At 46.9% G+C, this 72089-nt stretch overlaps 1 protein-coding gene across 1 annotated transcript; it reads left to right on the forward strand.

Moving 5' to 3' along the window:
• Window positions 1-12930: 12930 nt before the first annotated feature.
• On the forward strand, window positions 12931-58200 carry cdh7a (cadherin 7a). The gene is given in 13 exon segments (XM_076981714.1): window positions 12931-13149; window positions 17918-18395; window positions 29820-30114; window positions 32618-32737; window positions 34866-35033; window positions 35506-35693; window positions 36649-36902; window positions 37418-37554; window positions 41304-41425; window positions 46768-46885; window positions 47135-47386; window positions 54199-54305; window positions 54308-58200. Coding segments are annotated over 12 exon segments (2394 nt in total). The 5' UTR covers window positions 12931-13149; window positions 17918-18164; the 3' UTR covers window positions 54710-58200.
• Window positions 58201-72089: the final 13889 nt, after the last annotated feature.

The following is a 72089-nucleotide window of genomic DNA, read 5'->3' on the forward strand; positions in this document are numbered from 1 at the left end:
GTCATTTAAATGCTTTTTAATGGATTTTTCTTTGAATAATTTTACTTCACCGGGAAGGTGAAGGAAGATTTCTCTTGTGTTTTTAGTGTAATTGAAAATACAATCAAAATGGATAGATTGATAAACAGATTATTAATGCAAGTGGCCGTCTGTTGTTTATGATCTATAAAAAAAAAACGCTCAAATAAATAGCTAAATGAATATAATAATTAAAATGATAATGTAAGCGCCCTATCATTCTTTCTTAGGGGATATGTGTCAGTGACTAACAGGCATAGGCTGCAGTCTGTATCTATAGTCCTCTCCAGTGCAATTTGTACTGACGGAGTCCACTAATTTGGTTTTAAAATAGATTTGGGGAATGGAAAGGCTGTCATTTAGGTACAGAAGCACTGTAACCTGCCTATGACCATGGGGACCTAATGCGATTTAATAAAGACTTTCACTGAGCCAGGAGTCGTGATATTTCGAGCTGAACTCTGATGTCAAAAGCAGCATGGCTTTTATGAACTTTTATAACCTTGTGCAAGGAGAAAAGGCATCTAGGGTATTGTGTTATATGTCCTTCATCTCTCTGCTGTATCTCCAAATCATCTCACCCCCCCCACCCCCCATTAAACATAATTCTCAACTCACAATGCATGAGATCACATTTTGTTATCCGTTCCCTCTAAGATTAAACCATTAGTCTTCCAAGTGATCAAAGTTCTCTCCAAAGCCCTTTGTGAGCGGATGGTTCTTCTCCGTTCAGCAGGTGCTACGGGGTGTCGGCTCTGCTCCCGCGTGTTCTGTTCAGGACAGCGTATTGTTAACTGCACGCCGTAAAGTCGAGTTGCCCCGTGCCACACAAAGGTCAGAGGGACCTCGCGCGTCAAGCTGTTAAGAGCCGGAGTCGGCGAAGCGGGCCGTGCGTGTGCGTCTTGGGCGGGCGGCGCCGATGATGAAGTCTGGGTGGTGGCGGAGGTTCATTGAGTCAGACAGCGAGCCGTAATTCCCTGGCTGCGGGTGAAATAGCTTTGCTCCTGCCCTGCGGCTGATGGCCACCAGCTTGGGTCCCTTGATCTGCCTGCTCACTGTAAAAGTCCTCATTAAAGTGTGTTTTATTTGCCCCCGTTGGCCAACCCCCCCCCCCCCCCCCCCGCCCCCCCATCCACCTTTGCCACCGAATTCAATTTGCATGATGGCAGCACACTGAGATCTGGTTCTTTCTCTCGTCCATCTCCAGGTATCGATACCAGCTTCTCGCTGAGGGGCTTATTACACTGGTGCAAGCGGGCGGGTCCAAAAGACTGATGGGCTAGTGTCAACCCTCTGGACTCTGAACACCATTTAGGGGAGGAAAATAAACACCCGCCACCCAGAGGCATAACGTGTGGATTAAACTTTGTGTGAAGGCTGGTGAAGATTGTTTGTAGCTATAGCGTTTGATCTGAACTCGTAATGGCACTACACTGCATAAAGCTGAATAGAAGAGATGCGATTGGTTTGGACCCTGCATTCTTTATTGGGAGACACGAAGCAAGAGACTCTAGTTTAATAATACTGAACCTTTGGGGACGGGTTCCCAGGCACAGCTTACGTCTAGCCTTGAAGTAAAGTGCAGCTCCAGTGGTAAATCACCATTGGAAATTGTTTTCCGTTTAGATTCAGGATTTATCTCAATCTGGGTAGCCGGCCCCATAAGGTAAGACAACTGTGGCAGTGTCAAGGTGTTCCTTGAAGAACCAACACACTAATGTTGGCTGGAGAAATACAGCACTAGGGCTTAAAGAACATTACAATTATAATCTAGCTATTTCGTTCCTTTAAGAGCAGACCCTTGCTGTATTTTCATCATTTTAATAAAGGTCAAATTAAATCAACTGCAGAAAAATGTTTCCTCGGGTTATCACTTAAAACAGCTCTATCAAGGCAATCACTTTATGTATACTTAGAAATTACTTACACAACTCCACTGAGCTAATTGAAAAGTTTTATAAGTATTAAACTAGACACTTTAACTTGTTAAAGTCTATCCCGTGATCCGTGATCCATGATTACAATATAGCTCTACAGTTGCCTAGTAATGGATAAAGACAGGTAGTTGTATCCATTTACACAATAAGGTATTACAGCCATACCTATGACTCATGAAACATATTATATTATTATTATTATTTCTCTTTCTGGTATATGCATGTATAGCCTGCATGGTGTCAAAATGTTCAAACAATTCTACTCATGATTTGAGGTGCACTGAAACTTGACAACACTCCCGTGGACGGTCCGAGCGCCACATCCTTTGGCCCAGTAAGGACTGGTGGATGGTGAGCGTATTGGTCAAACACAGATAGTGTTCACAAGACAGCATCCCGCCCCAAAAGCGTTCCCCTTTCCCAACTCATCACCTCAAGCACGTCCATCAGAGAATGCCCAGAAAAAGCCCACAGGACGCAGGACATGACGGAGTCACCAAATCTCTGTCACCAAATCTAAGAAATGAAACTCTGAAGGGATTAGGCCATGAATGAGAAAACACGCTGTGCTAGATTATATTAGTTTAAACTATTAGTTGAACTATTAGCAGGTTGCAGAGTGTATCCTTGCTGCACATGTGCCCTGCGTTTGGCCCTGGCTATTTTGCTTCCTGTGGTCTCACTCCAGGAAGGTGTTTAGAGGATGCACTGAACTGGATCCGGCACCGCTCCGACCCTGCTCCTCAGCACTTGACTTCACTAATTAGGTCAGATAGGGTTTCTTGTTAGGGAGGAAGGCTCATTACGGCAGTTGGGGTGAGCACGGTTGGACCGAGCACCAGGGCCTTAGGTCTCTGAATACCACATGAGAGGCCTACAGTGTTCTCGTACTGGGCGTCTCCACAACAAGAGTCGTAGGTCTTCTAGTGTAACAGAATTTTTTTTTAGCTGAGATTAGTATTCCCACCTCAGAACGGCTCTATCGAAGTGGCAGCTTTTCTGGCTGAGGCTCTTGTCTGGTTTATGTAACCCAATTCTCTTATTGGCATGTTCCCTCATTGGCAGGCATTTTCGTTATAGCTGATGCTCGTCAGAAAAAATCTGACAGGCCGTCCTTATTGCTCTTAATCACGCACTGCGGAAACAAAAACCAGGGAAATGGCTCGGACGCTCGCGCCTTTGTCCGCGCACCTCAAACGGCGAGTGGTTGTCGATCCCTCGTTTCTAGAGCCTTTGTTGAAATGCTAAAGGTGCGGAGGGATTGTTTTCGGCCACTACACTGTCAGACGCACCTGCGCACGACTGCTTGGCCTGCCTTCATCCACAGGCCTAAATCTAAATATTGGCTTTTCAGATATTAGGTAAGGATTCGAGTGCGTCTCTGCAACGCTAATGAATGGCTGATGGTAAAAACGGCTCTTGCTGAGTGAAATATCTGCGGAGCTCGTCGTTTTTGTTTTGCTCTGAAGGCTGAGTCTAATTATCTGTTCCTCGATGATAATTGTTATTGTGCGTGAAAAAAAAACTGTGGGGATTAAACTCAACACGGGGATTATAAAGGATGAGGCAATTATGGCCATTTCATTCAGAGCTCAATATCCATCAAAATGAGGTCAGGGACGCAATTACTGTACCTGCGCTAACAGGCTTCCGGGAAAACAGCAAACTCTGGCTAGTCTGTGTTCTTTTCGCCTGGCCTTTGGTCATTACAAGGAATCCACACGTGTGAGATCACAGTCCCGAATCTCAGCTGTGCTTTCCTACGTTGTTTCATCGAGCATTAACACAGAAATCCTGCACATGTGTAGTATGACTGGATAATGGGGAAAACACAATCTTATATTTGTTTTTTAATGACTAACCGTGTTGGTCTACTTGATTAATGTTACATTAAGCTGAGCATAATGGGGACAGAGAAATCATCGGTGCTAATTTAACACATATTGCATTAAACAGTTTGTGGACACCTACTACATATTCATTCTGGACTGAAATAGTAGGTGTTAATTTGATACTGGTGCATTAGCTGGGAATGTATCCTTACTCATCCTGTTAGGATCAAGGCATTTCACGCTACATTGTGAGTGAACTGGGTTCCCACATACCAGTGGATAGGCTGTCATTGACACCTTTAGTGCTATATGCAGGGCCTCTATCAGTCAACGCCGTGTGCACTGCGGAATCTCGCCTCATAATGAAACGTATCCGAGTTCGCGGGACAGCGTTTCCGCAGCGAGGCGACTCGTCACCGCCGAATCCTCCTGAAGCCGTTTCCCGCGGTAACGAGGCGAGCCGGGAGCGATCCTGATCTAATGGGGCGTGATTGAATGAGAAATAATTGAATTATGCGGGGGCAAAATCTTCACAGCAGGAGAAAGCGAACAGAGGCAACGTGTATCATCTGCGGCTGATGAGGAGAACCGTTTGGGGCTGTTTGCGTGTGTATCAGCTGCTTCTGACAGATGCACCGTGTCTCACTCTTATATTTTCCAAAAGCACGTGCATATCGCGACGTCTAGTCTAGACAGAGCAGCAATAACACTGAGTAAACGCCTATAGCGTCCAAGACACACGCACATGTAGCAATGAAACCGCGCAAAGGCCGACAGTGGCCTGTTGTAACATGGCCATGTGCCACGTGCCTTTGTAGTTGTCTGTAGTTGTCGTGTGCTAAAAACAATAGGAACCGGCAGATCATTTTATCGATCCTTTTAACAAACATACCGTTTATTTACAAATTTAGACTTGATCACACTAAGACTTATATTAGATAAACTTTCTGGAAGCGCCTATTATAGCGCCTGAAATTGATGCGTCTTCGTCGTTACTGTTGTTGTTGGAGGGGGATGTCAAAATCCAGACTAGCGCTACTCTATTAAATACACTGGTGAACCCCCAAGGTTCCGCTCAATAAGACTACAACACCCACAATCATCCGTCTGTCGCCGCCTGGCACACTTCTGTCACACGGCCGGCGGCAGTGGCGAGCGCAATTTCGATCTAATAAACGTCAACATCAATAAACCCGTCTGCCTAAAAGAAATCGGAAACCTAATCATGAGCTCAAATAAACACTCAGAGCCGCGGCTGGTCCCACGGTACCGCTGTCTCGTCAGGAAGGAACGCACGTGAACGAACCCTAGACGTTATGAGGAAACTGATACACCCGGGCCTGTTTTTGCATTTATTGGCCGGGTCTGCACAATGACTTTCCTTCGTCTTAATAAAGATCATTGTGAAATTGGAACAATTTATGCAAATTATTATGGAGAAATAATTATTTCGCATTTTATATATCGTATTATATTACGCTACATTGTGTACCTAGTTCATATCAATATTTTACATATATTTTTTGCATGGCTATTACAATATAAGATTGACTCGTTTTTGCACGTGACGGTTACCCTCACTGAATTATGGCCAATTTTCAGTTGGAGAGAACACGCTTGGAGGTCTCATATGTGAAATCCGCAGTGTTTGAGGAAATGCGCTCGAAACGTGCCTCGCCCGGGACTCGAGATCTTCCGCCAGCACCCTTCGGCTCGCGCTCGCAGCGATGACATCTGTGTGCGCTCGCGCTCTCGCTCTCGCTCGCGCTCTGTTGGACCGCAGGCTTTTGTCAGCACGTCAGAGCTGTAAAGTGAAGTGTATGCGTTTACTCTTTTTCCCCCTTCGCTATGGGGAAAGAGAGAAGCCCTGAAGTAACCTGAAGGCTTTTCTGAACCTTCTTCGCAAGCTTTTTTTTTTTTTGCCAAAGAATAAACCAGCGTGTAGGTAATATTAACAATTACAGAAAACGGGCGTTTCTCTTTAGAGTAACCACTGGGGGGTCTGTACCCGGAGGATGAGAAAGATCCTTAGCTAAGTAACCTGAAGGCTTTTGAGAAGTCCTGTCAGTGTGTCAGCCATGTTTGTTTGGTACTACATTAATCCACTCTGGCTTTCTTTCATCGTGACCGTCCACCTCTTCCTCCTCCTCAAAGGGATTTCCATGGTCTAATTAGGTGTATCATGGTAATCTCTGCATCCTCAACCACGGCCTGCCCCAGTCGTTGAGGGACACCCATGTCACTGTAGCACTGCCTTCCATTCACCAACCCCGCGAGCTTGGGCGTGGAGCGTGTCTCCCTATTGGCTGTATCGAATCTAATCCCACGGTGCTTTGTTGTGCTGACCCAGAGTGCGTGCTCGCTTTGAAACGAGAGCTAAAAATGTTCTCACCCTCGCTGGTGGTCATGCGGAGCTCTGATTGGCTACGGTGCATCTTTTGAGAAGGGAGGTAAGGTGGGGGGTGGGGGGGGGGGGGGGTTGAGGAGGAGGGTTTGGAGGGTTTGTTCGTGTCTGAGCAGGCATGATGATGGGCCCAACTGGGTGAATAAAAGCTAGACAGGGCCTCCCGTCTTTCAGTGTGATTGCTGAAGCATGTGCCCACACACACACACACAAGCTCTGCGGGAGACGAAGCCACACACACACACACACACACACACGCAACAGCACCCATCTGAAAATCCACCCTCTCTCTGTGTAAAGCTTGATCAATAGAGGAGAGGTTGTGTGTGCCCGTGTGTGTGAGTGTGTGTGTGTGTGTGTGTGTGTGCGTGCGTGTGTAAAGGAGGTCACCATGTGTGACAGACCCAGAACCCCAGTGTTGTTGACATCTGTGTTCCCCTTCACTGCGAGCCTGATTGATTGGATACATAAGTCCATCTTCAGAAAAGAGAAAGCCTCTCCGAGAAAGGAAGGAGGGTAAAAACTCGCCCGTGTGAAACACAGGAGCAGTGGTACTTTGTTCTGCTGGTCCTCAACCCTGGGAACGGACCGATGCCATTTCCTGAAGTCCGAGAGCTGTAGAAGCTCGGCCGTGGCAGACCGCGGTGGGCCCATCGCCCCGGGTGTTCGTCCGAGGCTGACAAGAGAAGTGTCACCCTGTCCTGCTCCCAGCAGCCCTGGGCCACAGCGAGTGCGGCAGGAAGGAAACCTCGTCTAATTACGAAGCCTAATAAACTAGGACTACGGGGGCAGCATTCTCTTCCTGTCCTTTGCACATACAGTGTTTCTGCTTGACAGCCACTGTGGCACAAATAAACACGTCTTTTAAATATCTTCACACTTATTACGTTGTGTCACTTTAGGTGTTCGTCTCTAATGCAGAGTAATGACAGATGTAGCTATTTTAGTAATATCTCCTCAATGTGTTTATGTTCGGTTCATATTTTTTCAGCAAAGCTGTAATTATTACTTTGTGACCACTAAGTGTTGCAACAGCCAAACAGACGTGGGCCGTCCTTACCCCGCCCACAATTAGGCGGAGTTTAAAGCTGATTTGAAGAAAGCTTCTCCAGACCTGGATGACAATGGAACCTGAGAAGAGAGAGAGAGAGAGAGAGAGAGAGAGAGAGAGAGAGAGAGAGAGAGAGAGCGCACATATGGACTCAGCTTGGACCCAACTAGAAAGGGTCATTTCCATCTGTGTGTGTGTGTGTGTGTGTGTGTGTGTGTGTGTGTGTGTGTGTGTGTGTGTGTGTGTGTGTGTGTGTGTGTGTGTGCGCGCGCGCGCGCCGACTGTGTTCTTCAGCTCCTGAACTGAACAATGAGAATAAAAGGTGTCATTTCCAGATGCGTTGAAGGTACGCCACATACCAGTTCCAGGGGAAAAAAAGCCGTTGTGCGATGCATTTCCAATTATCTACTGTAAATGGATTTTCCTTTGCTCATGAAGCAAGACACATAGTTCCCAAGTGTTGTTTCCACATGCTTTCGTTAAGCTAATATACCCCATGAAAAGACCAGACAGCCGAGGAATGTACAGAGACATGACAGTGGTCTCCTGAATCCTTGTGAAGCCAAGCAAGGCAACGACATCACACCTGCACGACCTGACACTGAAGATACTGAAGAAGAGAGAAATCCAACATTTCACAGAGATACAAAATATTCGTAGAAAAATCCTTATTTTGAAATAAAACATATTCTCCAAAAAAGGTGTCAGTAATTTCTGGAAATTCTGGAATTTCTATAATTTCGATATACAAAATAGAATTGTTCATTTGATCTTTGAATTTAATCTTTTTTGGACACGAGGGGCGAACTTACTTGAAAAAGGCAGCAGACGTGTTTTGTCACATTGCACAGTGCGGAGGCTAATTCAAGAGACTGAGCTTTCTCCAAGATGCACAGCTGGACCATAGCAGGGCTGCGTGCACCCCAACTCTCCAGAACTTCACCAACAAGCCACAAAAGGCTCAGCAGAAGAAAGACTCCACTGGTTCCAAATCACAAATGGAAGCAGGTGGAACTTTGACCGAAACCTGGCTGTGGTTAGATGACACAAAGACAGAGAGAGAAGACAGTCTGGTGGACAAAGAGTCAACGTTAAGGTCATTTGGAAAATAACTTCATCTCTAATGCGCACTGTGATGGTTCAGGGGTTGTTTTTCTTCCAGAGGCCAGGGGAATATTATTAGGTTACTGGGCATTATGCGCTCAATCAAATAGCAGATTTTCGATCACAATGTGGCCGTCGCTGTCAGGAGAGGACTGGGTCATGGCTGTGTCTCCTAGGGGCACATTTTTCCCCAGGCCGCACAGAAACCCTTCAGTAACCACAGACCAGAGCTTCTGCAATAGTCATGCCGGTGTCCTGACCTCAGCGCCTTTGACGATCACAAGGACGAACTGACGAAGAATGCTTACATGAAAACACTGTACACTGTACACTCCCAAATCGTACACTGATCAAGACTATATATCAATAAATTAATTTTATGTGATCTCCAACCCCATCTAGCATTAAAGGAGAAGACCCAATGCTGTTATCTAGGTAGTAGCAGAGTATCAATAATTGTGAAGTTTTTTAAAAAGATTTTTAATACTCCAGTTTTTTTTTTCGTAGTTTTTTTGTTTATTTTTTGGGTTGTCACGCAAGAATTCATAACAAATATGTAACATGTATTACATTAATAACAGGACAGTGCAAGGAAAGACAGCTGAACACAGAGCATGTGAATAATAATAATAATAATAATAATAATAATAATAATGGCAAAAACAAACAAAAACAAACCTACGCCACCTACACCACCTACACCACCTACACCACCTACGTCAGAACTATCAGTCCAGGGTGAGTGGAAGGTTCATCCTCTCTAGAAACTTGGGGTGTGAGGGATGGCTACAAGGTGATAGCAACAAACGATGCACTATAGGCGATTGGCTCGATCTCGTCTCCAACTATCTCTGACAAGGCTTTAGAAATCTCTGTCCAATCATTTTGGAGGGAACATTTGTGTAAGGTTTACAGTCACATGGTGACAGCTATCACAGATCGGTGATACACATTCACATAACCCAGAAGGCCGTGCTTTATGGTAGTGAAGACGGTGAACCAATTTGAACTGGATGAGACCATATTCTACACAATTGGAAGCACATGTTTTAAAACCTCTATCCAGACGGTCTGTGGTATTGCATCCCCCAGATCCTCCTTCCACAAAGACTTAATAAGTCTTAATGACTCTGAATAGAAATCATTAATTTGGTTATAAATATCTGACATTTAAACCTTTTAGAGTCAGTACTGGTGACTTGCAGCCGTCCACAGCTGAGTTATCGGGTATGATGGGAAATGTATTACTGGCAAAACTGCAAACCTGTAAATATCAGAAAAAAATGTTGCTTGGGGAGTGAAAACCTGTCTGAAAGTTCCTGAAAGGATGCAAAAACATTATCAAAAAGTAATCCTTAAAAGTATTAATGCCACGATTCGACCATTGAAGAAAAGCACCATCTACTAGGGTGATTTCTTTCTTTTTTTCTGTGAGATAAATATTTTCAGTGCAATATCAAGCCGATAAACAGCAAAGACGTTTTCCATTACCTTCACGGCTCGTTTTCGCTTAGGGTGCTAATAATTCTGTAGTTCGGAGTGAGTCACATTAAAGTCAGCGTAAGGTAACACAAAGAGCAGCATTCTGTCAGACACCCGCAGAACAGACCAGGAAACAGTTCATCAACCGACCTCCCAGGCAAGCAGACGCCGGACTCCTACAGCACACACTTCCCGGCTATTACCTGCTTTGTGGTGCCGGTCTGGTCATCAAGGGGACCGGCGGAGTGTCATTGTGCCCCTGCGTGCTGCCCCTCAGCACTAATATACAACTCACATGGGGAAGAACGGATCACAGCATGGTCACTGTAGAAATTATGCCGGTACAAAAGGAGTGTTATCCTGGCTCGGTTTGTGCTCTAGGGGACATCGGGTTTCCATGCTTTCGGGTCAGCAGCGGTGGTGGTGGGGGGGCACGGGAACACACACATTTCACCGAGTGTTGGTGACTTTTTGAACCTCAGCTCTTACCCACCGTACACAGGTGGGATTTGAAACATGGTGTGTTTGAAACCACGGATCATTAGATTTAGTGATGAAATGAACACTTATACGTAACAGTATGTCTTATGTCAGTATGTGTGATTATTAAGAGCATGTCTGGTGTGATAAAGTACAAACCGTATCTTCAATCTGTCCTCTTGAGAAACTCTCTGATGAATACCGGACCAAGAGAGAATATCTGTATGAGAGAATATGGATTTAAATATCCAGATTTAAACAAAGCACCATCCATCCATCCATCCATCCATCCAATCAAAAATCAGAGAAGTTTTCTGGCCTGTCCAAGCGAAATGCGATGGGATAATATGTTTATATGAACTTTAGGTTCATGCCACTGACTGTGCCAGCTCATAGGTGAGATGTCTGTGGATCCTCTTGTCAGGGGAAGAACTCGCTGTTCCTCCTAATCAGATTACTACATGTTGCGTCATTGTTTATTGTCAGGAAATACATTTCACGCCAAAGATCTTTGGCTCAGCAACGTCACAACATGTCAACATGCGAACATACAGTTATTCTGTCATGAGTCAATCTGTAACATGTTTTTATTATTAGACGTAAATATGTGGGATTGCCACACTGCAAAAAAAACTAAATAGTTTTATTGTATTTTCACGTAAAAAAGGTTTAATACCAACAATGGATAAAGGTCTCCTAATTATTTCCCACCGATATCCTTTGACTTTCTGGGATATTGTGGGTGAAACACTCCCTTAAGACGTGCATGCGCATATGTTTGGGCTATGAAATAAGACTCCCAAGAGGCCGAGCTCACCTCTTGGCCATCTTAACATATGGCTTACCGTGTTCCTACCTGGCCTAATGCTGATATACCTTTACTGCAGTCAGCATGCAGGCACCAGGTGGGTGTACATCACCAGCACTTCTTACTGTACAACAGTGCACTTTGCAGACAGCCTGAATGATATTAGCGAAGGCGCTAACAGTAGGGTCCACCGCAGCACAGCCCGCTGAGCTCTGCAGCTAAAGCGTTCCTGAGGGGACACAAGCGATGACAGCCGCATTCCCTAAAAATGGCAGTCCACTTCAGTCCGCCGCACCTCCCACACTTTTAACGGCACCTGCTTGACGGAGGGTTTCATCTTAGAGGCTGCTGCTTCACAGCACGTCAGAGAAATCGGCAGCTTTTTTTTTTGCTGAGGGTCTCCAAACAGAACAGCAGACCTGGTATAACGCTTCCAGTTCCCATTGTTGTATCATGCAAAACCAGTCCTCCCACACGAGCTGTTCTTCTGGTATATTGTACCCATCTTGCTCTCTGAAGCGGGCCTGCTTCATCCGGTTCCTACAACTCTGCGTGAAGTCGCACTAGAGCTGCCGAACAAAGCTCTCTCAGCCCCGGTAACCCACGGTGGCGTTAAGACCGAACCCCCGTGGTGTTCTGTCATACACACAACGCTGTGGCATCCGTGTTGATGCAGCCGTGCCACTACTGCACCGCATGTACGGCGCGGAAAGCTAGTGATGCTAGCAGCCAGAACCACTTAATTAAGTTCCTCGTGGAGTCATCGAGACGTCTAGGACTGGATTGGAGAGAATCTCTATAAGTGCCTATACACATATTTGTTTGGAAGGCACAGAGGACTCATGACTCGCTCGCCCTGAGAGATTTCTGGAGCTGCTTGACTCACGGTGAAATGGGTGACACTCATGTTCTGCTTCATGCTCTTGCAGTGTGTGTGTGTGTGTGTGTGTGTGTGTGTGTGTGTGTGTGTGTGTGTGTGTGTGTGTGTGTGTGTGTGTGTGTGTTGGGGGGGTGGTATGGACATCATAATTCCCTATTACTGACTCATTCACTCAAACACAACAATAGGCATAAGATAGAAATAAGATAGAAAGATAAGAAAAATTTTAAGTACAATCCTTTTTCTGTCCGTTTTAGCCATATACGTCGGCCACTGAACTTGAGTGGAGCATGTCAGTGAAAATGCAATTACTCACCTACCCCTCTCCCCCAACACACACACACACACACACACACACACACACACACACTGACACCTTTACCTCATATAATTACACACATCCACTTGAAAATGGAAAAAGCACTAACATTACGCCTGCGTATAAAGGACACAATAACAGGCCCACACGGGAGCTTTATTTTGTTTATCCTAAGACCTGTCTGAGGGTCACAAAACAACTCAAATTAATTGACATTACGTCGAGTGGGTACTACCTAAATAACTCCGTCGCTTACTCCCCCCATTGGAACTCAGGTGTGTTGAAGCCCATCCTGGCTGGGGTGATTGACACCGGCGCCTCCCCTTCCTGATACGTTTCCCCCTACGAGCGATGGGCTCATTGAACGACTTGTCGGACGTGCCAGGCCCGACACCTGTACTGCGGCGCGAACATCCAGGCTGCTCCGACACTTTTGCTGTCGTTCCCTGCGAGTTTAGGTGATTGCGCGACTCCTGGGTACGCGTTACCGATGGCGAGCTGTCACTCCTAATCTATCGTCTCTCTCTCTCTCTCTCTCTCTCTCTCTCTCTCTCTCTCTCTCTGGCCGAGTTTCGCTGCAGCTGTGACTTCTCAATGGGGTCCATTGTAACGGAACCTCGGTGAGCAGCGCCGTGATTGAGCGGAGCGGAGCGCATCGTCGTGCCGTGAACGCGCGGAGAACAACAGGAGCGCGCAGCGGCCAGGGACGCACTCACACGCCTGCCGCACTTATCCGGGGACGGACTGACCAGTGTTTTAACAACGCCACGGAATTCTCTCTCTTTCTATCAACGCTTGCTTATTTGAATGCGCAGACGGATCGGGAACACGAAGGTAATTTGGTTTTATACGTTGCTGGCCGGACTGTGCGCATTGTTTAAAAAAAATCTGCTTTTTATTATTATCGCCTTAAGAGTGACGAGTGTGCGCCATAATGATTTAGAAAGATAGATATACGCGGCTGGAAACCGTTAGTTCATTTATAATATTTATGTAGGCAGATTTTTTTTGTTTATACCGTAAAAATAAGATTGATAGTTTCTCTTCCACTAAATTTATCCCTTAGCCCACTCGAGCAAAACTATAGAAACCTCAATTTTTAAAAACACAGGCGATGGTGATTTCTTAATTAGCATTCAATGGATCTGGAGGGGTTTTGCATCTGTCTCTGCGGTATGTTTTATACGTAGGGCATGTCTGCACATTAGTTAGGTGTGAATGGGCTGTTGTGATTCAAGTGTAAGTAAGTAATTATAACGCAAGCTTGGTCAGACGGATCTTGTTCGCTCATTATTACGCTTGAAAATAATTCGGATAAAGCAACTGTAAAGCCGAAGGCAGCTATCTATATATGAAAAGTTCTAAATATATTGTTGCCTCCGGATTGTTATGGGATCATTTACGGACGAGGTGTAGAGGTCAGCTGCGTAGGAGGAACCTCGGTGCCCAAAGGACACTTTTGCGATATAAATAAGGTCCGACGTATTCAAGCTGGCCGAGACTTTATTGGGCATTTTAGTAACATCTATCGTAACTAAACATGCCTTATACACTTTTCAAAGGAATGTAATTCTTTACAAGCGTTGCGAGAAACGAATTATAGATTTATTTTCTGACGTGCATTAATACATATGGATAAACTTGACGTAGGGCAAATGATACCTTTAATTCGAAATGTACATGGACTTTGTCTTTGCGCCTCTGCGATAGCAAAGGCGGTGCGGTTTGTAGTGGAACTTTCTCAGCCTTGCGCTAGTATTGGCCGCTAGGTGGCGCTTTGAATGAACTGAGGAGACAGGTTTAGGTGTAATCTACGGCAGTGAGTTAATATCGATTTCGCTTATACTCAACTGACACAAGAGTTGTCAGGTGACGTGTTTATAGAACCAATGGATTGTTAGGGAAAATATAAAGGGAAACGTTACTTTTACACGTGAACTGTGCGCCACAAACATTTAGGCGGTTGCGAAGGGGTGACCGAGCGTTTATGTGAAGACATCTATCTACTGTTTATGGTACCACATACAGATGGTGTCAAGTTTGTTTCTTGTTTGTTGGCTGAAGAGTAGAAAAGTACTAAAAGTGAGGAAGGTGTTGCTCTGTTTGGCCTTTAGGAACGCACACACTGCTAGTGATGGAGGCTGCCTGTTAGCTCCAGTCTGGAGGTGAATCAGTCCAGCTCTATGAGGACCCGTGGATGAGCACGATACACCCTGCCAGCTCTTTCAGTGTCTGGGGCCTTCCTCTGTTGCAAAGGCCTGGGAGGCCACCGTAATAACAGGGCCATATGCTGCCAGTGCTTGCCATGCTGTGTTTGACATCCAGATGCCAGGAGCTATGTACTGCTGTGTGTTTAAGCAAGTGTGTTTGTGTGTGTGTGTATGTGTGTGTGTGTGTGTGGGAGGGGTTATGTGAGGCTCGGTGAGAACTCAGCTCATTCGGCAAGTGTTTCCTACAGGTCAGCGGGGGGCACTGGGGGGGTGTTGGGAAGAGACGTGAAGGTTCAGACCCCTCACGTCAGATGGTAGGGGAGCCTGACGAGACTCCATCATCCTGTCCCACATCACGTGGGTGGCCTGCACCCAACGCGGCGTCCCGGGCCCCCGCCAAGCCTGGCGGTGGACGATCCAGTGCACCCTCCAGAACCAGAGGATGAGGAGGGAGGGGAAAGACAGAATGAGGAACGAGAGAGATAAATATAGCACATAAAGAATTGCACAGGATTAGACGCCGCCATTATCATGTTGTGGGCCCCTTTGTGGGTTCAGTAGATTCCAGATGTCTAGATGCAGACAGACCAAGAGCATGAAAGAGTCTTTGATGAGTCCCAACTAACCAGTGAACTCTTCACACAAATAAATGTAAATGTGCCATGTTTTGTCAATTGTGATTTTTACACCCCAATCGAAATTTGTCCTCCACTTTTAACCCATCTGTGCAGTCAGAACACACACACACACACACACTAGTCATTACTAGGGGGCTGTGGATCACACGTGCCCAGAGCGGTGGGCAGCCCTAGCCCGGCGCCCGGGGAGCAGTTGGGGTTAGGTGCCTTGCTCAAGGGCACCTCAGTCATGGCCTCAGGTCTGGGACTCGAACCCACGACCCTCCGGTCACAAGACCAGTTCCCTACCACCAGGCCATGACAAGACATACCAATGCAAATCTGGCTTCCGTTGCCTTGATTTAAGCACTAGATATCATCACATTTGATGTATTAATGTGTGTCAGTTGACCTAATTATTAAATATATTTGTGGTCCTTTTGAACATGCCCATTACTGCGAAAACAGGGCTGCATTCTTTTGGTCACTTCTAATACACCCTAATGTCAACTGATCTGTTTCTGCGGGTGACCCGCTCAACCCTTTGTTGATGCCGTGTCCTGTGTTTCTGCTGGAGGGAAACCGTGTCAAATTTTTTCCCCTAACACCCATTCTTTGCATTCTATCTAATCCAGCTTGCACAGCGCCCAGATGTCCCCCATAGCGAAAGTGTGGCAAGATAACTAAGGTGACGAAAAAGATTATTATTAGAGTATTGTTTGGACACAACTTGTTTCCCTCTCAGAAGTGTCTGCTGCTTTTCGACATTTGTTGAATTTACCTAGTGAAACGTGTAGTGATCTAATCACTAAGCTAAGCACTTGTAATTCCCTGGTAAAGGGAAGCTTATTGTGGAGATTAGAGGCTTTAGATGAGACATTTTCCCCTCCGAGGCCAGGCCTGCTCTCCGGGTCGCCAGAAAGCAGAAGCTCAAGACTGTCTGTTCCATTCCAGCAGGGCTTCGATTCACAGTCTGGGAGGGAGAGAGAGAGGGAGAGGGACAGAGAGAGAGAGAGAGAGAGAGAGAGATTGGAGCCTGTGGGAGAGAGGGAGAGAGAAAGAGACTGGGAGTGGAAAAATCCCTGAAGGATACTGACTTACTCTGCTACAGTTGCTGTACTGTTCACTAGAGAGGGAGGAAGAGAGAAAGGGAGTGTGTGTATTTATGTGTGAGAGAGGGAGGAGGAGTGAGGAATAAAGAGAAAAGGGGAGAGAGAAAAAGGAAAAACGTATGAAGGGAAGAGAGAGAGAGAGAAAGAGAGAGTACAGGGTAAGTGAGACTGACTTCCTGAAGGATGCTTTTTTTTTTTTTTTTTGCTTGGTGAAGGTCGTCCGGCTCTCCCCTTCAGAAGACCTCCTTATCTCCACGTTCCGTCCACCTTCTGCAACGTATCTTAAATCTGCCATCTTACAACACCAGAGAGCACTGGAGCCGTGTATTGATGGATGGATTTGTGTACTGATAAGCCCTCCAGAGAACATGCAAGCACTGTATAAACACTCTGCACTCGGTTTACGCTTGATCCACCGCCAAAGTGCGGCGTTCGTGGAGCTCAAGGCATTCGTAGCTTTTGTGGGTTTCGTGGGGTCCTGGGGTTCGGAGGTTCACCAACACTCCTTGGATAGCTTTGATTTTGCATTCAAGACCTGGCACCTCACCGCCACATCAGAGGCCTTGAGACATTAAGTCACTTTATATGAGCTGCTGTGAGGATCGAGTCTACCGTTAAATGTCTGCGGGATCTGCCTGAAATCTGTTTAAACTTCTCCTCACCTCCTGGCCTCCCCAAAGAATGTTAGCGCTCGATTTTAAAGGTGCTGTTCGAAACATGTACGAGGTTCGCTTGAGCCGAGCGCCGCCAGAGTTTAGGGGGCGGAGCTCTGGGAGATCAAGAGTTTAGGAGGCGGAGCTCTGGGAGATCAAGAGAGAAAGAGGCGGAGTCACGCGAGTTTAGGAGGCAGTTCCCAGAAAGCTTAGGAGGACCTTTGGAGACTGGGGATCTGTCATGTCAATCAGAGGTGATGCCCTTCTGAACCGCGATGTAGTCGGTGTGACAGTCCTCGTCTCGGCCCAGGTGGAGGCGGTCCAGGGACGTCCTCTTGTTTCTCCTCACCTGCCTTCTGCTCTCATGAGATGATGCTGAAACAGACGTTCACAGAACGCCTCACACAACATCACGCAGCTGTTATACCGTTATTCTACTATTAAGCGTTTTTATTAAGCCTTACTTTTCCATCAGGGACTTGGAGTGGCATACATTTGTTGCAGTGCTCTCAGCAATTGATCTCTTTCTTTCTTTTTTCTCTCTCACCCCTTCTCTCTAGAGTTTGGTTTTTTCCCCCTCTCCTCCTCTCTCATCCATCTCGTTGCTCCCTGCCCTTAAGACGAATGTGCTCCACTTTTCGTGGTTCTGTCATCTGCTGTCTGGAGCAGAGAGCTATGGGTCTGCTTGGTCACCTGCTGGAGGCCCCTGTACTTCCTCCAAAATATCAAAAGGCGTCACTTAACCTCAGGGTCAGTCGCGTATTAGTATTAGCAGCGCATCTGAATGAGCAGTCGAATGAAGTGGAAGTGAAGTTGGTTGTGTGTTTTGTCCTTGTCCAAGTGTGCATGCGACCGAGTGAAAAACCGGGGCTCGCATGTTCTGAATGATTACTAGCAATCTCAGATCTCTTTCTTCTCTCTTCTCTTCCCTATTTCTTTTTTCTTTTTTAATCTCTCATTCTCTCCTTTCTGTCCATCCCTCTTTCTTTTGCTCTCTCTCTCTCTTTCAGGACCGGTGCCCCTGATTTGGCCGTGATCATCGTCTGCTCATCTTGCTCTGTAGCTCATCGATCACTTGTACCAGCTGTCCCGCTCCCGTCTGCGCTGCGGGACACCTTGTCCCGTCCCCCCCCCCCCCCCCCCCCCCCACAGGAGCCCACACCCTTCCCAGAACTCCCAGCTCTACAGCTCCTCCTCCTTCCCACCCCAAAGCTCCGCCCCCTCCCTCCCATCCTACCTTCACCTCCGGCCCACACCATGAGCAGGAGGCGTGGCCTGTGGACAGGACTTGCCCTCTTTATGATGGTCCAATGGGAGGTCGGTTGCTGGGGCATGACCCTCAACTCCGTCCCGTTGCATTCGGCGCCACGTGGACCCCAGGGTGTTGGACCAGGGGCACCGCCGCCCAGACACAAGAGGAACTGGGTGTGGAACCAATTCTTCGTGTTGGAGGAATACACTGGAGACGACCCGCTGTACGTTGGCAAGGTAAGGTGGCCACGTCCAAAACTCCACAGAACCTCCAAGAATCCTCTAGGAGGATTGTGGGGGTGGGACATGACCCCTAGACTCCCCATTCAAGGGGAGGTCCAGCATGTATGGCCACTGAGGTCAACCTGTCCAATGCTTAATTCATAAAACAAGACGTGAACACCACACGTGAGCACCACACGTAATCCCGCAAGAAGACAATAAGGGAAATGTTCTGAGAATGTATATATGCGATGGTGTCCACTTTCATGAAGACCTAGTGTTAGTGTAACCACTGCAGCACAACGAGGGGTTGCGCAACATCTCAACGGTTTCGTGGGTGTTCAGTTTTTTCAGGGTGTTCAGCTATGCGTTCAACCTCAAAAATTTTTTTTAAAACAAACAAAAATAAAACATGAAACATGACTGACCTGACTACGAATGCGGTTACACCAGAAAATTTGTTGGGTTTTGGGCAAAGAGGTTACACTCAAACAATCATTTATCAATACTTATACTTACAATACTTATTTATCAATACTTATAATATTACCAATTTTATTCTACTTAATGAAAAACAAACAAAAACACAGAGGTGCTGGATCCACATAAACAAGTTCCGGAATGCAGACGCTCGAAATATTAGACGTAACGTGTCTTGTTCAGGCAGGATCCCACACAAATGAAACACTGATGCCCCCCCCCCCCCCCTCCCCCCGCCCAGGAGGTAGCTGCCTGTCTCACAAACAAGAATTGGGGTGCGACGCTGTGGGAGAAGAGGGATCACTGCATTTGCGAACACATCGCCGTTTCATTTAAGGTTCCACTCGCAGCCTTAGCTAACTAGCAAGCTAAATGCATAAAGTTAACGCTCCACTTTACGAAACAAACCTGACCTTACACAGGTGAATGCGGCCTCCGCTCCCTTTGGGTAACATCACCCTTCTTTTTGGAAAGGCCTTGTGCCACGGAGATGCAACTGTAATCCAGGACTAAAATATTTCTAGGCAAGACATAAATTAATTAATGGGGCTTGAGCCCTGAATAACACAAGTGCCCTATCAACTGCCCTAATTGCCCTATCAACACCCCTGTGCGCCACTCTTCCCATTTACGTCCACAATAGGGACAATTCAGCCCGAGAACAATTTTTATTCATTACCAGGTCATTAACTATTGTCTGCAGAAAGGTCGAGACACAGTTAGAGGGGGCCACTCCTTCTGTAAGAACACTTCTACATGACGAAAGTGGAAGTTTGTTATTTTTCATGTCTGTCACATTTTCTCGTCCATCGTTGTGTCTCTGAGGATGGCTGTCGCATTCCTAATAGTGCAACAAAAAAACTAAAGTTTCAGGGCCCAGCTATGAACCCAAGTCCAGGTTTGCTACGTTTGCAGCTCTGTTGCCTTCAAACTCCACCCTAGGCCCTCCCCCGTGTCCTAGCCTTGCCAGGAAACGTCTCGTGGGGACACCATGCTGGACACGTGTCTAGTTTGTCAGTCCAGGCGTCTAGAAGCTGCTGGCACCGCCCACCTTCACGTGGGTCCTTCAGGGTTTAGTCCTCTCTCCTCACCCTATCATTATCTATTATTTGTCCTATTATGTTCACCTCTGAACTCATGGCTTTTTAAAACTGTATAACTGATTTTCTCTCAACTATGCCTGTTTCCACCCACCAGCCAGTAAGCTCTCCCATGTTATACAAAGTTACCAACTGGTGTGTGTGGGAATGAACACATGCTTTCTCTAAGACATGTGTAGCCGATCACCATTTTATCAAACTGGGCGTCCTGCGATGTAGGGCTCAGGAGGAAAGTGCTCACCGCCCCTGTCCACAAGCACATACATGTCCCCTATTGGCTGGTGTCGCTCTGATTGGCAGAGGACAGAGAAACGCCGTACCTCCCATCAAATGAGCAGCTCCGATTTTGCTCTCTCTGAATCCCAGCCATGGGTGTCCGCTTTTCTATTGACCTGTCCAAAGCAGGATCTCCAAAACCAACCAGTTAATGAATCCATGGGCAATCATTTTAGCAAGCGGATGTGATAGGTTTCTGCTCTGAAGTCGACCTTACCTCACGACAGGCTGAGATTGATCATTTCAGCCCTGTCACAAGATCTCGCGAATTCTCACGAGTCCTCCTTATGGCAGTCTTTGTGATGCAGGTGTGTGCCGTGTGTCGTGAGACCCTAAGCTCTCCTGACACCAACGCCTACATCTCCTCACACATCCCATCTGCCCGCAGAATTAGTAGTAACACCCATTAAAGCGGGCGGCTGCAATTCCTTTAGCCTCTTCTAATGTTTGCTCTTAGATGCGCTCTGTTTGTTAGCGGAGCTTGGCTAAATGTAAGTTGCCGTGCGTCTTCCCCTCAAAGTGTGGCATCGGCTTTTTACCACGCATCACTGGTACTCCCCTAATGGCTGGATGTGAGGATGAACATGCCTGTTTAATGAATATCTGTTGCATTTGTGTGATCTGGGCTCTTTGATAGCAGGATTTCTCAGTCCTGCCCCCAGATTAAAGAAGATGTATGGGTTAGTAACATGGAGAGACTCAGAAGAAGTCCCGCCTGGCGCTGAAATCGGGCTACATTGTGTTGTGTTTGTATTACATTACAAACGACTTTTGGTGCTCGCGTGGGTTTGTGTGTTCTGAGCTACAGTGGAGATATTAGTGCTGAATTCAGACCCATTCGGACCTCCGGGGAGAAGCAGACCACTTCAGGCGACCACCTGTCATTCCCACCCCAGCGGCACCAAGCAGAGCCTCAAACAACCGTGGCGGGCTTCATTAGGACCGGGGCGGTCCGCCACTCTGTAGAACGGAAAGATCCAGGCGAAACAGACGTGACTGAACATGAGTTGAGCCTTGGTGCCTAGTGATAATCAGCAGTCATGTGCACACGCCATACTGTCTTATCCACACACACACACACACACACACACACACACACACACACACACACACACACACACACACACACACACACACACACACACACACACACATTTTATTTGCCCCCCTCTCAGGCACACTCACTTGCTCTCTCTGTTTCTCTCTCTTTCTCTATCTTACACATACACAGCTGGACATACACTCTTCCCCCCAAACACAGATAAACATGCTTGTGTTCTCTCTCTCTCTCTCTCTCTCTCTCTCTCTCTCTCTCTCTCTCTCACACACACACACACACACACACACACACACACACACTCTTGCTCTCTCATTCACATGCTCTCGCCCCTGCTCTCTCCCAGTCTGACTCTCCTGCGTCCTGTCTCTGCCGGTCCAAAGAATGAGATTTCATTCAAGACCGTGGTCGTCCGTGTGCTTTAACCTTTCCTGGAGCTTCTTTTCATGTGTTGCTTTCATGTACCCCTCCTCCAGGCTCTAGACGAACTAAAAAGATAGCTTTGGCCCGTTTGGACCAGATACAAGAAGAGGCAGAGGTTCACTTCCCTGTCTCTGTCACCGTTTAATTATAGAACAAGGCAGAATGAAATATGGAGAACATTCATATTTCATGGAGATCATTCAGGAAATCTATCTTATATGAGCCAAATACATTACAGCCCGACATGACAGGTCCCTTATGGAAAACCGTACTATTGAGGGATTGTACATACACCCTCTTTGCCATGGGGTCTGTTCGACTATTAATTCAATCGGCATGATTCGGTCCACGAGGAAAAATTAGAGAACGCCACGTGAGGACCGTGCCATGTTTAAATTAAGATTGTTGGAGACTGTGGAGAATGCTAACCGGCTTGGACAGTAGTGCTATCTGGTTACGTTTCCTGTAGGCGTCGTCGTGCTCTGAGGCAAGAGACACTGGATGTGGCCGCCAACAAGGTGACACGCAGAATTCAAATTAGCGGACAGGCTGCTGATTGAACGGAAGTTTCCGGAAGGGAACCGCGCCTCTCTCTGGCAACACAGGATCATACCAGTCAGAGCTGCGAGGGTCTCGTTTGGATCTCAGGAGCTTGAGAGGATGAGACAAGACGTCACGTCGGGCATTGGAGTGGGAAAAGACACTTAAACACACTTTGGGAACAGCTTGTAAAGTTAATCAATTGTAAGACATACATATGGTATGTGTGGTGAGATGTTTTCCTCTCATAGGTGCATGCACAAACCTTCCTCAGGTTCTGTCCACAGTGCTATTTTTCTTTCTCACGAAACAAAACAAAATGCACTTCTGCAATTAATCACTTCATGGGAACTTTTAAATGAGTCTAAATAACACGTCTGTGATGCATTAATGCGTTGTCTATATGGACTATGGTCATTTTTAACATGCAGATCACTGATAATAAAGGAATAAACGATTAACCAGAACGAGAAAAAAAAAGGCCCAGTTCCATAAATAAATGACGCCAGAATTAAACCAATGCGGTAAATGAGTAAATAGATTTTGATGGCTGAGTTTCGAAGAGCCTCCGGGCAGGGCATACGGAACATGCTTAATATGTAATTATACCAGAGAGGTTTTAATGAATATTCTTTTGTCATCTTGATATTGTAAAAGCAGTAACTGAGATTATTGCTCATGACCCCTCCATGGCCTGATGAATATTGATACGATCAGCCCAGCTTGAATAAAGCAGTCAAATAAAGGGGCATCACAAGGGGGCAGCATGAATAATACATATCATAGTCTCTACGGTGGGTTCAGTAATTCCAACAATTATTAGTGATGACCCCAGTGTCTCGGCCTAAAGTACACATTCATTACTGTACTCGTAGGCTCCAGTGAGAGTGTCTGAGTGGGAGGGTAGTTTCGTGATATCTCCACAGTGCTGCGTGATCATGACTGGCAGTCCTACTTAAAGATGGCAAATGCAACTTCGCCTTTTAGAATAACGGGCGTTAATTTGGCACGGAAGTGCCAACGTCGCTGCCACGCTCGGCACGTTTCCCGCGGCAGCCCGCTCGCGTCCTGCGAGAGTCGGTTCGTTAGTCAGAGCGTCGTCGCGAGATCAGGGTAGACAGCCCGGCCCAGGGCCTGTCTCAGGCAGCCGTAGCGGGGGGCCCCGCCCAGACGCGTTCCCCGAGCCAGGCGTGGAGGGGCGACGTAGCCCCCCCCCCCCCCCCCCCCCCCCGAGGAGGGAGAATACCCTCCGAGCTCTGCTTGCATCACATCGATGTGTGCAATAGCTGCCTTCGTTGTTGCAGGCCGTTTGCATTTCGTTTCGTTTTTTTCTCCGTCGCTCATGCCACGCCTACCAAAGGTGGGGCCTACACACCAGCAAGCCACAGCCTTACCTGCTAACGCCAGTTGCCAGATACTGCCCAAAACCCTCCGCCACTCAACCTGGGTGAGCAAAACACACACACTCTCCATTCCCTCCTTCCTCCCCCACCATAATGATCACCTCCCCCACCCCCCTCCCAAAAAACAAATTTGAGTGAAGTGGGGGGAGGGAAGGAGGCATTCTCCTGGTGCGGCTCAGCACTCCTGGGGGAGATCTCTAACATGTGTTTGGTAATTAGGTGCGATGCGGGAGGAGCCTGTCGGTCTGCTTGGGTGGAGCTGCAGGTTCTCGTCGTCAGCGCAGATGAAAGCCATCAGGTCGGCAATCGTGACCCGCACCCTGCCGCACGTGGCATGGACGTGTGCACATGCATGGACGGTGCATGGTTCCGCACACCCGTGCCCAAACACACGCGTGCATGGTCACATGTTGTACATACGCGGGTGCACATTGTACTTGCAAACATTCTCTGTTTCTCTCGCGCGCACACACACACACACACACACACACACACACACACACACACACACACACACACACACACACACACACACACACACACAGCTATAAAAGGCAAACACAAAGGTCTATTCAGATAATTAAGGCTGGGTTTATTGGGTGTAGGTGACACCAGCCTTTGAGAGAAGCTGGCAGGCTCTTCCTCTCATGGAGGACAATATGAAATGATGCCTCGGGATCTAATGACAAGGAATAAGCAAAGGATTCCCTTACAATACACAAGGACTGAGACTGAGTCCCATGGCCCAGAGCCGCACCGCAATACAATACGATACCATTTGCATTTATATAGCGCCTTAAAGGTGTTGATTCAGGTGAAATATTGCGACGGGGAGAAGCTCCATCACCTTGAGACCACATTCGAATGGAGCAGGCAGTGCTGTGGCCCACGTGAAAAGCCATCAGGTGCGAATGATTGACTTATCTCCGATAGTCAGGCATTTGCATTGTGGCGCGCCCCGTCGGAAGGCGATGCTCGGGACGGCTTTGGAAAGCGGCCGGAAAGCTCCGGCTGTAAAGCGGCCCGGGGGGCTCGGGGAACCGGGCGGCGTCCCGCCCAGACCTGTCGCTCGAAGTTAAATGTCACAAACAAAAGAGAGAGTGACACGGACCCGGCTTGCGAATGCCAGTCTCGATTTTTATCGTCCCCTCTACAGCGGCCGAAGAATAGCTTACACGCATCGGCCGGACCGCCGGAAGCGCGCGAGCATCGGGAGAACAGCCGAACAACTTGTAATATCTGAGGATATTCCTTCCGCCCAAACTGAAGTGTAGTTGAAGTGATTTGAGAACAGGTCGCTGCAGTGGGTCAAGCATTCCGGGACTTAATTATGCTTTTTAGGCTTAATGACACAGTGGGAATCCTGCAATTTCAGTGGGAGGTTTTCAGTGACAGTGCTTTTCAATCTTGCATGTACCTGTGAAACGTGCACCTGACAGTGCTTGTGTGGATGAAGAAAGACAAAGCTCAGCCCGAGTGTGTGTGTTTGGGTGCTTGGTTCTGTGTACGCTGGATGGGGCATACGCCACAAAAGACACTATGCATTACTGAATTTCGTCTTTAACATGTCCCGGCTAAAAGATGGGCCCAGTCATTCGCCACAGGCTAATTGTAATTGGAAAGCGCATTAAAAGTACATTTGCAAAAGCTCTGAAAAGCAGATACTCAGGCACACTCGACAGTGTGAAGTGTGCACATCGGAGACCTCTCTCTCTCTCTCTCTCTCTCTCTCTCTCACTCTCTCACTCACTCACTCTGAGTGAGCAAAAGAGAGATAGAGTTGTAGAAACAGAGAGAATGAGAAATTGTAGTCATGTACACACAATTGACTGAGAAACAACATGTTTTGGACAGCAGTCCATCAAAGGCAGTGCAAGAAAAGTGCATCTAAATTAGGAGTTGGAGCAACAAGTTTATCTATGAAAAAGTAGCTGTTAAAATCAGTTTATGGGGTACTAATGTCCCAAGAGTGCAGATCAATTATTTTGCTTTGAGCTCCCTGATTTCACTGATGTCATAACAACAACTGGTGGCACAAATATGTTGGTATTAAAATTCTACTGGAAATGACAAATCCTTAGTCCACATGGTCTGAAGGTGTTTAGCACGTCGATCAACAAGTCTTCTCTTGGTTTCTCTTGCAAATAATACATTAAACATCCCGATGATGACCCTATCTACACTCAGTGTACTTAATAGTACAGAAATATTTACACATGTTAACAAGGATTAGTGCAATTACAGAGGTGCAGTATAGTCAGAAATATAGCAAAGTCATAGAAAAAAGTAAGATTTCAAAGAAATTGAATCATCATAACATATTCCTGTCCTTGCTGCTGAAATGAGAGAAACCCTGATGTATTTTCAAAGCTTGTCCACAGGTTGTTGCTGGACAACAGTCAGGACAGTGTCCTTCAAGATGGTCTTGAGTTCTTCAGTTATTCATTTCTGCAGTGGAACAGACTCCAAAGATTTAGCTAGCTACCTAACGATTTAATTTGCCCAACAAACAGGATAGGCTCTATACTCAGATGTCATGTTAATGTTAACCAACAAATTTCCTCACTTTCTACAGTCACTGATATAGGATATATCAGATCTGAAACATACCAAGCTATTACTTAACAGCTTTGTGTGTGTGTGTGTGTGTGTGTGTGTGTGTGTGTGTGTGTGTGTGTGTGTGTGTGTGTGTGTGTGTGTGTGTGTGTATGTGTGTGTATGTGTATGTGTGTTTGTGTAGTGTGTGTGTGTGTGTGTGTGTGTGTGTGTGTGGTGTGTGTATGCCTAATTGTGTTGTACATGTACACTAATTTCTGTACATGCGTTGTCACTGTCATTTTTGCCATGCTTTGGTTTGTTACATTGATTACAATACTATTACATCCATTTACAGAAGTAAATGAAAGAGTGGAAATGACTATGGTGTGAAGTTTGGGACTTTGCAGATTGCAGGTTGTTCAGTTTTACACTTCTTACTGCGAAATCTAACAGGTTTCTGTAGACATGCCATCTATGATGTGTGGGTCTCAACAGCTGTAGCTGAGGAATATAGCCAACATAGCTCGGATGAGATGCTCAGGGATGTTATCTTCTAGTTTACTCTTCACGTGCACCAGTCATGTCATTCATTTCGCAGCACTCACTTCTTTAACAAGAACCATGTTCAAAAGCTTGATGGCGTAGATATAGCTAATTAAGAGAGGCGCCTCCATCTGTAATGCAGCTAGGCGGCGCGAATTCAGTCACACTTTGTGAATCGCAACCGACGAATTACGCCGAATCAAGGAGAATGCGTATCCAAACACCACAATGAGCCGATCACTCCAAGAAACACGGCCCATCACACGCTCCTGCCCTGCAAAGTTTGTTTTAGCTCCAAATTCACTCATTAAATGCGACTGCGGGGAGAGTAATTGATATGCGCTGGCAGGCAAGAGACCGCCACGTTTCTCATCAGCAGACGGAGTTGGAGGGAGAGGATGAGGATGCCGGGTTGAAGATGCTCCTGTAGGATCCAGGAAGGATCCAGACAGATGAACGCTAAATTAGCCGTGTGTAAAACACGCGTTTGTAATCTCATCGCATAATTGGCCTTGGCGGGGTTTTTTTTTCCTTTCTTTGCCGGAGACAGATGACAGGGTTGTAATGACTGTCTTCATCTGTCTTGCTTTATTGCTGCGTAATGCGCCGGCGGCACGGACCTGGCCGCGCTCCTGCCGAACCGGAGCTTACGTGCCACAGTTCGGCATCCGCCAGCAAATCCCGTCTCCTCCAGCGATCCTTCAGTGGAAGACTCCTCGCCTCCGACGGTGGGGAAAGCGCCGGGGTCAATAACTCCTTTAATGGACCCTTGCCGAGCATCAAGCGCTGGTTGATGGCTTCGTTTACACGTGTGAACGGCATCACCGATGCTGCCTAAGCGCCCCCGCCATCCCGCTGAATATTATTTAGAAATCCTTGGCTTTTGGTAATGATTACTGACATTCTAACTACCCCAATAAATACTGGCATCCGTCTGGTTTTATTACGAGCTGCGATGAAGATTCATCTCGCAGCAGCTGGAGTCTGGGCCCTCAGAATGGCTCGATACAGATTAGGAGTGAACTAGCTAGACATTCAGACCTCAGAAGAGCAGAAACAGGAGGTCTGGACACAGCTCACTCATAGCAAAGACCCCTAGTAAAAGAGAGGGGGGGGGGCAGGGAGAGGAAAGATGGGTCTCATCGCGTGCAAGGTTTCAGGCGAGAGCCCCCTGGTTCCCACTCTCATCTTTTTCTTCACCCCTCGTTCTCTTTTCCTCTCTCCCCTTTTCATTACTTTATTCCGCTGCTCAGGCATCCCTGCCCTCCATTAAGCTGTGTTGTGTGTGTGTGTGTGTGTGTGTGTGTGTGTGTGTTTGTGTGTGTGTGTGTGTGAGTGTGTGAGTGTGTGACTCCTGGGAAGGACCAGCAGAAAAGGACAGCAGAGAGAGAGAAGGTAGTCAAGTCTGAGCACAAACACATTTGCACACCTACACTTAGCCCGCTGGGATCCAGAGTTATTCTTCATGGCTGTATTTTTCTGTGTGTTATTCTGTATATTTTAAATAAATACTACCAAAATTCATACATACTCTATATATATAGTATGTACACACACACACACACACACACACACACACACACACACACACACACACACACACACACACACACACACACACACGTGCATATGGAGCTAATTATTCTGAGGGATTGTACTGCCTCTTCTGATCTATATGTGAGTATGTGAGTCCTGTCTTTGGAGCAACAAAGCACTGCACACAAGCTGTGATAAGCTGTGGTAGTCATTTCACCACATTATATCTACAATAAAGATCTTACATAAAATAGCGTGTGAAATACAGCACTGAGTTCAGCCAAGCGACACTTCACACTGAGATTAGTCCTCAGAGAGTCAGCAGCTCATGGCCAACAAATATAAACGCTGACTAATTAGGCCGCACTGTCATGAAGACACCTGACTATTGTGAATGGAATTTCCTCCCATATGCCGTATTTTGACATATTATTATTATTTTTTGTTAAATTTTGTTTTCGTTATTAAACCGCATAGATGATTTGCATTAAGAGTTGTGGTCCGACTCAGTGGATATTGTAACCTCGGATTGGACCGCAGCGGTGGACAGAAATACAGTCGCATGTGGGCCCAACTGTGCCGTTGGCTGGCGGCCATTTATGTGAGCAAAGACAGTGGCAACAGAGCCTCTTTGGACAGGGCCAGCGTGGAGACACTATTCCTGAGGTGCTGTGGGGTCTACTTATTTGGCTGGTTAAGAAGACACATGTAACTCAGCTGGACGCCGACTAGCAAATCTCTTCAGGTTGGCAAACGTGTCTAAGATGACCAAAGCAGTTATACGGTGAAGGACTAAAAACATTCCAGCTCAGTATTTGTGGTTTGGTATTCTCTGCCCAGAGAGATCGTAAATATGATTTTTCAGCTGCAGGAATAAACAAGTCGGAGAAACTGTTATGCTTTCAGCAGTGAGAAGCAAAGCACTTGAGTTGCAGAGGTTTCTTGTTAGTGCATCTGTGGACTGAGAGTAAAAATGGCCATGATAGGTATTTAAAACTCAAACTCAAATAACTCAGATAGGTTTTGTTACTAGAGTGATTTTCCTTTTTTTGTTTCCATGCATTTAAATACAGAGATAAAGAGGCTCTTGAGACTAAGAAAAGGGTTTTACTTCTCCTAAATGGGTTTGTAGGTCTTCATCAAGAATCAATGGGGCTGTTAAAATGTGAAATTTAAGTAATATTTACAACAGACTGTAGCTTAGAAAGAATGTTTAGTAAGGACACCAAGATGGTGTGGAGGGTTTATTATGTCTCGGAGACTGACAGTAATGAATAAGCAACCTTCAGATTGCGAGTATTAACCTGAGTCTAAAAATGTCATTGTCACTCAAAGATGATTTTAATTTCCTTAATTACTTCACATGTGATTTACTGCATCAAAGACATTTAGTGCGTAGTTTATGGTGAAGTTTATGGTATTCAGAATGAATAAAATCAGTATTAATAAATGACATCATCTTTCCCTTCACCTCGCTCTCTCTCTCCCTCTCTCTGTCTCTCTCTCTGTCTGTCTCACGCTCTCTAACTGTCTCTCTACACAGCTGCACTCTGATGTAGACAGAGGGGAGGGCAGAGTTAAGTATGTGCTGTCGGGGGAGGGAGCCACCACCATTTTCACCATCGACGAGAACACGGGCGACATCCACGCCACGAAGAGGCTGGACCGCGAGGAACAGGCGTACTACACGCTGCGAGCGCAGGCCCGAGACCGGGCCACCGACCTGCCCGTCGAGCCCGAGTCCGAGTTCGTCATCAAGGTGCAGGACATCAACGACAACGAGCCCCGATTCCCAGACGGGCCGTACCAGGCCCAAGTCCCCGAGATGTCTCCCGTCGGTGAGCCACCACATTCGTAATGAGTCTGGGTAACTGCAGAACCCCCATGTTTCGGTTCGTTACTGGTTACTGTTTACACAGGTCATACACAGCTTGGTAATACTGTAAAAATGCCTGTTTAGCTAAAGAAAATATACTTTAGAGTACTCATCTGACTGATTGCGCAGGCTTTTTGAATTCACCCCCCAGCCCCCCACCCCCTTAAATCAGTCGCAAGGTAGGTAATATTTACACTCTACGTGTGCAGCGAAGACCGTTTGTTTGCTACTGTTTGACCATGCAGAGCACAGAGTGGCTGACAGTGGGAGAGAGATGACATGCTGTTTTATAATAGCAATTAACATGTGGGCTGCCAGTGTCTGTCCAGACCTGGGAGCAAAACCATTAGCCTCTGAAAATGCAGGCGACTGCGTTCTCCACGACTGCGTTACAGATCAATTTAAAATCATTAGTGGCTGAGTGGAGATGAATGGACTTGTTTAATGAGAAAATTATTAATTTAATTTAGTAATTAAGAAACAGGAGATTGTTTGCTACTGCAGACCTTTGCAGCCCTTTTACCCATCTCTCTCTCTCTCTCTCTCTCTCTCTCTCTCTCTCTCTTTCTCCATCTTTCTCTCTATCTCTGTATCTCTCTCCCCATCTCTATCTCACTCTCTCCATCTCTCTCTCACTCTCTCTCTCCAACTTACTCTCTCTCTCTCCACTTCTCTCTCTCTCTCTCTCCTGACACCCAGCATGCAATTTCATAGCAGGCACTTATGATAACACCTTCGGCCTGGTCATTTCTCACACATCGCGTTTATTATTAACACGTGAGCGTGACCACATTAAAACATCACTGTCTAGTCGCCTCGCCCGACCGTGTGAGAAAAAGGTGTACGAATTGAGCTTTCCCCTCGTCAGACATAGGTCTGATCACCCTCATCAGCACCAGACTACAGACAACCTCTTCTTGCCTTCCAGGAGGGGTTAACATCCTGATAAGCTGTCCCACGCGTTACTGCCACCATTCTTGACTGGGAACCCTCTCAAAGCCCATACGTTCTTTAATCAAATGACTCACCCACCGGTCTTCGTTTTGTCAGAAGAGCCAACTTCCCCTTCTGAGTAATTTATTTATTTTTTTGCTGATAGCTCAAATAACCTGGCCTGTCTGATATACCCATATGCACAGGCAGAGTGAGGGAACATATTAATCACTGTGTCATGTCTTATTACGGCACTGAGCATCAGCTAATGAGGAAAGACGGTGTAACTGATCGTCGGAAAGGCTTAAAGTGAACAAAAACGTAACGTATTTCTGACTGAAAGAGCAAACAAGGTCCTGATATGTTCGGCAGCGGGAAATGTTAGCTGTAGAAAATACAGAATAAATTGCCTTATTCTCTGTCTCTAATATAAGTAAAGTGTTTTCTTACACTGTGAGAACACCGAAATTTTAGTCAGGTTCTGTGTGACTATATATAAACATGGCTTAATTTTATCCTTCAGTTGCCATCCATTAGTTAAAAGTCTAAAGCAATTTTCTTCCCAAGCAATAAGCTGGTGGTGAATGTGTGGTGAGAGAGAAATGAAATCACACGCCATCATCTGATAGCAAGCGAAGCCCGTTCACTGGAGGTCCACGTGCCGCGGTATTTTCGTGGCCGCCCTGTTTTCGCTCCTGCACTCCCACCGGCATCCTCCAGATGTTCGGGTTTCAGATAGGACATGAACTGGGCCCGGGCCCAAATGTCTTATTTACTCCTTTCACGAGCAAATGCGTTTAAGGAAGAAATTTCTGCGCTTTTCCGGGGAGAGCCACAGCCCACACCAGCCCATAAATTGTGCTTGAATGAAGGCCCAGCACTTTCCATTAGCCGTTTTACCGTTTAAATAAAATCTATCTGGGATATATCAGCTAGCCAGCCAGGCAATATTAAAGTTCCCTTGCAGTTTTGTACCAGGGCAAAGACATCTATGTTCCAGCTCTAGAAGAACAAGTTCTGAAATACAGATTGTGCATGTGTGCATTTGAAGGGGTGGGGGGGTGCAGGGACTATAATACATGGACAGTAAAAGGAATTAAATCATGAAACTTTTCTGGCAAAAAACCTATCTGCGCTCTTGAGAGCAGATCTTTGAGCAGAGACATAAGGGTCATGAAACTCCACAAGGAGAAGACTTCGAGTCGGGTCACGGGCAGGCTCACGGTGGTGGCGTGCGGCATCGCCCCGGAATTTTTTTTGTGGACGCAGCACTCGGGAAACATGTGGACGCAATCAGGATTACCACGCAAACTAAAGGCACATGCCGTAGAGGCGAGCCGCCCACAGCCCTCCAGATCTCCATCAACTTTCAGGGAAGAGTGGAAATTCAAACAGCTCGTTTCCACTTGAATGAACTGGGGGGCTTTGAATTTATTTTGGTTTCAGATCGTATCCTGCAGTGCTTCAGATCATCGCGATTCCTACGACGTTTAAAGTCACGCGACCTGCGCTGCGTGTTTGTTGTTTCATAGGCACGTCCGTGGTGGAGGTGAAGGCAAGCGACGCGGATGACCCCACGTACGGAAACAGCGCCAGGGTCGTGTACAGCATCCTGGAGGGACAGCCCTATTTCTCTGTGGAACCCAAAACAGGTAAACAACACGGTAGAGAAGGAAACAATAGATGGCAAATGTGCACCAAATGACCAACGTCATCTTTTTGCAAGAGTCCCATGTGCCCTGGTTATCTGCAAGCAATGGAGCACTCTGAGCATTCTTACGTTTGCAATAGCAACAGCTAACCTTTATATTGTCATTGGAGATCTCGTTACTTGTCAGTATTTACGCTGGCAACTATTACACTCTAAGCGTGATACGGTATCCTGTGCTGGGGAGGGTGGGAACTATTTTTAGGTCGCCCGGTACCGCATTCGGACGGCACTGCCGGTTCAAGCCTGACCCGAGGCAAAAGTTTAGCTTGCTGCCACATCTCAATACACAGAGACTTTGGAGAGAAGCCAGGGCACAATCAGGGTGGTTTTGCCCTAGTCAGTCTCGCACTCCCAGGCATCTAGACACGCTTTCATTGCCTCTCGCCGTGCGAGAGTTAAAAATGCCCCGTTGGGTGGCTGTTCGAGGCACGCTGATTATTCTCTGAAATATTTTTGGAAGATTTATTGTCTGGGATCTTCAAGTGGGAATGGCGCCGTGACACGAAATGACGTATCTCACAAGACTATGGTGGAGTCTTGTAATATATCTTGGCCTGTCACATAGGAATAGAATCCTAGAATTAAATAATGCAGTTTAACCAGTCATGACAGCCAAGACACTCCATAGTGAAATCTCCCTCCTCTCAGCTTTCAGATGAAACGAAATTTAGCATTCAGATTTAGAACTTCTACAGTTTCAAAAAGTTATATATATATATATATATATATAACCCATATACTATATATGTATATAAATGTATATGTATGTGAATAATCCTCTTCCCAGTGTTAGTCTTCCTAACGTTTCCCACCCTGTTTCCAGAAGAGCCCCTATCATATGTCACGCGCTAATCTGGGGGAGCTGTCCTTGTGGCAGAGTGTGTCCCTTGAGCGTCTACAGCTTCCTCGTCTTCCCAAATGAGCCGCGTCTCACGTCTCCGTCCTGCTGCAGACAAACGAGTCTGGACGGGAGCGCTGGTTGCCCAGGGTGATGTGTGTGGGATAGCAGACGGCTGGCACGGCCCCCACCACGGTCCCCACCACGGTCCCCACCATGGCCCCCACCACAGACTCTTCCACTCACTCCTGGGTTTGAGCCCGGGTCCCAGCAGTAGGGCGCGAGTCACTTCACTGTGTACGCAACCACTGCTGTGGTTTGGCGCAAGCGCTGTGGTTTGGCATGTTCACGTGTGAGTTTGGGCGTTTTCCCCATGTTACGGCCACATGGGTCGTCAACCGCCTGCGGCATTTGAGTGTGCGCCGTCACACGTCTTAGTGGTTGGCGGTGCGTGCAGCGAGATCGTTGTGGGGCCCACTGGCTCCATTCGCTCCAGAGACCTGGATGGTCCTTGCTTTGCACGTCACCTGATTACAGGAAAACACATATTGAATGCAATCAGTGCACCAGCGGTAAACTGAGGTCATATCTCCTTCCGCATAGGAGGTCTGTCATCATGGACAAATTACAGGCCCTTGATTAAACTTCTTTTTTGCTGTGTGGACTAATTTTAGAATTTTTTTCACTTCTCCCAATGAGGCACTGGAAGCATCGAGTGGCAGCCACGGCAAATAGCAGCGTGTATTGATCACGGTTTACCCCAAACGTCTGGGGCGCAGGACGGAAAACAAGATGTTTAATCGCACGGGAATGAGTCGACGAATGATAATGCCAAAACTAACAAAGATCCAGGGAGGAAATGAATTCCAAGCCCAATGCAGACATCGGTAAAGATGGCCTGTCGCCAAGAGGCATTTTCAAGATATGTTTTTTGCGACGGCCTGAAAGGTCAAGGCTGGAGAAGTTCTGTGCTTCAGCATTAAAGAGTTTAAAACACGGCCGGTCTTGTTTGAATTAAGACGCAGCTTGGCAGACACTGATCCATTCCAGAGTCCTACATCGTTCGTCATGTTTTGAGCCTGTTTCCAACGGGCTGGTTCTAAGACTAGGTCTAATCCTTAACCAAGCTACATTGATGTAGTTCAAGTCTATGCCTAATTATTTCTAGGGAATGCAGTGATTTACAGCTAAAGTAATGATACAGATTGGTAACACCCACTGGTTTCAACAGGTATTGTGAGGACAGCCCTACCCAACATGGACCGTGAGGCAAGGGACCAGTATCTCCTGGTCATCCAGGCGAAAGACATGGGCGGCCAGATGGGCGGTCTCTCGGGGACCACGTCCGTGACCGTCACCCTGACCGACGTCAACGACAACCCTCCGCGCTTTATGCGAAGTACGGCCGTCCACCTCACGCTGAGACTCGCACGTCCACCCTACAGGGACTGCTGTGCCAAACACCAGTCAATGTGCTATTAGCCATAGTGATGAAACAGGGACCGGGGTGTAATTACCTGATGGATCACCTGCTGAATGGAAATCCCCCCTGTGTTTTTCTTCATCTCCTCTAACAAACGAGGAAGAGTGGGCCGGTGTTAATTCAGGTTATATCTCTTTACCCATGTTGTATCGGCAGCAACACAGGAAATTTGGAGTGTGTCGAGCAAATGTCGAGGGAGTTAGCTTGGTACACTGGTACACCATGTGTTGTGGTGAGGGCGGCTGTGTAGCAAGAACAGACCAGACACGGTGGCCAGGTGATAAGAGAAAAAGAAAAATTACATCATCAGAAATTTCTGTGTGTGTGTGTGTGTGTGTGTGTGTGTGTGTGTGTGTGTGTGTGTGGGTGGTATGGGCTCCTCTTGCAGAATCCTATCAGTTTCCCGTGTCCGAGTCTCTGCCTGTGGCGTCAGTGGTGGCGAAGATAAAGGCCCTGGACTCAGACACGGGACCCAACGCCGAGATGGAGTACAGGATTATAGAAGGGGACGGCCTTGGGGTGTTCAGAATCGAGCCAGACAAAGACACCCAGGAAGGGGTCATAGTGTTACAGAAGGTAGGCCACAGAGCCGCCACCCTGGGGCTCCCTTCCCTCTCGTCCAGCCCGATTATGCAGTCCCGCGGACGAGCTTTTTGCAAAGTCCTTCCATATTTAACAAGTGGATTCATGGCTAACACTTGAGCTGCCATCTCTAAGGGCATCATTTTTCCATTGTGCATTAAACTCTTTAATGACTTTAACGGCGCTCCCGCGAACGGCCCACCGAGGTCGCGAAAGCAAAGGACACCGGAGATAAAGGCAGAATTAGGGTGGCGGGCCCGATGCACGCGTGCAGATAATCTACGGCTGGCGATCTGAGGCTAGATACTGCCGATACGTCCGCCGCTGAAATCTTCCCCCGGATCATGTCACAAATAAGCCCCTCGGGCCTTCGAGCTCGGCGTTGACCTGCTCGATGCTGGACTAAAACCACAGCGGAATACACACTGCCACAGCTGTCCTGACTTATCTAGAGGGGACATTTTGCATCGAGAGCACGTGCCAGTGACTCTTTTTCAAACCAGACAGGTGTGATTAATGGCTTTTAGAGAAGCTGTTCCAAAAAGACATTCTAGCCATTGCACATATCCTTCTTAAATTGAAAGCTGCAATGCTACACTGTACTGTCCTCAGATCAGTACTTAGGTGAAATATGGTGCTGTGATGCTACACTGTACTGTCCTCAGATCAGTACTTGAAATGAAATATGAGCTGCAGGGGGCGTAGCAGGTCTGGTGGATGTCATGTTCATTTTTTTATTGCCCAAGCTTGTTTTCAAAAAAAAGGATTCTGATGTCATTTTCTGTCTGTTTTCTTCCTGTCAGTTTTGTTGATGGCTTGAATCTCATGTTGGCTCACGTGAATCTCACGTTAGGCTCTTGTGCATCGGTTACCCCCGACTGATATGTTGACTCCCTCAAATGGCTGATCCTCATTCTCACTGTTCTTTCCCTCCTTCTTCCTCCGCCAGAGTCTCGACTTTGAAACGAAGACGAGCTACACTCTAAAAATCGAGGCGTCCAACAGAAACATCGATCCACGCTTCCGCGCCCACGGACCGTTCAGCGACATGGCGACGGTGCGGCTGGCCGTGGACAACGTGGACGAGCCGCCCGTGTTCGCCGCTCCCCTCAGCAGGATGGCGGTCTCGGAGGCGGCCCGAGTGGGCACCGTGGTTGGCACGGTCTCCGCCCTGGATCCGGACTCCACCAACAGTCCCATCAGGTAGGGGTGCATGGCGAGACTCACCCGCCCATGTAACACGCAGAGAGCTACAGCTCAACGCCAGGAGGACTTTTGCATAGCGTTGTGTTATTGTTAATTACAGCATAATTTTTTTCTTATTTTCTCTTTCAGCATTTTTGAATTACATTGATTAGCTTTGATATTGCAGATTGAGAGAGCATAAAGAGAATTGATTGCCGCGGTTATTAATCCTGTCATGTGGAGCTAATACAGAAGTGTATCGGCGTGTTAATTATAGAACTCCTTCTTCCTAAATGAGCTACTCGCTTGACGTTTGTACTTCAAGATTAATGTTCCCAGCTAACTGTGTTTGGGTGACATGGGCGAGCGGAAAATTATTCTGATTTGTTCAGCAAAATGGGAATAATGTTGATGTTGATGCAACACTGGCATAAAAAAAATCCATCAGAATCCACGACGAGCGATGGCGTTCTTCCCAAGCGCTGGAGACGCCGCCCCGTGCTGAGTTTGCACCTCTGAACATCTGTCTGCAGATACTCGATAGACCGCAACACGGACCTGGAGCGATTCTTCAACATCGAGGCGGCAACCGGGATCATCAGCACGGCCAAGCCTTTGGACCGAGAGCTCAACGCCGTGCACAACATCACCGTCCTCGCCGTCGAAAGCTGTGAGTGCTCGGGTTCGTAGCCGTAGTACAGAACGAGCTCTTATCTTCGTAAAAAAAGGATCCGCTCCACACAAATGTATGCTCTGTTCTTCTTCTACGAGTTCTGTGTCTGGAATCACCACACCGTTTAACTTTTTTTTCTTACAACCTTCATAATTGAGACCTTCAAACCTTCAGAGAAGCATCATTTTCTGACACACAAGTCATTTTTCTTGTCCCGTCACTGCTCCAAACCTCCAGCATCTGGTCTCACTCACTACAATCACAAATTCTATTAGAGTGCAATCCTGCATACTGTAATAACAGATAAGAATTTAAGCCTCCCAAGCAATTTCCCAATGAATATCATTATCCTGAGGCTAGCAGACGTAGACTGGCCCAACAGCTGGTACAGAGCTGAAGTAATCAATATTTCAGACCAGATGTGTATGCCTAGCTGTCTCTGTACTGGCCCTGCGTGTGCTGGCCCTGCGTGTGCTGGCCCTGCGTGTGCTAGCCCTGCGTGTACTGGCCTTGCGTGTACTGGCCCTGCGTGTACTGGCCCTGCGTGTGCTAAACCTGCGTGTACTGGCCCTGCGTGTGCTAGCCCTGCGTGTGCAGGCCCTGCGTGTGCTAACTCTGCGTGTACTGGCCCTGCGTGTGCTGGCCTTGCGTGTGCTGGCCCTGCGTGTGCTAGCCCTGCGTGCGCTAGCCCTGCGTGTGCTTGCCCTGCGTGTGCTTGCCCTGCGTGTGCTGGCCCTGCGTGTGCTGGCCCTGCGTGTGCTAAACCTGCGTGTGCTTGCCCTGCGTCTGCTAGCCTTGCGTGTACTGGCCCTGCGTGTGCTAAACCTGCGTGTACTGGCCCTGCGTGTACTGGCCCTGCGTGTGCTAAACCTGCGTGTGCTAGCTCTGCGTGTGCTGGCCCTGCGTGTGCTGGCCCTGCTGTTCTCTCCCCGTGATGTTGCACATGTTTAACTGAGGTGTACCAGTTCATCGTCTATCGATCTTTGTCATATTCCTCTAAGGTTCCTGAAATGGACCTTGACGTGGAAGATTGAAATTTCTGTCCACTTTTATCTTTTACCTGTCTGGGGGGGTAAGGCACAACAACTCTGAAATTTAAGTTTCGGGTCCATTTGCTTTCATTTTGCCTGCAGCACCATGTTAATAGCATCTAAAAGCACATGGGATGAAAACATTTCTGATATTGGATTTTTACATGCGAAAACTTTTTTTTTCATTTCCCAGCTACAGTGTGTGATGTCCTCTCTCCGTTATATCAGTTCAGCTTATTGCATTAGTTACAGCTCCGACATGCTGGTGACTAGCGGTGGAGTCCCGGATGGCGTCGCTCATCTACAGTGGCCGTGGCACTGGCACAGAGGGCTGATATCAGAGAATGGCAGTACTGCGGTTGGGCATCACGCTCCGGGCAAGTGCCCAGAGCTCCTGCGGTAACAGCAGGCCAACGCCCGGAGAACCGGACCGGCGCCAACGTCTGGCCCGGCCGGGACACGGGTGCGGAGCCTTCAGCCCGTGCCATTTTTTAAACTCAAAAGCTACTGAACTGGCATTGTTGGAGGGGCACGGTGCCCCACCCGGCACTGCCTGGCCGTGCACTGCGGGGTGCGGTGTATGCAAACCTCCATCTGTACAAATGCACCATCACACCCCCCAACCACACAGGTGTAGGAAGCCCCAATGCCATGATGCAGCCGCACCTGTCAGAAGATGAGACCCTACATAGCAGGTTAACAGGCCACGTCTCGGGCTACGTCTGCACATTTCTCTGTCTCTCCTTGACTCCACACTTCGAGATTCGACTCATCAGCTGATTAGCAAGCCCTTCCTGTCAAAAACATTGCATGCGTATAAGAGCAATGAAAACACTAAACTGTACGGGGCAAGAGCGCTCGAGGACCAGGACTCAGAAGCATTCGGTTTACAGGGTCAAGTAAAGAGATGTAAGAGTTGTAGGCTAGGTTTCTCCCTCCAGGTGCAGAGGTCTCAGAGGCTGATGTTGTTAATCTCTCTCTGAGCGAGGACGCAGTACACACCGCTTTTCTCGGGATGGGCGGTGGGAGTGGGGACGGAGTTTGCGGTCGTTTTTGCCCCCCAAACACACACACACACACACACTGTCCCGGCGTGAGACACCGTGCACTATGTGTCTGGATGTCAGACTGGCCTAAGTTCTGCTGTGCGTGCAAGTTCCTCAAGACCTGGCCAGGCGCGAATAATAAATCACACGTTCCAGCGGTACACCGGCCGCAATGACTCAGCACTCACGCCTTAGAGGTTCGGGCCTACAGGGCACTTAGAGGCTCAATCCTACAGGGCTCAGCTGTGCACCACTGTGGTCATGGATAAAGGCCTGCTAATATGTGAAACAAAGGCTCGCTTAAAGAAATGCTTCTTTTTGTGTGGTGTTCCCTTCATTTCCCAGCTGAATCATACAAGCTTTTATCATTTTAAGATGAACTTGTATTTTTAGGTGAAGTCACTGGTGGATTCATTTATAAGTAATGCTTCGCTGATACTGATTTTCAGAGGGATATATATCGGCGCGCAAATAAATGTCAAGCTAATAAATATCTGTGTGGTTTGAGGAGCATATTGTGATAGGAATTTTCTAGACTGATGCAGAGCTAGAGCGCACACACAGTTACACATTCACACACGCCCCCACACTCGCACACACTCACACAGACTGGTTCTTATTAATCAAGGATGTTGTCTGCGCTTGAAGTTGCTGAAGACTGCTTCGGAGTATTCAGCGAATTTCTACCAGCTGTGTCTCTTCTGGTTGACTAAGCGCTGTTTGGCCTCCACAGGTGTTTGGGCTTGGCTCGTGCTGTGAGGAGCACCACAGTAATAGCTGTTATATGCTTACCAAAAAAAAACCCAGGATATGTGGCAAGCCCCCATACGGCATATTAATTCGCTGTTTGCCAACTGTTGCATAAATAATTGCGTCCAACTAGTTTCTCATATACATTGCCAGCCTGGCAAAGACGACCTTGATATAAAATGCAGAAAGAATCAGTCCCATGGGTCCTTCAAACCGCTGAAAATCGAAACACCTTCTTTCGTATTCCTTAATCTTCAGTGGTTTTTTATCCTTTCCCTCTTACTTACCGCGTCCGTGTGAGCTCGGGACCTTGGAACTGGGCCTCTGGTGAACAGGATGATGTCTGCATCGCTGTTTTCATTTGGGCAGGTCGATCCTGATGCAAAGTCGCATGAGACTCTTGTGCTGTTTGTTTGCGGCGGTGTGTGTGTGTGTGTGTGTGTGTGTGTGTGTGTGTGTGTGGTCCGGCCAGCCTCATTTCTGTTCCCACTGCCCTAAAATCACTGAGCCTGAAAAAAAACGCTCGCCTGACTCTAAACCCATAAATAATGCAGCTTCGTCTCGGTCCCATCGAAACCCACACCTCCATATTTACATCTTTCCAAGCACCTCATCCAAAAAGATGAGACTTACAGAACCCGCCTCATGTCCAGAACAGATTGTGTGGACTTTTTATTATGTCCCTTCAGATATGTAATTGTAAACCGTGGGACTTGTATATTTGTTTTGTCTTTGAGCTACAGCAAGTCTTATTAAACCAGAGATCCGTACTACCAAGCACCAGGAGATTCAAAGATGCATAAAATCTAAGACGATTGCTGTGCATGTTGTGCTAAGCTAACTGGGAGGTCTGAGTGTGATGAGAAGATTTCACTGGCTGCATCCTAACTCTCTCTCTCTCTCTCTCTCTCTCCTCCAGTGGACCCAACACAGGTTGGAAAAGGGGTCACTCTCATCACGGTGATGGACGTGAACGACAACGCCCCAGTCTTCGCTTTAGAATACGAGACGTTCCTGTGTGAGAACGGCGGTCCAGGCCAGGTAGTCCGACGACTCTCGTTCACGACTCCTCACCGAATGGCTCCCGAGTTCGCCAAAGCAAAACAACTGCTGGTGTCATTAGCAAGTGCCTCCAGGCCAAAACGCGCTCTCCCTCTCTCGTATCTGTGACATTTTCAAATGCGGACAGACCGCTGCTTTACTTCGTCCCACACGCACGGCCACTGAACTAGAGGCTGAATGTGACGGTCTCCGTCCTTTCCAAAGTGCAGCAGTTCACCAAGAGTTCATGCTTGATGAATAAAACAAATTAGTTTGGTAAGGGTGACAGGCGAATGTACAGAGCATAAAACCTCATACTCCAAAATGTACTTAATTAGCCATTAAGTTTTGTTTGATTGGCAGCTCAAGGCCCCGGGAGGGTTCTCCTTTGGAAGACTCACCGGTCAGACAAGGCAGGTTTTTTCTTAACTGCACATTTTAAAGGTGCGGTATGTAAAATGTGTTTGTTACTATTGAAAGGAGTTGCATAACTGAGTCAAGAAGAAAAAAAACATCTTCTAAAAACTAGCGACCCGCTGCTACGAGTCCCCCTTGTAAATCATGAAATATTCATCCAGAAGCAAGAGCTGTCGGGTCGGATTTGGCAGGAGTTGTTCAGACCACGTCAGACATATTAATGTCTCATACACGGTCTGAAAAAATAAGGTCTTGCTTGATGGGCCGGTTACCCGAGTAACCTTAGCGGGGGAGTGGCTTATAATGCTGATCCGTACAACGCTGAAAGTTAATGAATGGGAGGACGGAGATATCGCTGAATAAGGAGACAGTGGAGAATCCGAGCCGGCCGTCCTGTGTAGCTTCACCTTTGGTCCAAGCGGAGTGATGCAGAGCTGAAGATATGAGATGGAGCTTCAAGGCTCCAGCTAAGAGCAGAACATCCTGGTGTTTCAGAGGTGCCGACAAACGTGAAGGAATTATTATTGGTGTGGAATTGAATGTTTCCTTTGTGATTTAATGCGATGTACTTTGCTGATGGATCTTTTGTTGTTTGAACAACCAGGCTGGCCATTATTCTGATTACTTCCAGTGCTGTTGTCTATCTGACTTTGTGAACAATGCTATGTGTAACGTACTTTCTTGTTACAAAAAGTAGCTACATTTCCTTTTCATTATCAAGTCATTCATTATTGAGTCTGAACTGTAGTATCCGGAGTTATCATGGCTAACGTTGGCTTGTGAAACTCACCTAATCCATGATTCTTGGGGGTGCATTGGCTCACGTTAGCAAGCAATTTCAAAACAATGGATATTCGGCCAAAACTGTTAGCTTCAAAGCACAGCAAAGCATAGGTTTCTGGGAGAACACTACCTTCTCCTAGCTAGACTGCTCATAATGTTGATGATATAAACCCAGCCAGACAAAGATAAACTGTCATATTGACCAGCCACTCTTACAGCTAAAGTTAACCACTGATGCAAAGTATCACGTGAGCGGGGAGGTGGGGGGGGTGGAGGGATTGGAGGAGTTGGGGGGGGGGGGGGTGGTTGATCTTGACCTCCAGCCAGCTGAGAACGCAGAGGACCCAGCTGTTCTGAAGCAAAAACAAAAAGAGGCTTCGATGCAGATTTTCATGGCAGGTCGCTCTAATCAGGGGATCAAAGCACTGCGCACCGGTGTGGAAACAGCTTTACAGTCACGCAAACGCGCCACGGTGGCATGAAATTGGTTTGCTGGAGGGGAGTGTGGAGGGGTGTGGAGTATACGAGGATCGTCCTCGCCGTGGCGTCCAAACCGACGCGCACCACACGTTACCTCCTTCCTATTGACTGTTCAGTGTACAGGAGAGGCTTCAGTACACGTGCATTCAGCACTCTGATCTTATTAGGGCATTTGTCTGCCCCAGAGTCATTATTGAACGTGTTACTGGAGATACCGTAGAAGGCTCCATAAATCCTCAGAATGGTTCGCTCCAGCCGAGAGTAATACGAACCTCTGCTGGTGGGTCCGCGGGTGCGGTCGGACTCTGATTGGGAAACATTTTTGCTCGTGTAAATGTCGGAGGCATCGCATGTCCGGATAGGCCGCTGGCACGGTATCTGAAGTGGCCCCCAACCCTGCCACAGAGCCCGTGCATCGCAGTGCAATTAAGGCCGGACACTGGCAGGTTCCCGTGACCGCCGGCGTGTGTCAGGAAGCAGCTTGGCAGGATCGGAGTGGTTTGGAGAGCCGGGACATGGCTGTATAGGTTTAAAAAACACTCATCTCTCCCGATGGGGCCTTTAAGCAGGAGAAGGAGCGCTGTGAGAGGTATAGGAACCGGTGATTCAGCAGATCCCCGTGGGAAGATCATTGTTTGTGGCCCCCAGTAATTAGGCCCCCGTGTGCCTGCCTTTCTCCAGGAACCGGATCGCTGTCTTCGCCGCAGAGAAACATTAACAAAGAGCTCTCCCGGTCCTCTTCTGGCCCACACAGACCCACCCCCAAGCCCTTTCACATCCCCAGATTGCTGTCATATTAAGAGGCAATTGACTTTGCCTGGTGTCTCGGGTACTGGCGCGGGGCCAAGATACACCTCTCCCTCAGCCCAGCGGCGAGTGGCAGTCATACGTGACCCGGTACACTCCCACCCACCCCGGGCCCCCTCAGCCCTGACGCCAGCTCTCTGACGACGCCACAGCCATTCGTGTGAGAGTCAAAGACACTTTTGATAAGTCGTGTTTCCCGTTCGAGATTAGACCCTTATTACAGTTTACATTTTCACTGCTCACAGCAGTGGAAACCCTTTTCTGGATTTGGAAAAAAAAATCCAGATATTAAAAAGCTCAGGGCTTCTGTATTACCATGAGACTGATAACCACATCTGCTTTTCTGCACTCATATGACCTTTATACTTGTTGCTGGAGGAACGGGACTTTTTAATATGTTCTTGTAAAGCATCTTAGCAACTGCGGGAAGAGAAAGTACGATATACAAACACAGACGGTCACGCCCGCTCGTATTATCGTACCGCGCGTTCAGAATGCGGCCGGCGTGGATGGCGTTCCAGGCAGCCACCGGGTGCATTTTCTTCATCGCTCTTGTGATACGTGTCAGCCGCGCGTTTCTGCGCCAGACGTGATAGGCCTGTCTGGGGGCCCCCCGCTCTGAAGGGGCTTACGCGCGGGGCCCTTGAATTCGAATGAACTCCGCCGAGTCGCTGGCGTCGCCGAGGAGACGCCGTGCATTGTTGCCGAGGCACTACCTGCTCCCTCTTATCAAAGCCGACAGATTTATTTTTCTCCCCGTCGCCTTCGCCGAGCGTCTGTGACACGGAGAAGGCGGCGATCGCTCCGGACTAAAACAGATGGCTGGTTGTAAAGAAAAAATCCCCCAGGCCCGACATCGTGAGCTCCTCTAATGGGGTCGCGCCAGGCGTCCGTCTTCCCCCCCCCTTTTCACGCTCGCGCCCGTCTCCTTGAACCTCAGGAGCGCCCCGTGTCGATTTTCTCATTTAACGGGGCTCTTACGTGTGAATAGACGCAACGATTGGCCCGGCGATTCGCCGCGGATTAGTGCGCTTGCGTGCGAGTGGTCGGAGCAGACCCCAGGGGTCCCCTAGCGGCCCCCCCCCAGGGCAGGTGCTCCAGACGGGCTGTGACCGCCACCGCCACCGCCTGATTGGCAGGATATGGATGGAAACGTTTCCCCTCTGCGTTCACGGTGGGATTAGCTGGTACTGCAGCCTGTGCTCCATGCTGAGTGGTGAAGACTAGGTCACCTATATTTCCACTTGTGCATGTGGCGCTTCAAGCAAGATGCCATAATAGATTTATGATGGTGGCTGCTGGGAGTGTGTGCTTGCTGCCAACTTTATTAGGAACATTTATTTCATAGGAATGTTTTGTACAGTAGCTGGACACAATAACCCTATAGCCCTGTCTGTTGCCACTAAATGTATTAGCCCGATCTCGAGCTCTTCATCAATGGTCAGGTTTTGACCGCAAAACTGTTGCTGGCTTTGCGTGTGTGTGTGTGTGTGTGTGTGTGTGTGTAAGACTGCATTCAACAGAGTGACAATGGCACATGTAACAGGTGTAGTGTCACTAACACTACACCCACTGCGGTCTGAGATGTATGTCTCAAAGCCGTGGTGTGGTCTGACACCCAAATAATATCCACAATGGCCGCAAACCAGCCGGTTCTGGTGGGTAGTTGTGAAGCTTTAAGCGGCACCTATTACACAGGTGTACCTCATAACGTCGCCTTTGAGGGGAGCTCTGACCTTCCTCTGACCTCAGCAACTGACCTCAGTTCTCGGCGGATCGATGTTGACTCTCCGAGCAGCAGGGACGTCCTTGCCAAGGGAAACCTATAAGACTCGCTCGTCAGATGGAGACTTCCGGCAGTCTGCCCTGCAAATGGCAGGGTCCTCACTGCAAATCCTTTTTCGGTCTGCACTCAGTTCGATTAATTCTCTAAAAATAGCCCTCAGCTTCTATCAAAAAGCAGCTAACTTCCCCACGTTACACACCCAGCCCCCCACCCAGCCTGTTCGTTCACTCATATGCTAGCGTGATCCGGAGCTTAACGTTAGAACATCATGAACAGCATGAAGTATTTATTGGGGAAAGTAATGGTTCTAATGGTTTTACGGTTCAAAAATATTTACAGATTAAGAGCTAAACCCATCATAGGTGCCCTTGCTCATCAATCAGTAAATGCAGAGGATAAGGGATGAAAGCATGGCCTCTGAGTGGATGAAAGTGTGAAACACTTCCTGATTATAATTCCATACGGCGAGTAACGGCGGACGGAAATGTTTGCGGCTGCTGTTCTCCGTTGGCCCAGGGTGTAGGAGCAGATTGGGTTCTGCTGACTGCAGCCTGACCCAGAGGGAGCGCTGGATACTCAGTGTTTAACCCGGGCCAGGCCTGCAGAGATGGCCCTGGCAGTGTGACGGCGGGCAGGGGGCTTTCTAATCTCAGCGGCCGACAAACAGACCTGATGGTCATCTTTAAAACGCAGCACGTCTTCTCTGCTTCTGGGATGTCGGGGCACGTCCTGTCCAGAATGGCTTCTTGAGACCAGAATGGCTTCTGGGCTGGGCGAAAAACCCCTTAGATGCTGTATAAGTATGACGGACCACACACAGCGCATTGCTTTACTCGAACATTGTGTGGATTCGGTGTTGGAGTTAATTTCAGATTTAGTCCTGTTGTCAAGGTGCCACCAGACTCTCTCTCAGACGGACGGCCCAAAATCGAACTTCGCACTCAGTTACGAGGCATGCACTTTAAAAAGACCAGATCAAAATATACCACAAGGCACTGGTGCATTTTTTTTGCTGTTTGCTCTGTTTGTTTGTGGTGCTAATGGAAAATAATGGGTGTGGTCTTCTCAGGTCATCGAGACCATAAGTGCGGTGGACAAAGATGCGCCCCCTAGTGGCCATCGCTTCTTCTTCTCTCTGAGCCCAGAGGCTGCTGGAAATCATAATTTCACCCTCCGCGACAACAAAGGTAGCAACACTTCACAACTCGGTGCATTATCTACTTGATCATGTTTAGACGTGCACACACAATCTCCTTGGATATCCTCATGTAGGCTATGGTTGACCAATTATGACCTACTTTAGTAGTATTTTTAACTCTGATCTCTCCTCCCCTCTCCTTTCTTCCCCTCCTCTCCTCTCCTCCCCTCTCCTCCGTTCTTCTCTCCTCCCCTCTCCTCCCCTCACCTCCCCTCCCCTGCTCCTCCCCGTTCACCAGACAACACCGCGTCTGTCCTGACCAAACGGGGAGCTTTTCAGAGACGTGAGCAGGCTGTGTACCGTCTCCCGGTGCTCATAGTGGACAGTGGCAGTCCGGCTCTCAGCAGCACCAACACTCTGTCCATACGCGTGTGCGACTGCGACCAGGACGGCACGCCGCACGCCTGCGGTTCTGAGGCCTTCCTGTTGTCGGCTGGACTCAGCACCGGAGCCCTCATGGCCATTCTGGCCTGCATCCTCACCCTGCTGGGTAAATGACCTTCATCATCATCATCATCATTACTATTATCATCATCACCATTATCACCATTACCATCATCATCATCATCATCATCATTACTATTACCATCATCATCATTATCACCACCACCATCATCATCGTCATCATTAACATCATTATCATCATCGTCATCGTTAACATCATTACTATTACCATCATCATCATTATCACCACCATCATCATCATCATCGTCGTCATCGTTAACATCATTATCGTCATCGTCATCTGCATTAGCAACTTGGTCGGGGTTTTGGGGGTTGATTCTGCGTCAGTTATCTAACACGTGTTTTACGTCTTTCAGTTTTGGTTCCATGTCGCTATTGATCACCACAAGAGATGTTGTCGCGCGTTTTGCTTGCGTGTCTGTGCCTCCTCAAATCATTTCCTTGATTAACAGCAAACTGATTCAGCAATGTAAAAAAAAATACTGCTAATTGGCTTTTGGGTAAAATGCAGTTTTACAAGCAAATAACATTTGTCAAGTAGAAAACGACTTAATTGCGACTGATTTTCACTGATACCCTCGTCGCATGGCTGAGCAGACGTGTCTCGTCGTCTTTGCGTGGAGGTTGTTTGCTGGGAAGGACAGTGCTTGGTCTCCCTGTCCAGACTGGCTCGTGTTCCAGCTCCCGAGTTCATACCGACGTGCCTGATTAACGGATTTGTGCCTTCGCTGACTGATTGTTCGATGAGTGTCTCTCCTTCCAATATACGCTATTCACAGGCTCTGATTGGTTGACTTTGCGTTCATTTGTTGACCTGAGAACTCGGGAGAGAGAAAGTGAATGCGGGGCTGATGGAAGGATTGATTTCCTGATTATGGCATTGATAGCCCTCCTCGGACTCCAGGCTAGCCGTGGGTGGGACCTCTCCACGGGAGAGCGTCGGTGCAAGTCTTACCGTTGTATCCTTTTGTGTCTGATCAAGGCTTTTTAATAACTAGGCCAGGCACGATGCATCCTGTTCATAATGAGACCGTAAAGATGGAGGTCTGATTTGACCCCTGCCTCGTTCCCTCAGACTGGGTGTCTCCCGTGGAACGCTTGATATGGATGTACAGCAGCACGAGGAGACGTGAGAAGCACCCCTCAGGGCTGATCAAATATACGCCCGAGTTTTAGAGTACATTTTGTACGGCAGCTGCATTGTTTCAGGTTGGTTCTTGCTCATTAAACACCCCCCCCCCCCCCCTTTCTCACCCTCACAGGTCCGACCCTCTGTGAATCTCTCTCGTCGTTTGAAACTCCAAAGCTTAAATAGTCTCTCAGCGGGGTGCAATCAGTCAACAGATTGCAGTGTGATTGCATTTATATATTTTTTATTATTATTTCTTTTCTTTTTTACCCCCTCCGTGTGGGACAGAAAGGCAGAGACAGGAGGAGCTCTTTCACCTCTGCACACGCTGCACCTCCTCGCGGGGAGAACGCGCTCCCTAATTAAGACTGACAGGAGCAGAGGAGAGCCAGCGTCCCTACCCAAACCGCTCTCTCGCTTCCTGTGTCTTTTGACTGCCGCCTTCATTTACTGCCGTTTCCTCGTTATATTTCGAGCAATAAATTCCGTAGCCCTGTGCCTGTTTTGCCTCGCTAGCTCCGGGCACGCGGGGCGCCGTGGTTGTTTCGCCGGTTTGTCTTCCTGCTCGGTGTTAACGTCCGTGGGTGAGCGACAGTCCTGGCCAAAGTCTCTCCTTCTTGAAACAGCAGGATTAGACCACTGCTTTGCTATGGCTCAGACGTGTGGTTATTTTAGGCTAAAAGAAACCCAGCCTGGGGCGGCTCACTCATGGTTAAGGAGGTGGAGGGAGAATGGTGTGTGTGTGTGTGTGCGTGCGTGTGTGTGTGCGTGTGTGTGTGTGTGTGTGTGTGTGTTGGGGAGCTTAGATAAGGTGTAGGGGAGAAGAGCACTTTTTTTCTTGCCTTTGTTTGTGAGTAATGAATCAACAAGTCTTGTCAGACCACTGTCAGTCGTCTACACAACATTCGTTTGGTTCAAACCCATAATTTTGGTGCCTACCCATAATTCAGCATGGACACAAGGAGCAGGGGAATTTAAATACATTTTCATTAATGTCACATCCAAATCTGATAACATAGCCTTCCTTACCAGGATTTACATAATGTGTTATGAAATGAAGTTCACAATTAATAACATAAGCCGTAGCCTTTGCTTCAGGCCAAGTGCTCCATGTTGAAGTGCTCAGAGCCACTCCCAGCGACGGGTCACTACAGCAACCTGGCTCTGCTTCAGCCTGGCCACGCCCACTTCGGGGGTCTTCCGTGTTCCTCTAGCCCCGCCTCTTATCAGCTTCCCACCAGGAACGCAGTCATGGAAAGGCCACGCACACAGGAGGAGAATACCAACAACGTAATCTACCCATGATGCTTCATTCTGAAGAGGTCGATGAGAAGGAGTCTTCCTGATATATTTATATTTGTGTGTGTGTGTGTGTGTGTGTGTGTGTGTGTGTGTGTATCCTACTTGTTTAATTGATTCGCCATGATGGATTGTTTTTTTCAATCCAATTGCTAAATTGGGGATAATGTTAAATTGATCCGTCGATCTCCCCCCGAAACATCCATCTTGTGTCAAAACCGCAGCTGCGGCGAACGTGGGCTCTGAGCCGGGCCGTTCTGCGGCCGGACAGCCCCCGCACACGGTCCGTATGACACACGCATAACAGCCTGACAGCGGCGACCGACGAGTGTGTGGAGGTCTGGTCTGTGGGAGTAGAGGAGAGTCCCTCTGGCCTTTGTGTCTTGTTTTAATTTGGTTAAATGAAGTAATGCGCATTGATGGGGTGCGGCTTCGCCTTCTCTTAAAACGAGTTTACGGAAAGGGTCAGGGCTGAACTTCTCTTTTACTGTAAGGGACTGATACTTACAGGTTATTTACTGGAATGCCAAAACTGGAAGTTATAAGCAGGATCTTCCTGTTGTCATGAGCCGGCGTGATCTTGTATCTTGTATTTTGTTGTCTTTTGTTGTTCCTGGGGAGGTTTTGTCTGGCGTAATACTTCATGGAGGTTAATCGCAAGGGGTCTTACATTGTCCTGCTCGTCTTAGTGACTTTTTACAAATGCAGAAGAAAGAATGTTCTTATATTACATTTGCATTTCTGGATTACTTTTCTTATCCAGAGCCTTATATATATATATATAACAGCATGGTTAGGAGGGTTATTGTAAAAATGGATTTTAGTACAGATTACAGATTTTAGTACACAAATTACAGTAATCCCATTCCAAAGCATAACTATATAAAAGTAATCTGGGAACATTTGGATTACCGCCAGAGTTAAACAATAGAAAAAATCTGTATCACTGTCTAGCTGTCTGAATTCTAGTAATCTGCAATTTATCGTCTAGTCAAGGAAATGATCTAAATCAAGATAACCTTTAATTCATGTGTATAAAGTCATAATATGAAATTAATATATTGCATCAACTCCCATGTTCATGCTAAACAAATCTTGCATCTAAATGAAACAAACCCCATGTTCACATTCAACAAAGTAATTAGGTCTAAAAGTGCCTTGTGTGTGTGAATGAAAACGAAAGCAAAGAAATGCTTGAATAGCACCAGAAAGACCTCACAAATACACACACACATCTGTTGGCAGTTTGCAAGTGAGTAAAATAAACTATGCCAACCACACCCAGTGAAGAAACAGCGCATGGTACATATTTAATACCTTTAAGAAAACGCAGGCTACATTTGATCTCCATGCTAATGGGATTTGCCATGGAAACCATTAAAAAAGGGAAGAAAGAACAAAAGAGATAGTGATGCTTGTTGCCGTGATGCTTGTTGCCGTGTACTGTCAGTAATCACCTTTTTTTTAAACGGACCTGTGATCTAATTGTTGCCTTCTTGGCGTGACTACAATAGAACACAGTTATCTTTTATTCTCACAGTGACAAGCTGTCACGTGTGTTTTTCACTATCAGACCCTGTTTCTCAGCATGACAGTATATACAGTATGCTCCCTGGGAACTGAACTCATCACCTTTGCCAGGTGAACCGCCGTTACACAGTGAATCTCGTGATGTTGGTGAAGCGTGTGTAGTGTGAGAGTGATAAACTGCCATCTGAGTGTCAGTCCCCGTGAGCTATACAACCAGTAGTCACCTATGATGCTTTGTTTATCATAATCCGGTACATTTAAACTGGACGACGTACATTTAAACTGGTCTGGCCCTTGCAGACGGAGTATGAGAGGGTGGTGTCAGGCATTACGCTCTCGACGGCACGCCGGGAGACGGAGCGGTGGACACCCACCCCCTGCTCCACCCACACATGCAAAACTCTCATATACTTCTTCTTTCACATCTTTTCCACTCCCTTTGTCTTTATTGTCTCTCTCTTTCTCTCTCTCTCTCTCTCTCTCTCTCTCTCTCTCTCTGATTCACACTCATTCAGTTTAAATAAAAAGTGTTACCATATCTAGCTACTGAAGTACATTCTATATGCCATATGTATGAAGTAATTAAGGAATATTAGTGTTAGAATTAACGACAGCCATATGGCATTGTGTAATAAAGAATTTCACATTTTAGATCTGACTGACAGAATGAACAGTAGAAGCAAATACATTGTCATCCATTGTCTCTCAGGGGGGCATGAAGTTGTGACATATTATTTTTAGGAATGATTGCTCGCTCTCTCTCTCTCTCTCTCTCTCTCTCTCTCTCTCTCTCTCTTTCTCTCTCTCCCTCTGTTCCTCTCATCTCTGCTATGTTCAGATGTCAGGCAGCTGAATTTATTGCACCCCTGTGCTATCTGTGGGTCTTGGTCACAAAGCTCCATGGAGAGAGTGCTGTCTTTCCCTGCAGGAGGACGCACTGTTGCGTCTGTGCTGTGATTTCCCCTACGCCTTAGCGCACAGGGTGAACTGTGCACAGCCATTATGCTAAGAGAACCCCATCATAGCACGCCCAAGCTCATAATTTACCATACCTCTGCTTCTCATATGTTTTATGTGTAGTGCATGCGTATGGACAACCTTTAAAAGAAATTGTGAACATATATTTCCATCTTCCCCCGCGTCATCGCCTTCCATTGTAATCACAGCGATATGGTATGGTTCGTTTTTATAGCAAGGCGACATTACCAATGGATGGTGTTTATCATGGTCGATGGCGCCTGTGACCCCTTGCTTTCGACCAGGGTGATGGTTTGTGACTGATGTATAATCCTGCCTCATATCGAGGATACAGTAGGCATCTGCTGAATTCATAAAGCAGGATTTAGTGTTGGCCGTAGGGGGCTAAGCCATCGTGAGGGGGGCAGCGTAGTGCGGGGTTTACCCCTCCGAGTTGCACACTTCCAGTGCATTTCTGGCTTTAAATCTCTGGGCTTGTGTGCCTGTGCATTTATGGCCACTGGTTTAACTACACACAAACACGACAGCTCCCGAGACTGAGGACTCACAAGGGCCACCAGAAGTGTGTGGTGTGTGTGTGTGTGTGTGTGTGTGTGTGTGTGTGTGTGTGTGTGTGTGTGTGCGCGCTTGCAATGGCCGAATGTTTGGACAAATAATATTCCAGAAAATCTGGCATAGTCTCAGGAGGGATGGGGGGGGGGGGGGGGGGGGGGGGGGGGGTGCTATTATTTAGGAGTGCTTGTGTGTGTGTGTGTGTGTGTGTGTGTGTGTGCGCGCGTGTGTGTCCTCATTTGTCTTCTGCTGTCATATAAAGTATGCAGGAAGGTAATTAAATGTAAAGACTTGAAGCCTTTAACAGTCTTTCCTGCACCATTCATGATAAACCACCCTCACTGCAGATCTGGCAGCTGGGCTCTTAAATGCACTCTAGCCTGACCAAAGCCTGATGGATATATTGATAAGACAACTGCACCTGCACAGATAATACAAGTCCAACTTATGTATGGAACAAGCAATTCTAAAGCTTGGATGAAAAGCAGTGTGTTTAGGGGGGCTGGAGGGAATAGCAGAGTGTTTTGGTGCAGTGTCATAAATAGAGCGCAGGTAGGATCTCCCAGGAGCTTTAGGGGATCCTGGACCTTCAGACTCGTGCTTTATCTTCAGTAAATATGCCACCGTCACAGAGGTGTGTTTTGTTTTTAAAAGGTCGAATATCTCAGTGTTCCTAATTTTTTAATATTGGGCAGATGGTGAATGGCAGACTGATTGTCATAATGTTTGAGTACTTTTAAAAATTTGCACCTTTGTTCTTACAATGTTAGGTTGGGTAGAAATGAATGAAAATGAACAAATTTTCTTCATTTGACTGTTTGTGTTGTTTTTCAGTAAAGATTATGATTTTAACTTGTTGTTTTTAATAAGGTTCATTAAGTTCTGTGGGAATCCTTTAAGTTCTGTGGTAATCCATTGAGTGCTCTTCAGAATTGAATCTGTTCTCTTCAGTTAGATTGTCTGAATTGTATTTACTCAAGCTTAGCTGCACATTTGTCACGTAGAGCGACAGACAGTGCGATCACCTAACGTTCAATGATCATTGTGTAGTAACGCTAGTTACTAATAACACTTACTGTTTAACAACATTTACTGTTTGTGTTTCTCGTCTGTAATAGCTGTTTTGAGTTTAATCAGATCTCTAATAGCTGTTATGTATTTTTATGTATTGAGTATAAAATGTATGAGCTGATTTGCATTGTGACCGATCTCTGAAAGCCATTGTGTGCTGAGAGTAAGATCTAGCAGCCGTTTTGCATTGTAAATCATCTTCAGTGGCCATTCTCTTCTCTCTGGGCTGTTCACCCCATAACTGTTCTCTGATGGCTCTTCTGTTTTCTCACGCGCAGTGCTGGTGCTGCTGATCGTCACCGTGAGGCGGAGGAAGAAGGAGCCGCTGATCCTGGACGAGGACCGCGACGTGCGCGAGAACATCGTGCGCTACGACGACGAGGGCGGGGGGGCGAGGAAGACACCGAGGCCTTCGACATGGTGGCGCTACGCAACCTCAACGCGGCCCGCGACGGCAAAGCTCGGCGGGACGTCACGCCCGAGGTGCCCGCCCTCTACCTGTCGCGCCCGCCGCCGTACCGCCTGGCGCCCGACAGCGGCATCTTCCGCGAGTTCATATGGGAGCGGCTGAAGGAGGCCGACGTGGACCCGACGGCGCCTCCGTACGACTCGCTGCAGACGTACGCGTTCGAGGGCAGCGGCTCGGTGGCCGAGTCCCTCAGCTCGCTGGAGTCGCTCAGCTCGGACTCGGAGCAGAACTACGACTACCTCAGCGACTGGGGGCCGCGCTTCAAGAGACTCGCCGACCTTTACGGCCGTGCCGACAACGCCACGCCGTTCTCGTCCTAGCCGAGAGACCGGAGACACGCTGGGACAAGGACATGATGGAAATGAACAATCATCAAGACAGTGCCACTGACACACCAGTACTTGAAGGGAGGTGTTGGGGGATGAATCATACTGTGTGTGGGAGAATATATACCGGCATCAATTACCAAACGAAAACGACGCCTTTTTTTTTGTAACAGGCGTTTCTTGACTCCATGTGATAAAATTCCGTTGGGACAAACTGTGGATTTATTTCCTGGTACTTTGAACAAAAACCAGAAGAAACCACCAAGCCTTGACTTGGGATTTCACTAAGAGGTTGAAGGGAAGGATCTCACGCACACGTGAGAAGAATGGGCAGAGGAGGTGGGGCCACGTGAGACCTTCCTGGAATACAGTCTGTTCTGCAAAGACCTTTGGAGGTGTTCTATCTCCATGGTTATAAATCAGAACAGTGCCACACAACCTCTTCCTGTTACTCTGTAACATTGTTATCTGATCACTATCTGTATGTTTTTGTTTCTATCTACAGGTGGTTCCTCAGTTAAAAAAAAAAAAAACTATAAATTGAGCAGCTGAGAACACTGAAATTCCATACAAATGAAAAAGGGATGGGGAAAAAATATATTTGCCAGATATGTTGCCTTGTGAGGTACCACAACTGGTCCTGTGTAAAATATCTTTTCTGCATATCCTATGTTGTTGAGCTTTATGTTCATTGAAAATGAAGTGTCACTGTTGCTTAACGTCTGCTGAGGCACAAGAAAGCTGTGGGTGGGTTAACGTGAACAGCACCTCTGGGAAAGACGGGTAGGAGGTCTAGCAGATTGGCAGGACGAGTTTCTGGGAGGGTAAGAAAGTGAAGACAGTGAGAGACTGAAGGCCAGGCCGTCCAATTAAAGCCATTCATCTCCCTCACGTTTCGACTCCCAAATAAATTCCATTTTTAGTGTCAAGCTCTGCCTTGAGTACCGTAACCTGGAAGTACACAGTGGTTGAATGTTGTTTGAGCCTGCCTTTACCCAAGAGCGGCCAAGATGCTTTTGACATGAGGGCCCTCTGGTAAAGCAGAAAGCGTTACACTCTTGAGTTGTTTTCCTTCAGAAAACAGAGACAGGCTGATTCCAGACATCTGACCAATTCTAGACGTTTGTTGTTTTTTGCACAGATGAAGCATCTCGGAGCTAATGTCAGTTCTCGCCTGTGTGAACACGATGAAATGAAAGTGGGAATTTGTAACCGTGCTTTGCAACATTCTTCATATATGCCATAATTGAATTACAGACATTGTTTTGTACAGACGCTATCATGTGGTGAAGAAATACGCCCGGCTTCTTGTTCGTTTCTGTCCAGGTGACTGTATTTTTTTCTGGTAGTTCTGTGACTCTGGACGGTGGCCAGACGGTGCATATCTTCATTCCCTGCTGCCCTGATCTCATAAATAGGTTGTGTGCGTCCCTTGTTTGCGGTACGGACTCGTGTAGTCAGACGGATGATCAGTAATCAGCGTTGGCGTTGGGCACGAACGGTGCCCCCGGTTGATGAATGGCAGTGTGCCGGGGTGGAGCGTTTAAAAGGTCCTCCTCTAAATTAGCCTCGGAGGAGAAGTGACTGATGACTCGTTGTCTCGGAGAGAATAAACACGCGTCCAGATATACGATCGCACGTCCTCGCGCAGCCGGGACGAAATGGGCGATGCCCTGCCCGGAGGAAAGCCCCTGGTCCATAAATCGTCAGGCCTGCTCAGGAACGGCGAGAAACTGGCTGTGCCCTCGGTGGTTGATACTCACGTCCGTTCAGGCGCCCGTTCAGCTAGGTTGAGCCAGCGTAATCCACCTGTCACAGTGTCAAACGGAGCTGTATACACATGGCTATATATACACACAGGTTGCAGTCCTGGATTTGGGTTGTGTTTTTGGTGATGCAGTCGTAAATCCTGATCCCAGATCAGGCCGTCAGCTCTAAAATGAAGCGCACCGTGTGGCATCTATGTCACGAAGGCTTCGAGTAACGTACCTTGTAAGTTGGTAAGGAGTATTTGTTTTGTTGTCGTTTTACCCTATTCAAGATTTAAATGCATAATGTTATTATACTATTTCACTGTTTCGAGACAAACTTGGGCTCTTCGATAATCTGTATAATTCATGGCAGCTGGAAGAACTGATGTATTCTGGTTTTTGTCCATATGCATATAGGTTACAAATAACCTGCACATTACAAATCATTTTCTTTAAAGTGTTCAGAACTACACCTGTTCACACTGCTACATAAAAACAATTCATATCACTCTTCATATGCACTCCCTCCTAGAGGTTGGATTATCCAAAGACCTAAAAATGAACTCTGCATTATTTATGAAGTCAATGGCACTCTGTTATGACATTTGCTTATGTTTTCAAGCAAAGCATTACAGCCTTTTGCTAATGGATTTTCTGTATGACCTCAATGGTAATTTAGTCATTTGGTCTCTGAAGCAAAGGTAATGAAGATTGAGAAGACTGATCATTGCAGAGAGGCTGTTATCTTGAAAGCAAATGTAATTATTTGTTAACTGGCTCACTAAATGAAAACTAAAAGGGCAATCGAAATCTCGTTTGACTTAGCACTAAGTAATATTAAATAGCATTTTAATTAGCCAAATAACCAAGGAGCTGGAGTTAAGAGATAACACAGAGGGAGGATGAAGGACCTATCAGTCCTGCAGCCGGGCAGCTGCAGACATAAATCACAATGGCTGAAAATCAATAAAAGTTTTGCATTTGAGCATAATCATATTTTCTGTTTACTGCACTGACTATTGGATTTGTTAAATGGGTTACATGCCTCGTAAATGTACTCAGTAATGACGGAAGACGCGGTGTACGGAGAACACTGCGATTTTAATTGTTGTCACTTAAGAATAGGGAGAAATCTAGGAAGCATAACTGCAGAAAGCTATTAAATTTTGGCTGAAGCTCATTTTATACGCTCGGAATAAAACAGGAACTGGAAAGACTTTTACATGTTCGTGCTGTTTTGCCCTGATAAAAAAGCTCTGTGTGACACAGGGTCATGAAAGTGTCCCATGCGTTTCAAAGCAAAGTCACAAAACATCTGCCACATGGAAGTCCAAAACTGATCTCTAAAAGTTTATTTTTTTACTCCTGAATTGATGTTTCAGTTCATTTTGTAGCACTGTGTATTTTACAAATGCCTCCTCCTTTCTCTGAGCTACAAGGGGTCTGCAGTGCTAGGGAGGAACAGGTGGGTATCAGGTGGACTTTCTACACCCAAAACAAGCAGATACGAGATCTTTAGTGTGTTAGAACACCTCCACCCCACCACCACCTGGAAAACAACCAGCGACCACAGAATAACTTGCCTCATCTCACGAAGTTTGTACATAAAGTAACTGTTCTCACACCGAAACGCTTAGTTTTTTTTTGTTTTTTATCGGATTTTCCACCAGCTCTCCCGGCCTGAAGGTCTCATGTATAATTTTCAATAAAGTAACATATATTGTTTCAGCGAGAGTCCAAAGTTGGTTGCTTTTTATTTTGACAGTTGCCTGTGTGTTTATGCCACCTGCGTGTTGGTCTACTGAATGGTTTAGGGAGGTGTTAATTATAGCTTTATTTACACGGTTAGACTTGTGAAATGGCTGGGCATGACGGTCCCTCTGGTTGCCTAATTGATTAGGGTAGTTTAACAAGCCTTGGTGCAGTGACCCCAACCACATACAAGCACTGCTGGAGACAGGCCAAAACCCATCCAGAAATCATCCCCGCCCTGCCCCCCCCGCACGGCGCAGGGCTTGTGGGTTTGGGTGGGGCTGTTTGCAATTTTCATTAATTAAAGGCCTTACATATCTCTCCGTTTTATTCCTCCAACCCACACATCACAAAGACGAGCGGCGAGCAGAGCGGATCGTATAATCGTCCATATTTCGTTGACAAAAAGATTACAAAACATTTAATGAAAAATATTAGTCCATTTAGAAAATTAGCAGCGTTGATAAAGTCACCCGGAGATGATAATAAGGGCTCGTCTTTCTTATATACTTCTTATGATATACTTATAAAGCCTGTGGATTGGATTTACTGGTTTCATTAAGCTAACGAGATATGGGCATGGGTGTGAGTATACAGCCTCAGCCCTGCTAGCTCTGTGTATACACAAACGCCTCAGCACGGTGCGCTGCGTTCACACAGCCATCGATTTCCTCTCGAAATTAAATATACGATTTCACACATTTAACAAGATTGCTTCAAGAAAAATCCAATTACTGCTTCAAGAAGAAGTGGAAAACTCATTAAAACAGGCTGGGATAATTACACGAGCGATGCCTGTTTGGGGCAAATGAGAGGGAGGTGACTGTGCCTGACCTGAGACACACACTCCCACACACACACACACACACACACACCACACACACCACACACACACAAACACTCATGCAGTTTAAATAGTGACGAAGGCTATTCACCAGTTAAAGGTTACTGTGGGAATATTTTCAAGTAATAATAAGAATGACAAAAGCTAGGGGTGAGTAGCACAGAGAGGAGAAACATTTAGGTACAATATTCTGTGTTGAATTCCACAAATATTACTTTTTTGACTGCAAAGAAGTAATTTTATTATCCTTAATGTAAAAAAATACCATTAAAAAAACATTGTGTACTTCAATACAATTTTTAATTCTCTCTTTCTCTCTGTCTCTCAGAAGCACAGAAGCAGTAGGTTGGTAATCAGTGCCTTATGTATGTTTAATAATGTAAACAGTCTGTGTCAGCTGCTGGTCTTTATCATGCCGAGTCTGTTCCTGCTGCCTTTGTGCTGACCTTAAACAACTACAGTGTCATCATCAGCAGATGCACATACACACAAAGCAGATGCCTACTGCCCTGTAGGTCGCTAGGACAATGGAAGCCAGAAAGTTGAAAGAGTTGGTGTAAAGAAAGAGCAAACATTCCCCCATTTTTCATTTGCCTCCGTGTGTTCTGACATGCTGCGTTGTGAGTGTTATGATTGAAATGAGGTGTTGCACAGGAGACAAACGAGGGAAGCGGTAGGGGTGTGGGGGGGGGGGGGGGGGGGCAGAACTCTCCCACGAGCACGCAGTCATCAGGGGCTCGGTTTGCAGCTCAGTGTCCGCAGGCTGTGGGCTCTTCTGCTGGGAGACGAGAAAGGACCTCGGCGGTGTTGCCCCGCTGCGCCGGTGTGTCAGCTGCCAAACACCACCTGGAGCAAGCGTTGCTTTGGACCGGGTCTTTGGAGCACGGTAATCCCTCCCATTACCTTAAACTCAGGAGCGCTGCGCCAGGCATTGCTGGAACATGAGGAGAGAATTTTATTCTTATTTTTTGCAACCAGAAAAAGTCAGTAAGTATTAACAGCATCATCTCGGACCGTTATGTTACACAGTGTACCAGTCACAAAGCAGCACACAGGACTTTGGGGTGGGGTGGGGGGGCTTCTTGGGGTCTTCTGTAGCTGACAGTAGGTCAGCTAAGCGGGACCACGGGAGACACTACGGGAGGAATTACGGGAACGAGCTGCTGATCCAGACTCTGATTCTCAAGGTCGTTGATCTTTGGATTTATTTTTATATAAAAAAAGAAAAACGTCCGTGCCGCCGGATCATCGATGCGTGCGGCTGCACCTGCACGCCTGGCCCACGCCCGCCTCGCCCGCCTCACCGTCTCCCCACACGCTCCGTCTCCCCACACGCTCCGTCTCAGGGGTGGGGCAACGAGCCGAGCTTTCCTGGCAGTGCTCCTGGGTCTGATCCGGAGGGGCGGAAGGCATTTCTCTGCGGTGGCATGCGACATCGTTCTTCACTCAGTGCTGCACGGCTCCCCTTTTTCTGCCAAACGCTGTCTCCTCGCATCAAAGCGGCATCATTAGACAGAACATCCCCCATAAGCTTTCAGAGTGAACCTTTAAAAATGTGTCAGGCCACTTTAGCAAACTGAAGCATTTGTTTTCATTTTTTTTCGAGGGGGGGGGGGTATGACAACACTTCCAGGCAAATATATAAATAAAAAGCTTGGAACTGTTTATGTCTAAATTGCTTCCAGAAAACCGGGGTCCAATTGGCTTTGAGACTTACAATAAGGCAGTGGAATTTCAGCCATCTAGCTGATGGGCTTACTGGCTTTTGCAACTTTGTCCAGGGGGTGTGTGCTGTCTCAAGGGCACAAGGCACTTGGTAAACTGTGCTGGTAGGCAGAGGTGTTTGTGACCGGCTATGGGCTGGACCGCCTCATGCAAATGAAGTCTGGAAAGAGATTGACCCGCATCCTTGATCGCTGCATCATCATTCATTCTGATTAGGGCACAGATCCACTGGACTCATCCAGGCTGCTGTGATGGATTAGTTAGCCTGGCCAAAGGCCTCCTGCAGGAATTTACAGATCCCTGCCATTCAATCATGATACCAGCTCCAACATGACAATATTTGCGAGTAGGCGAAGAAGATCAGAGGAAGGATCTTCGAACAGAATCTGCAATTTCGGGGACTCCTTAAGATCTGGGATCTGGACAAAACTAAGTCGCACACACTCCATGTCTGAATTTCTCTTTGTGCCTGTCATCCTCAGTGGGCTTTTAAGTGTCCAGAGTTTTACACAAAGTCACTTTGTGTCTGGATCAACAGCCTTTCGTTAGACCTCAGCTAGAACAGGTTTTGACTTTGATATATACCCATCAGCGTTTCTCTGCCTTTCACATCTCTACTGTGGTACTGATACATTCATATTTTCTCTCATATATTGTTTTTACTTATGTTTTACACATTATCGGTGCTCGTAATTCATCTGTGTTAAGTATTATGGAAAGATCATGCTCTGGATGAATGCAAGGGAGGTACAGCGTGGTCTGATGGGCTTGACCTTCAGAGCAGCGGAGCAGAGATAACGCGAGGATTGATAGCACTCGATAGGATCAGCAACCACCTGTTTCTGCCTGGGTAAGAAAGGGAATGGAGTTTTGTATGTCTTCGATGACTAATGTAGGGTGGCAAGACCCATATTAAGACCTTTACAAGTTGGTAAGTGAAGTGTCTTCCACGGAGATTGCTTAAAAACACTAAAAACTAAATGTTTGTTGATCAAGATGCAATGAACTCCGATTGGCGTGGACGTGGAGGGGCCATCGGTGACGGAGGTGTCCTCTCTCTCTCTCACTTCCTCTCTCCGCTATTCTCTCCATCCATGTGCCAGATCACAGTGAAACATGGCCACGCTAACACACTCTGACATGTACCACAGAGGTTCTGCAACATTAGCTTTGCGCCATATGGTGCATTAAGTCATGCTGGGTGTGTGTGATGAGCCAATCGTCCCTGCAGATAACACTGATATTGGACAGCGGCGATGTCAACAGCAAGAAAAAAAGTTCTGATTCACCGTGCATGCTTCCTGCATGGCTTATAAAACTATAGAGGCCCTGAGCATTCTTTTTGAGCCTGCGCCAAAAGTGTGTGTGTGTGTGTGTGTGTGTGTGTGTGGTGTGTGTGTGTGTCTGTCTATGAGCTGACTCATATGATGAGAACACAAATCAATAAATACCATTGCTTATATGGATTCAGGGGGTTGGTAGGGTCAGTTTCAAGCTTGGGTAAAAACTCTCACAGGCTTGAACCCGTTTTGTAATAAACTGCATCATGTCTCTCGCTGCCGTTTAGGTGTTCACAGAATCTGAACAGCAGCTAAAAGACCTGTAAGAACAAACCAGCAGAGATTGGAGATGTAAGGAGCCACGTTCTTATTTCTGTACATGTAGTCTTGGGAAGGGTCCAGAATATCAGGTAAAGAACAGACTTCACCTCACATCAAACCCATCTAAAACAGGTAGGGGTTTTTTCTTCTTTCTTCTCACACCAAAGGTTTGACGAATTTCTGCTTCTCATGTACGGCCATTGCGATGAACCATTACATATACCTAGATTGTCACCTATCGAAAGGATGACTCTCATGAATACCATATTTTTTCCAAATTACTGTAAAAGGTACGTTTTAATATATGTCCTTTATATATGGTAGGCTATGCTGTGCAGTGATCTCCTAGACATGGTCCAGTACACCACAGACATCAACTCTGCTAAGACACAATGAACGCCTTCATGAAAATTCATTTTCCACCACAGAAGGGTCCATTATTTCTCCTTCACGTGTGCTCCCTGGGGGGAAGGGTGAGATGTCGGACCTGGAGGGACACGTGCGCAAGTGCCCACCACCCAGCGACGAGAGTTCTCGCGTCCCACGAAAGGTCCAGGGTGTTGGCGGCCAGCTGAACACAGAAACTCGCAGGTAGTGGAACGGGGCGTCGCCAAACACGTCTACGTGTTGGGGGGGGGGGGGAGTGGCTGTAAGTGAGCTTAGCCGTGAAGCTGCATCACAAACACGGCAATGAATCAGATTTCTGTTGCAGAGAGACGCAAGCACAATAGGCAGGATGAATATTAATGACATCGTTGGCGTTTTGCCACATCACCGAAGGTATTTCATTGGGGGATGCCGGAACACGTACAAAAAACGGTTTATTTCTCATTACTGAGAGTGTTATTCCCCTCCTCAACTGCTAGGAACGTGTAGCGTCTTTTACTACAAATAAAATTACTTTGACGTGATATAGTATTCAATACGCAGTATGTAAACTATAATGTGGAGGTTTCGTTCTCTAGGAACACCAGTTGTATTGCCCATTTTCATATTTTTTGCTGATCTACGACATCCTGTTTAAACTCATTAGCTAGCTTGAGGACGGTTGGGAGCAGAAAAAAAACACCAAATGAATAAACTCCATTAATATGCAGAATAATCATCATTAATATGCAGAAAGAGTCCCCTGAAATGATAGGTACTTGCACAGTACTTGCAAAGTACTTTAGCACTTGCCACATTCCCCAGTCCCTGTGGCTGTGGCCACGCCCCCCCTCTCCCCCCCAGCAGCTAAGACACTCATCAGGAGGGCTTATATGCTAATAAGGTGGGTGGGGCTAAACCGATGCCTCCTAGATTCAGACCTCATTATGACTGGAGATTATGACATTATGACATTATGTCTGGTGCAGAGGGCTCTGGTAGGCAGCCGTGTGGCTTGGGCGGGAAAGCCCTAATGTGAGGTCAGGGAGCGGTCAGTCAAGCCAATGCCAGTAAGAGGCTGAGATGGTTTCCATCTTGTAATTAATAGCTAATGTACTCCCGAGGCAACAGCGACCTGTGACATCCGAGCGTGAAGATGAGGGAGATGTGGGTGCGTGAGGTGTTAATTGTGGGGGATGCTGCACAAGAACCCAAGATGGATGTTATGAAAGTGTTTGTCATCAGGGAGGCAGGCGTGGAGGGAAGTGTGGTGTGTGTGCAATCATGCACAGTTAGTCCGCAGCTGAATCGACCTGAGCTTTCAATAACTAGCCATGAAAACAGTAATAGAGTTGAAGATGACAAGGAAGTGTGTTTTGGACTGCACGGTGTGTGTGTGTGTGTGTGTGTGTGGTGTGTGTGTGTGTGTGTGTGTGGTGTGTGTGTGTGTGGTGTGTGCGCGTGTGTGTATGTGTGCTTGTGTGTGACCTTGTGTTTTTGTATGTGTGTTTGTGAGTGTTTGTGCATTTGTGTGTTTGTGAGCGTTTGTATGTTTGTTTGTGCCCGTGTGTTTGTGTGCCCATATTTGCATGTGCATGTTTGCGTGTGTGTGTTTGCATGTACGTAATTGTGCGTGCATGTGTAAGAACTGTGCTTGTTTGGTGTATACATAAAGGTGTCATCAAAATCAAAGTCCAAAAGTGTTTACATAAACTCATGCATGTATTTTACATGATACACACACACACACACACACACACACACCACACACACACACACACACACACACATGCCATCATGAAAAAAAAGATAAGATGCTGTTGGTGTTTCTCTTGAAAAAGCGCTTTCGTGGAGAGGGAGCAGAGAAATTCTTTGACCCAGCCCAAATATCCAGGATCCTTTTCATATTACGTTTAAATTATACATGTTGCATTTGCATGGTTCTAAACTCTGTGAGTGCGGCGTCTTAAAGACGTCTGCGCCTCACGGATGAAACCATGACGGCGACACGCGTCTCTTAACCCACTCTAAAGCGTACGAGAACAATTGCCTGGGGTATCTTTATGGATCACTGAGCATACTTACACATCGATCTCTGTGCACTCCTAAAACTCATTTTCTTTTCAGGTTTTATTCCTAATCATCTTGGTCTGTGGTATATGCAAAAGGAAGCGATTGCCAGGGCAGGTCTAAAATGTGGCCCACGTAGCCAGAGTTTCATTTGCTGAGTTTCTGCACAGGATTCATCTCCAGTTACTGAATGAAGAATAAACAGATGCGGCAGTTCGTGTGTCACAGTTCTGCAGCTGTCACATTTCTATATCTCCCCGCGCACATACGGCACTCTTGTTTGTTTTTTCTTACGAAGGTGAAAGCAAAGTTATGCGAATGAAAAAAAAAAAGCTCGTCAATGCCTGAGAATTATGCATTGCGAAAGAGATCACAACCCCTCATATTAAACGTGTCAAAAGCCTCACTTAGCATATGCTCCTCCTAGCCTCCTTCTGAAATGCACGGGAGCATATGGGAAACTGGAAGTAACTCATGAGTTGGCTGTCAAAGCATCGAGAAGGAAGAAAATAGAATCAGACATGCCGTGTGACACTGGAGACACAGCCATAATTAATACTAGGGTCCAAAGGTGCATTGGTGTTTGTTCAGGTATGTGGATGTTGAAAGAAATCTTTATAATGATGTTTCAGATTCAATTTTAGTCAAAAACACTTGTAAACTCTTTTAGCCATCAGACTGTAATTAAGCATTGGCTCTTGGTAGGAACAACAAACTGGTAGGATGACATTTTTATACACTCCTAGATAGCTGTGTAAGGAGGAGGATTTGTTTGGATAATTGTTCTACAGGGGATTCGTGTAATTATTGCTGTTTTATTTATTTAATTGTTTGTTAATTTGCTGGGAGAGGATTCCACACCGATTCTATGACAGCATGTCAAGGTTTAACGTGAGAACCAGTCCAACACATTCTGAATATTGCCCATGTCAATGATCTGTGTGACATTCTAATGGTTTCTTGTGAAGTCTGATTGGGGTAATAATAACACAGCAGCGGTCAGCGCAGGTCAGCAATAACTTATTTCTTATGTTTTTCAGTGCCTCAACACAGTTAACGAGAAGATAAAAAAGGAAGCATTATGATGAAAAAGCTTAAAAACACAAATAAATTGATTTAAAAAAGCATAAAGGACACTGTGGTATAATCAATCTGGGAAATTGTGACAAGGCACTTAGTGAAGTGAAAATTGGAAGGGGATTAGAACATTGTTTGTGAATGTTGAAGAGATGCTGGAAGAGTCAGCAAAGGTGGTTAGAGACAAGGTCAAGGCAGCAGACTAGCAATGCGGGGACCAACGAAGTGGGGACCAGCGATGTGGGGACCAGCGATGTGGAGACCAGCGATGTGGGGACCAGCGATGTGGAGACCAGCGATGCGGGGACCAACGAGGTGGGGGACCAGCGATGTGGGGGACCAGCGATGTGGGGACCAGCGATGCGGGGACCAGCGATGCGGGGACCAGCGATGTGTGGGACCAGCGATGTGGGGACCAGCGATGTGGAGACCAGCGATGCGGGGACCAACGAGGTGGGGACCAGCGATGCGGGGACCAGCGATGCGGGGACCAGCGATGCGGGGACCAGCGATGCGGGGACCTATGATACGGGGACCAGCGATGTGGGGACCTGCGATGCGGGGACCTATGATGCGGGGACCAGCGATGCGGGGACCTATGATACGGGGACCTGCGATGCGGGGACCAGCGATGCGGGGACCAGCGATGCGGGGACCTATGATGCAGGGACCAGCGATGCGGGGACCTATGATGCGGGGACCAGCGATGCGGGGACTTATGATGCGGGGACCAGCGATGCGGGGACCAACGAGGTGGGGACCTGCGATGCGGGGACCTATGATGCGGGGACCAGCGATGCGGGGACCTATGATGCGGGGACCAGCGATGCGGGGACCAGTGCTGTTCTGTCAGAACAGAAGTGCAAGGTCAAGAGAACAACACAAGCGTGTGGGCGTGGTCTAATGAACAGGAGTGCAGGGGGTGGGCACAATCAGAGAAAGAGATCAGGTTTATCAATACAACACGGAGGAATCCTCTGGCAGGTCAGAGATGGTAGTAGTGCTAGGTACAGTGTCACGTGACAACAGGCAAATACCTATAGGAAGGACAGGACCAGGGTACCTGGAAACTGGGCAAGACAGACTAGGGATTAAGGATCTGACCACAGGAACACAACTACACACGGGACTGGATACAGACAGATTACTGGGGGGCCGAACTGGAAACTGGGCTTCAGGGGTCTAGGTAGAGCTCTGATGGACATGGACAACAGATGTAGGTGGAACCGGAACAGAACAGGAAAGAACTGGATTAGGAGCAGTATAAGACAGGAGATTTTGGATTTGGGATGAGGGGACACTGGACTGGGGACAGAGCATGATGTGAGGACTGAGGTAAGAATGTCAATGATGACAGAGACAAGAGAACTGTGGGTGACAACTTTGGGACAGACACTGGGGGACAGGCTGGGACCCAGAGGAACAGGCACAGATATAGAAACTGGGGAGTTCACAGGGTCAGGAAGGAATGAATACCACACCAGGAAATACACTATGCACACAATGGAGTAGGAGTAGTTAACGGTAAACTTCTGACAACCAACATTAATACCGTTGGCTGGGGTTACAGGGACCACAGGGGCTGAAACGAGGCGATGCCTCTGGAGTGGGTTGTGTGGCCCAAAGCTCGTGAGAAGTAATTGTATTGGTACATGACAGGGACTCCTGAGATTCCAGATTGGCGTCGAAATGGTACCACGCTCGGATTCATACCTCAGACTGTGAGTCCATATAGTAGCCCCTGACCATGTTCTCTTTGGCTTGTATTCTCTCAGATGTGATCAGATTGCCATCTCCAAAGGGTTCGCATTAGAAGTGTTATGAAAAGATCTGGTGATGATGTAGGAACTATGTGTTAGCCCTCACCCGCTTATAACTTGTACTTAAAAGCAATTCTTCGACTGGAACAGTAAGGCCCGACTAACCCTGTTAAATTGTGCATGAGGGTACTAATCTTTGCCCCTTTGAAAATATATTTGGTGTCCTGAAGAACTATGAGTCAGTGGAGTAGACAGAAATATTCACATCATATGTAATTTAGGTCCTACCCTGGACAAAGGTTTAGGAACAAGCCATCAATAATAGTTTTGTAATTAGAATAAAATTTGGGATATTTGAAATATTATAATATAGAATTTATTAAGACTTATGATGGCAGTATTTATAAGCATATGGTGATGCAGTCATTGCTGAAAGTGATGTTTAATGAATGTACAACTCAATTATAAGAACAATAGTGGAATAAAGTCATCAAGTGATATCACAGTCCCTTCACAGTGATCTGATTGTCGCCATTCACAGGTACGTTTTCATACAGTATGAGTGAGTTCACAGAACTCACCAGCTCGTCGTTCAAAGGGGAAGATGTTTATCACATGACTCACCTTCGAGGAAGGCAAATGTTTCACCATCCTTATGATTCATTTTAAAGAGGACTGTGCCTGGGCAGACTTAAAGTAATTAACCATGTCAACAAAGAAAAACTTAAGTAAAATAACGGGAATTATCGCTCAATCTGCATGAAGTTTAACAGCAGAAAAACATGGCGCCTGCCCCTTCATTGTCAAGAAATCTGTTCTCCTCTCCAGTGCAATGAGAGTTTTGCGTCATAGGGAACAGCTTTTCTGAAGTTTGTGAAGATTTTCCCAATGTCACTGTGGGCACCTGGCCATTATGTCTTAACCAGCAGCAGGTTCTCAGGCGTTCATTAGCATAATATTAGGTTGCTTACTGACTGAGAAGGGGCAATGTAAGAGATCGAACATCTGTCTTATATTGGAATAAAGACAAAAATTAACCGTAGCCAAGGTTAGTCATAACATAACCAAATTACTGAGCACTCCCATATGGCCCTTTTGACAGTGACACTTCTTACATTTACCTCTTTGTGTCCTTTTCGAATAATTACTCAGCTGTGGTAATTATTCGGAGGCTTGTTTAAGGACAGGAGTTGGTCCTGTCAGCGCCCTAGTGTGTGGCGATTACCCCTTTGTTACGTTGAGCCTCTCCTAAGTGGCTGGTCTCTCGGTCCCTCCTATATATCATGGAATTTTCCCTCAGTAACGTTCCTCATTATGTGTCCGTTCTGCAAAGCCAGTTCATTGGATAAAAAAGGAGCAGTGTGCAATCTTTTTCTTCCTTTTTTCTTTTTATAATTTCTTATCCATGCACACAAAACGTGTAATCCGACCACCATTTATATGTTGCCAGGTGCTTTCAGAGCTCAACTTTTACCCCATTATCACGAATAAATGAATGTTTTGATATGTAAATGATTTAATTAATTATGCAGAGTGGTGGATTTCTCTTCAGAAGGGGGCTTGAGTGACTGAATAGACTCTGTTGCACACTTCTACTGCAGACCTTCATTCAGAAACATCATGCGTGTCATACATTAAATAACTGTATAATCTATGCTTTGTCAATATGAACAATTTAAACAAGCGGACGCTAGCTTCACTGGTGATATTTTTAATTTCAAATCATGAATAGGAGAGTTTAGAGTAATAATGTTAGTTATGTGGCCTGACTCTGATGACTGGTGTGTAGAAATGTACTAAAAACACTCGCTGCTCTAGTAACTAGAAATCTAGAGCCATTCAACTTTGCCGCTGTGAATTAAGAGTTCCATTGTAAGTTCTGAAGTCATAAATAGTAATGAATACTATACAACACATCTGGTATCAGTTTGATGATGTAATTACGTAGCAGTGCAGATGCTGGAGAGAAATACCCATGAGACATCTTGGCAAAAGATAGCACAGGGAGGGGGTATCACGCAACATCAGAAATCAGCTTTATTTATATATTTGTGTATTTTTGTGCATGTTCAGTTCCATTTCTGGAACATCGTGTCCGGGCCACAGCTTCTCACAGCCCAATCCGACACACCTGGCTCAACTCATCAGATAATTCTCGGACCTCTCATGCATCGAAACCTTTAAGTGTGTTAACAGAGGGTGAACGCAAGTCCATTTTTCATTCGTCATGCTTGCGTGCTCTGAGAAAGTGCACTCAGTCAACTGTCAGTCAACGGGCCCCCCCTGTGGCTCCTGCAGGGAGGACCGCTGCTGAGCTTTACAGAGTTGCATACAGTCCCTGCAGCAATGGATCTGACAAACGCTTCTACAGCTCTTAGACTGCTAGCTTTGAAAGTCATACAATTACTGGAGTTATCAAATGTGAATTAAAAGGCTATCTATATGTATGTATCATGCAGGTTTGTGCAATATTACCTTGAGGTAACCCCACGGTGAGTCACTTCTTTATGGGTTTGTCACTGATGTTTAAAGTGTTTTGTTTTTGTTTTTCTACAGTCAGCAGTCAAGGCTAAGGTGCTGAATCAGAGTGCAAGCTAGTGACTTTTCATCTGAAAACACAAAACCCGAAAGACTAAGGTGAAGCAACAGGGTGACCAAATCAAGACGGTGCCTCTCTCGCTGACGGCTGGTGGGCGGCCTCATACTCACCACCGCTGCGTTACCGCTCTGGGTGGCGCTCTTCTCGAGGGTGGCGTTCACCCCATGGCATTTGAGACCGTGTGGTGGAGTCACAAGCTCCACCTCCCCTCCCAAGCAAACCCCGCCTCCCCTCCCAAGCAAACCCCGCCTCCCCTCCCAAGCAAACTCCGCCTCCCCTCCCATCCACTTATGGACCTTTCCTCCGAGCTAAACCTCCAAGCCTCCCACGAGCAGGTCTGCATATCACACTCCCCACCCAACATCTCAGCCGTATCCAACGGGACCTGCCGGTTCTTGTTGGCATGAGTGGTGAATATTAAAGGAATATTTTACCCAAAAAAGCAACTATAGAATGAAATTTAATTGGGTCACTATGGAAATGAAATTATGTTAGCTGGGCTGATCTGCGCTAGCTGTCATAAATTATTGGCTACATTAGCAATTTTGGTGAACGGTTCCTTTAAATTAGAAAGTATTGTTTGAACTTTGAACTACTGAAATTTGAGAGAATTACAAGTCTACTATATGCCACACATGGACGTAGTTTTGATTTCATAAGCGGGGGGGGACACAACCTGGGGTGGCGAACTGTTGAGCGGGGGGGGGGGGGGGGGGGTGGGGGGGTGTTGAATGAAAATTGTTGAGCGCTGTGAACAAAAATTGTTGAGCGGGGGGGGGGGGGGGGGAGCTCGGAGCTGCATGATCCTAGTGCTAGATTTGTCGCTATTTGGATATTGTTTTTTTAACCGTTAAAAAGTGGGGGGGTCATGACTTCGTCGCTACTTAAATATTTGGTTTTAACTGTAAAAACTGGGGGGGACCAAAACCGGCTTTTGAAAAAGTGGGGGGGACATGTCCCCCCCGTCCCCCCCCAAAACTACGTCCGTGATGCCACACATTTAACACAGTTTAAATGCATTGTGTTTAAATACATAAACAGTTTTGTATGGTGACTTTAACTTGGAAGCAGCTCTCATTTAAGAGCAGGATGTTTATGAATACCATTAATTACCAGATGTAAAAGCAATAATCATTTTGTCATTCTCATAATTTTCTGGGACATAAGAGTCACAGACATTCCCTGTATATTACCTGTGTCAGTTTATTTGACAACACATGTTTAGGAACAAACTAAACTTAGAAAGAAACCCCCTCCAAAAGTTTCAAGATGACTCGATAGAAGCTTGGCATTCCTGTATAGACTCTAGATTACTTAGCCTTTGATGGGCTTGGAATTCAAAACCAATTTACTTTCCATAATGAGAATCTCCATTAAAGGCTGTGGCCTAATTGAGAAAGAGTGGGTAAGGAATGAAGGGGTTGGAGTAGTCACGGGATGGGGGGGGGGGGTGGAGGCCAGGGAGCTTGGAGGGTGGGACGGTGGCGCCTGTGGTGGGGGTGGAGGTATGGGGGGGTGGTGGTTCCAGCCACATTTGCACATTAATTACCAGGCAGGTGCTGGCGGTCCATTTTAATGGGCTGTGGGAAAGGTCAAGGGGGTTTTAGCTGTCATTTTTTTTCTCTCATCAGAGCTTTTTTGGTATTTCACAGTTTCACGTTCCCATTTAAATACATCAGCATCTTATTAAGAGGTTAATGAACCTATTGCATAGAGACGTTTGCAATCATGGTTACATTTCCAGCAGGCAAAGTTAGCCAATTACACCTAATTAACTAAACTCTATACATACTCTGTGGCACAAAAGTGTTACTCTCATCTTCTTTTTA

This window comes from Brachyhypopomus gauderio, chromosome 19 (assembly GCF_052324685.1).
Source record: "Brachyhypopomus gauderio isolate BG-103 chromosome 19, BGAUD_0.2, whole genome shotgun sequence".
Classification (NCBI taxonomy): domain Eukaryota; kingdom Metazoa; phylum Chordata; class Actinopteri; order Gymnotiformes; family Hypopomidae; genus Brachyhypopomus; species Brachyhypopomus gauderio.